We start from the raw sequence: 72089 nt of genomic DNA, 5'->3' as shown, positions 1-72089 counted from the left end.
TTAATATGGATTTGGGTAAGCATTTACTATGCAATTGTGGAAAAGCAGGTGGTGGGCAACTGAACAAAAATTATTTCAGCAGCTCCCTGTGGTGAAAAACCACATATCTTGCAAAAGCAATATTGTTAGCACCACACTATATTATTAAAGGTGGAGTGGGAACATTTTAACTGCTTTATCAAAGTAATTCTGACTAAGTTATCGTTCTTCTATACAATAGCCTTTGTTAATCCTCTTGCAATTAATCTTTCCTTTGAATATATGCTGCCAATTTTAACTTCTCAGCAGATATAATTATACCACTCCTGGAAAAGAAGGAGGCTTTTTAGATTTTTCGAATTAAAAACATGCATGGTATGAAAGTATGAAAAGTATGAAAGCGCAACCATATTTTAATACAAAAAATAATAAAACATATCTTTTCTATTATAGTATATAGTTGGTATAGGTCTAGAAATTTTAATTAAAAAACCAGCCTCCCAAAACTGGGTCAACGTATGCTCATGTAAGTATCTTAACTCTTATTTTATATAGAAAGGGGTATTCCCTTCTCTGAGTTAAAGAAGCACTTCCATCCTCTACCCACTCCACTGTGACACTAATTCTGGCCTTTTGAATGTCTGGGTAGAAAACAGCCGTAGCAATGGCAATTCTTTGGTGTTTCTTTAATGTTCTCCTGGGACAGAATCAACTGCCATCTTTTGTCATTCTTCCATTCAGAGAAAGGGGCATCTTTTCTTCTTTTATATAAGAGTACATGCTGTGTACTCTTATATAAAAGGAACCGCAGAATGGCTGTTGACTTATCCACAGATCATATAATCCATAATTTTGGTCCTCAACTCATACATAAAGTCAACTTATACATGAGTATGGACATGATTTCAAAGCAGAATATTTCACAATGGCAACATGTTACAATTATACATAAAGTTACAATGTTTTAGTGAGTTATCAAGTTTTAATAACAATTTTGAGCGAGAAATAAATTTAAATGAAGAACATCTCGTTAGGCCTTACATTGTGGGTATGCTATCTTGTTAATGACTGAGGCTAGGGACTGTTTGTGCACCGGAAGAGGCATCTATCAGTAATCTATGTCTCACCCTTTCGAATGGTAACCATGAATAATTGCACAGATTTAGCAATTTCAAATCAGATCCATCTTTTAAAACATCCTGTGCACTAGCCTTAACCCAGCAAAGAAAAAGAAAACCCCCATTCTCGGAAAACTACTACCACCTAGTTACCTCTTCTAGAAAGTAGAAATAGTTCTAAAGAAGCATTAAAACCAAAGCAGAAAGGAGATTGAAGAGTGTCAAGAAAAAAGAGGGGATTTTTAAGGAAGCCCAGGGAGGACACTTCCAGGAGGTGATCGTTCTTCTTAAAATGCCTTGGAAAAAGTGTGTTGCATGGTGCAGGCCCGGGAGAGAAAGCGCACATGCCTGCCTGCAGCACCTTTGCTCTAGAGTAGAGAACTTGCCTCCTTTAAATGCCTTGGAAAGAATGTGTGGCATGTAGGCCCAGGAGAGAAAGCGCACATGCCTGCCTGCAGTGCCTTTCCTCTAGAGTAGAGAAACAGCTTTAAGAACTTGCCTCCTTTAAATGCCTTGGAAAGAGTGTGTGGCATGTAGGCCCAGGAGAGAAAGCGCACACGCCTGCCTGCAGTGCCTTTCCTCTAGAGTAGAGAAACAGCTTTAAGAACTTGCCTCCTTTAAATGCCTTGGAAAGAGTGTGTGGCATGTAGGCCCAGGAGAGAAAGCGCACACGCCTGCCTGCAGTGCCTTTCCTCTAGAGTAGAGAAACAGCTTTAAGAACTTGCCTCCTTTAAATGCCTTGGAAAGAGTGTGTGGCATGTAGGCCCAGGAGAGAAAGCGCACACGCCTGCCTGCAGCACCTTTGCTCTAGAGTAGAGAAACACCTTTAAGAACTTGCCTCCTTTAAATGCCATGTAGGCCCAGGAGAGAATGTGTGCACACCTGCCTGCAGTGCCTTTCCTCTAGAGTAGAGAAACAGCTTTAAGAACTTGCCTCCTTTAAATGCCTTGGAAAGAGTGTGTGGCATGTCGGCCCAGGAGAGAAAGCGCACACGCCTGCCTGCAGCACCTTTGCTCTAGAGTAGAGAAACACCTTTAAGAACTTGCCTCCTTTAAATGCCTTGGAAAGAGTGTGCGGCGTGCAGGCATGGGAGAGAAAACACATGCACCTGCCTGCAGCACCTCTGATCTAGAGTGAAACATCTTAAATGCCTAAAATGACTGGAAGGGGAGCCTATCCTCCCTAATGGACTGGATAGAAAATGAATCTTTCGGTTCCCTGGAGCAAAAACAGATTTTTGCTTCCTGAATTCGGGAGGCTCTCAAAAAACGGGTTGGGGCCCCCACCAAAACCTGGGACACTGAAATGAATTGTAGTTTACCCAGATTGCTCGAACCTATTATATACAGCAATTTGAGTATGGTGAGTTTATTCTTTCTATCCCCCCCCCCACCATGTGCTTATGTCTTTCCTTTTTATGTTTAACATTACTACTATTCAGTTTTAGAATAATTGACTACCCTCAGCATCTGCTGTTGATTCACTTCACTCCTTTCTTTCCAAGTTCCTATTTGCAAGCAAGACAAGCAACAATGTTGTATTTCTTTCCTGATTTTCTGCAGTGGGTTATTTTTCTATTGTTATTTTATGAAACACCGTGTCAAGAAGACACAAAGCACCTACTTGAGAAAACACGTCACAATCATATGATTCATGTAATAGAACACACATCAGTCATCACATTATTGTAGGAAGCATAATAGAAGGAAGAAAGGCGCCCAGGGTAACTTGAAAAAATAATTGCTTTGTGCTTGGTCCAAGAGTGATAGTTAAACCTGTTGGTAGCTAGCAATTTACTGTTGAAGCTGAAAATATTCTGAATGGAGTCTTGCAATTAATGTTTAATGCTATTTGTTTTGTGTCATGTGAATGAGATGTTCATTTGTTTGTGCAAATACACACAGTGCGTCCCAGTGGTTTAATTATGTACCTGATCAATACTTTTCCTTTAAAAATTGCATGTAATCACTCTCTCTAGAAACAGACTCTCAATTCATTACATTAATTGTCAGCTAATATAGTATAAAATGCTGCTCATTTTGAAACAAAGTTCTGTTGAGGTTACAGAAGGAAATTGGAGCAGAAAAGCAGTGGTTTTTTGGTATAAAATGTAAGGTATATGAATGTTCATTCTTGATGGAAGATTCTGGCAGATATCAGCTTTGATGCACATATTGATTGTCTAACAGAATTGTATAACCTGTGGTGATAATGGTAATGGCAAAGGATCCTCCAGAGAATTTAAATCCATGCCAAGCTTACGCTGGCTAGGTAGAAATGAGAGAAGAGTAGTGTTTTGAAACCGGCTTCTCTGTTCCAGAATTGTTTTTCTTTGGTTTCAAATGGAAATTGTTGGATACAATTGTTGGATTGTTGTCTGTCATTCAGTACTGATGTTATAGATTTGTAATCTAGAGAAACAGATCAGTCATTGGTCTACATTCAATAAGACTACATAGATTACCTTAAGACCCAGCAACTGGCTCTTCTGATCATAATGCAAGGAGATTCATCCCCTTCCCACCAGCAGGTGATATGGAGGAAATCAAAATTGGTGGCACTGTTTCTTACCAGAGCTTTGCTTATTGGTGGAAAGGGTGTGAAAACATCCTCCTCCTTGCATCTTGATACTTACTTAGGTGATCCCTCGTAGGCCGAGGATGATGGTCCTCCAGTTATAGGGTCTTGGGGGTGTGTCTGCAGGTGACTGAAGAGACCTATTCTCGATCTGCATGTTCTCCCGCAATGAGGACATCGGTTTCCAGGTGGAAGGCGGTCTCGGTCAGGGTTGGCTTGATGCTCCTTCCTCTTGGCACATTTCTCCTTTAAGCCCTCCATTCGTGCGTCTTTGAACTCCGCAGCACTGCTGGTCACAGCTGACCTCCAATTAGAGCGTTCAAGGGCCAGGGCTTCCCAGTTCTCAGTGTCTATGCCACAGTTTTTAAGGTTGGCTTTAAGCCCATCTTTAAATCTCTTTTCCTGCTCACCAACATTACGTTTCCCGTTCTTGAGTTCGGAGTAGAGTAGCTGCTTTGGGAGACGGTGATCGGGCATTCGGACAACGTGGCCAGTCCAGCGGAGTTGATGGCGTAGGAGCATTGCTTCAATGCTGATGGTCTTTGCTTCTTCCAGCACGCTGACATTTGTCCGCCTGTCTTCCCAAGAGATTTGCAGGATTTTCCTGAGGCAACGCTGATGGAAACACTCCAGGAGTTTGGTGTGACGTCTGTAGACAGTCCACGTTTCACAGGCATAGAGCAGGGTTGGGAGGACAATGGCTTTATAAATAAGCACCTTGGTCTCTCTACGGATGTCCCGGTCATCAAACACTCTCTGCTTCATTCGGAAAAATGCTGCACTCTCGGAGCTCAGGCGGTGTTGTATTTCAGTGTCAATGTTGACTTTTGTGGAGAGGTGGCTGCCAAGGTAGCAGAAATGGTCAATGTTTTCTAATGTGACACCATTAAGCTGTATTCCTGGCATTGCAGAGGGATTAGCTGGTGCCTGTTGGAAGAGCACTTTGGTTTTCTCGATGTTCAATGAGAGGCCGAGCTTCTCGTATGCTTCTGCGAAGGTGTTTAGAGTGGCTTGTAGGTCTTCTTCTGAGTGTGCACAGACTACGTTGTCATCGGCATATTGGAGCTCTATAACAGATGTTATGGTGACCTTGGTTTTGGCTCGCAGTCTGCTGAGATTAAATAGCTTGCCATCTGTCCGATAGATGATTTCCACACCGGTGGGAAGCTTCCCATCAACAAGGTAAAGTATCATAGCGATGAAGATGGAAAATAAGGTGGGGGCAATAACACATCCCTGCTTGACACCTGGTTCCACCTTAAATGGGTCACTTTGGGAGCCGTTGCTGTCCAAGACTGTTGCCATCATGTCATCATGGAGGAGCCGCAGGATGTTCACAAATTTGTCAGGGCACCCGATTTTTTGGAGGATGGTCTAGAGAGCGCTGCGATTCACTGTGTCGAATGCCTTTGCAAGGTCAATGAATGCCATGTACAGAGGTTGGTTTTGTTCCCTGCATTTTTCTTGGAGCTGTCGAGCAGTGAAGATCATGTCCACTGTTCCTCTGGAGGGACGGAAGCCATTCTGGGATTCTGGGAGGGTGTCTTCTCAGACGGGAAGAAGGCGGTTTGCAGCACCTTGATAAGAAGATGAACAAAAATACTTCATTCAACCTAATTGCTGGCTGTGAAGACGGCCTGAGCAGGGAAGGACAGGGATTGATCCAGAAGACTTTACATAGTTATATGAATGTAATTAAATGGCCTTTGTAAGATAACAGTGCATCCTTTCACAAATTTCTTATTGTTCTGTTTTCATACCTAGAAAATAACTTTATTTTTGTACCCTGCTTCCATTTCCTCAAAGGGACTTGGGGCGGCTTACATGGGGCCAAGCCTGGATAATTACAATAAATAAAATACAGTGTAACAAAATTACAGACTCAAATATAAAATCAACACATTACCATAATAAAAATTTAAAAGGTGACCATAATAAAAACCTGATTTAGGCACCAAGATAAAAGTCATAAAAACAACTGGGCAAAGTGCACCAAGTGAGTTTTGTAAACACAGTGGATAGGTAATTGGCTAAAGTGCTACAATCAATGAGAGAGGAACTTGGGATGAGGATGGTTTTATCAAACTGATAAGGCACGTAATGTGCAACAAGTAAGAAAATGGTCGCCGGAACAGGGTCTATCATAGATGAGAAGTTCATTCTCTAAAAACCTGTTGGAAAAGCCAAATATTTAAGCTCTTCCTAAATGCTACCAGGGTGGGGCTTGCCTAATCTCCCTGGGGAGCGAGTTCCAGAGCCAGGGAGCCACCACGGAAAAAGCCCTCTCTCTCGTTCCCACCAACCACAGTTGTGACAGAGGTGGGAGCAAGAGGAGGGCCTCCCCCAATGAACGAAGAGATTGTGCAGGTTCATAGGAGGAAATGCGGTCATGAAGGTAGGCAGGGCCCGGACTGTTCAGGGCTTTGTAGGTGATCACCTGAACCTTGAATTCGGCCCAGAAAATAAACTGCAGCCAGTGGAGCTTCTTAAACAAGGGGGTTGACCACTCCCGGTAGTTTGCTCCGGTTAGTAGCCGGGCTGTCGAACGTTGGACTAGCTGGAGTTTCAGCCAAATAAAAAGGAAGGAAGGAAAGTGCTATGTGGAGCTACTGGAAAAGAGAGTTCAGTATTACTATTATAGTATTATAGACATATATGGGAAGCCAGCAATTGAGATATGAGAACAATTGCCTTTTCCCTCTCATAATAATAGGAAGTCATACTGAAAAGCTAGCACAGTGTATTGGTTTGAGTGTTGTACTAGGGGTCTAGGAAAGCAGAGTTTAAATCTCTACTCAGCCATGGAAACCCATTGGGTGACTGTGGGTACATCAAGCTCTCCCAACCTTCTCTGAACAAATTTTGGTGAGAAAACCCTAGGATTGTAATAATTCAGAGTCAACATTAAAAAGCCTATAGCAACATCAACTGTCTTTGGTACTGGAGGGAATATGTATTAATTGTGACTATTAGCCACAGATAGCACCATCTTTCATGAACAGCCGGGCTGTGGCGCAGCTGTTGAGCAGCTGCCTTAAATCACTCTGACCATGAGGTCATGAGTTCGAGGCCAGCCCGTGGCGGGGTGAGCACCCGTCAATTAAAAATAAAAAATAGCCCCTGCTCGTTGCTGACCTAGCAACCCGAAAGATAGTTGCATCTATCAAGTAGGAAATAAGGTACCACTAATAAAAAAAAGTGGGGAGGCAAGATTAACTAATTTACGACCTGGAATGAGGAAGTGCCGTCAGTGTGGATGATGAAGCAGCTGCTCCCCCCTGTGGCCAGAATCGAACATCCCCTCAGAAGAAAGTTAACTTGCCTCTGCGTGTGTGTCTCTCAGTCTCTGTTTGATGTGTTTATGGGCATTGAATGTTTGCCCTATGTGTGTTATAATGTGATCCGCCCTGAGTCCCCTTCGGGGTGAGAAGGGCGGAATATAAATACTGTAAATAAATAAATAAATAAATAAATATGTCTAATGAAGCTCATCAAGTTAGTAATCAAGTTGGCATTTTGTGACAAGGAATAGCATTAGACTTTTAAAAGATCCCTTATCTTTCAAATTGGAAGAAAAAAACTGTTTGAATTGCCAAAATTCAATAAACACAAATGGATGCATACATGAACATAAAATGTTATCGTACATTGATTTACAGTAAAATAATGGAAAGATAAATCCCTTAAGGTTACTTTGAAGTGGTTAAACTTACTTTTAATGTGATATATGCTGCCTTAATGTGAGCATTGCTCTGCTCCCATGTGGCTGCAACATAACTTCCACCCATTAACTCGCAATCCACTATCAAGTTTCATTGCCATTTGTAACACAGCCTTGCTCAAGTACCTTATAGATTGCCTTATCATTCTCTTGGTTAATCACAGGGACCTCAAATTGCCGAAGACATAATTATAAATGAATATCATAAAACAGAAAGTTAATGGTTAGAGCAAGTGTTTATGAGAATATTTTAATTGATAGACTATATGCAACTCACCAGGCAATGACTGGCTAGAATCCATGCACCAGTGTTCCTCTTCTTTTCTTGGTGGTTCTCCCATTTTTCAGTGTAAAAAAAAAGGATGAGTTTTATTTACAGTACATTCATGTGTGTCTGTGTACATATATAGGTCAGTGACCAGCAGTACCCATAATTCTACACTCTTAGTCTTACATGCACATACCATATTACACAGAGCGGTTAACTTTATACAGCATTCAGACTTCAATGTCTTAAAAAATATGACCTATATTGATGTTCAGTCTGCAACAGTTTGAAACTGAAATTGACAGATTCATTCATCTCTACTATAGGACACTCATGCATTAAAAAATGGCTGGCCTCACAAATAGTATCTTATGGCCTAGTGCCACCTTTCACATCCATACATTTATTCTGTTTATCTGATTAATTTACCACTTGCCTGTCTTTCTAAGATTTCTAAAAACTGCTGTGTGTTGCAGATAATGATGATAATGAATGAACATTTGATGATCAAATGTCTTCATTTCAAGGGAGATGGAATGGATGGGCAGGTAAGCAGTATGCACATGATTCAGTAGATGGTGAGACTGTAGTCCATCTACAATGCCAGTTCTCAACTTTTGGATTCCAAGATGTTTTGCAACTGCCTCTAGAATCTCATCCTGCTTGTAGCCCATAAAGGCTGAAGCTTCTAGATCAGTGGTTTTCAACCTGGGGTCCCCAGATGTTTTTGGCCTACAACTCCCAAAAATCCCAGCCAGTTTACCAGCTGTTAGGATTTCTGAGGGCCCTTCCACACAGCCCTAGATCCCAAAATATCAAGGGAGAAAATTCCACATTATCAGAGTATACCCAGTTCAAAGCAGATATTGTGGGATTTTCTGCCTTGATATTCTGGGATAAAGGGCTGTGTGGAAGTGCCCTTAGAGTTGAAGGCCAAAAATATCTGGGGACCCCAGGTTGGGAACCACTGTTCTAAATGATGAAGCCTAAAACATCTGCAGGATCAAAGGCCAAGAATCACTTTACTAGAGAACTTCTGAAAAGTTGGTTCCACAGTTGAGAACATTTGTAAATGCTGCAGCAAATTTTCCTGTAAAACAGTCAATTGTCAGTACATAATCAGAAGAATGAATTATATATTGTGATGAAGGAATAAATGAATGGATGCATCTTTACAGTGTTTATATTCTTTAGTGAATCTGTTTTTGCTGGTAAATTAAAACCAAGCAAAAAGTTGGCAGCCTTGTTTGAAAACCAGTAAAGGGTTGGGTGGAAAGTAATTGTTTGGATCTAGTACTCATTGAAGAATATTTTAATTATGGAAACATAATTTTCCAATCCTATTCTGTTTAGTTTTACTAATGAGTATGTGAGTAGCTCTTTGTGAATGTGTGTGCTTTCTCGACGTGACCTCTTCTGCTTCCCTCTTTCCCATTCCTAAATATATTCAAAAAGGAATGCTAAAATCACTACATAATGTGCTCATGTGGTGGAACCAATAAGTGATGCTGCTCAAGCATGCAGTAATGTTTATTATCTATACATGCAGTACCCTTGTCAAAATATGTGCTGACTAAGTAAAGTAAGAAAGATCTGCTTGGAACTGTACGTTTTGCATTTACATTGTGTGTGGGCAGGCATGCATATATGCACCTTATTTAAAGTCTATACAAAAAACCTTTCATCGGAAGCCTACCAAGCTGTTTGGCTGGCTAAGTAATTTCTGTTCCTTTATCGCACAGTGTGATGACATTTTGGAGCCCACTGGCACAGCGAAGCAACATTACTCTGCTGCCTTTTATAGCTTTGCAAAATGTCAACTGCACCACACCAGGAGGCTATTTATGAACAAAAATCAAGACATTAAAGTGACCTGAGTTCCAACAATCCTTTGAGAAAATGTTTTTATAATTTTAAATTTAAAGAAAGTGTACATGACAAGTACATAAATAAAGACAAGACTCTCAGGTAAGCTTTCAAGCAACTGGTGATCTGACACTCAATGCTTTTGGATAGGACAGAGTATTGAGCTATTTTGTCTATACTGATTTTTCCATGTTTTTTTAATTTTATTAAATTTAAATTTATTTACATTCAAAAGGAATCGGATACATATACACTGAAATCTAGTCTAGTTCAGAGCATTTTTGCTTGGACCAGCTACAGATTCTGCAGAGATGTTCGTACATTCCACACTTGAGCCATGGGAACAGCCATCCAAATGTTGTAACAACTGAAAGCAGTTCAGCAAATGGATTATATTATTAGCTCTCACTTTTCTTCATATCTGAGATTTATATTCTTGATTAACTTTTACAAGACATTGGATATTTCTTAGAGGAACTGAACAACAAAGATAGCTAAGGAAGCCATATTACATATGATAATTTGTATGGATTTTACTGAAGTCAGTGTCTGTAAGAATCTGTAGCAAATTCCATCTATTATCTTTATTGATTTGAAAATGAGCATGGATCCAAATGAGTCTAAAGACTCCAGAGAGTTTAAGTGTTTAGCAATTGTGCCCACTGAGCTAAAATGATAAATTTGCTCTGCTGGATGAATATGTTGTGCTAGAAGGTGCTTAAAAAGATGAAAATTATATCTGTGGCAGCTTTGTAAACAAACAAATTTGAGATGGGAGCATGGAGTCAGTTATTGATCTGTATTCCAACTTTAAATTGAAGAGCACAAATATGACAGAGAAATGAATTTGGTGCATTTCCTGGAAATCTTGATGACAACAACAAATAGGTAAAGGTCAGTACAATCAAGGAACTGTGGAGGCGTAGCAGGTACCTCTTGAATCAAATAAATGTATGCCGTTTGAATTAATCAGGTTTGTGCAGAAGGTCAAAAGGGTCACATGCAGGTGGAATAGCTTTAAGAGGGATTTGTTCATTGGGAAAAGACTGCATTTCAAAATGTTTCCAGAACTGTAAATATTCCAAGTGCTGGTGTTGCATAGCTGCACAAATCCAGATGATTATGTCTGGACTTTTAGTCATACTATGTGGTAGGGCTGTACGATTGATTTAAAAATGTTTCAAAAGTTATTACAAAATTAGGAGGTGCTGCCATTTCATTTCTAAAGCCTTTCTAAATAGTCATTAGTCAATTTTTTGTTACTATAATGAGAGTAATGACATTTCATTTCTTTTTCATTAATTTCACAAGTGGGGAAACTTCAGGGGCTCCTTTCTTCCTCATTTTTACAGCTATTGGGGTGAAACATGCTACAGTGGTAAGTGAACATATTTACCACTATTAGCCCATCAAGTTTCAGAATGTTTCACTTATTCACGGAGTTTTTGGAAATTTTCAAAGTTTTTATAAATAACATTTTTTTAAAAAAACTACATAAGCTATCTCCTTGAATTTTTTATACAATGACACAAGATAACGGGATCATTTCCCTGACTTTCAGAAATATGTATACATCTACCAATTTAATGATTTTTTAAAAAAAGTTTTGACAAAAATGATTTTTTAAAGCCACAATAGCTCTCATTGAGTGTGTCTCATATTAACCAACAGAACTTCTATTTAGGGATTTATTCCCAGCCCAACATAGAGATTTACTTACTAGAAGTATCAGTCAGTTCTCCTCTCTGCAGATCCAACAATTTATTGGAACTCTGGCTAGCTGCTGCTGTTCCGTCCCCCAGGACGATGGTTTGCCTTACTTATTGGTCGTTTGTTTGTTTTCCCTCCTTTGCATTTTGTTTCAGCCTTTGGCTGCAAAGCCCAGGAAAGGTGGCTTGAAGTCTGCAAGAGCTGGCTGCAGTTTTCTTTGCAATGATTGGTCAAAGAGTACAACATCTTAGGACCGCCCTTTTTACCAGGGTCTAGTCTCCATTTTAGAGTTTCATTCTGGCTATAGTCTTCCAACGTGCTGGAGCTGTGCAAGGCTAACTGGGACAAATCATCCTCAAAACCAGGCCAATCTAAGCCTATCCAAATTAGATAAGTATTGAATTATATTGATCTGGAATAAGAAATCTAGTTAGAGGAGCAGGGTTATTCTGTCGCTTCTAGAACTAATCTTTGCTGTAAAGATAGGGAAGGAAAGAGTTTCTCCTTCTAATATAGGCAGCGTGATTAGGGTATAGTGGTTTTATAATCACCTTTGCTTTCTGGAACCAGGGATAATTCTGTACCTAAAACCTATAGAAATTTGTTTCATTTTCTGCAACTTTAAGATCTGTGCCAGGTTTACAACCTTGTATGAATAAACATCCTTTTTTGAAGTTATCCAGACTCAGTCGTTCAATATCTATAGGACAGCTTATAGGGATTTGCAGTTCGCCCGGATAAAGGACAGCACGTTTCAGTTTTATAGTTTTTTATTGTCCGGCGGACGGCACAGTTTTGAGGACGATCAGCGGTTTTTCCGCTTCAGCTAGCTTGCACGGCCATAGAGACTTTGATTTTGTGGTCTGTTGCAGTGAAGCTTGCTGCCATTCCTTCAGCCTCTGCAGTATACTGCTCTTCAGCTGCGGCTGTTTCGGCAATTGCACGGCTGTGCAAAACCCAGCAGTAGGTCCTGGAGGTGGTGAGTCCAGAAGCACTCGGCCGGGACAGTCGCCTGGCGGTGGTGACCTGCCTCATCGTCCTGCGGTGGTGACCTGCCTCATCGCCTGGCGGTGGTGACCTGCCTCATCGTCCTGCGGTGGTGACCTGCCTCATCGTCCTGCGGTGGTGACCTGCCTCATCGTCCTGCGGTGGTGACCTGCTTCATCGTCCTGCGGTGGTGACCTGCCTCATCGTCCTGCGGTGGTGACCTGCCTCATCGCCTGGCGGTGGTGACCTGCCTCATCGTCCTGCGGTGGTGACCTGCCTCATCGTCCTGCGGTGGTGACCTGCCTCATCGTCCTGCGGTGGTGACCTGCTTCATCGTCCTGCGGTGGTGACCTGTTTCATCGACCTGCGGTGGTGACCTCCCTTCACAGCGGGGAGGAGGCGTCTTTTCTCTCCTCCTTTCCAAAGCCAGCCTCGGTGCTCCTTCGGCGGCAGGCCTCGAGCCGCAGAGCACGAGGTGCTTGAAAATTTGGCGAAGTCGCCATTTTGGCAGTTTACGTCACTCGGGCAAGGGAGGTATCAAGTGGCAAGTTGCTGTCAGTTGGCATTTTGCAGCTTGCCCACTAAAATCTGGCGCCAAAGGTCACAATCTTTGTAAAGTATAGTTACTTAGTGATATATATTGCTATGGTTAAGTGTTGTGCATTGTATTATATATTGCATTTGCTTTTATTGTAAATTTACTTGCTGGTATGTTGTATTGGCTTTTGTTGTAAATTTACTTGCTATTAAGAATACATAATGTCTATGCAATTTCAAGATGATACAGATGGTATACCTCCTTCTGAGGCTGAAAGTAGGAATGAAAGGCCCCAAAGGATAAAGCACCCTTCAGCCAAGATGCTAGCCCATCTAATAGATGAAAAGGAGCTCCTCCATGTGAGGTTAGGTTCGGCATGGGAGCGAATTGTAACATTAATGGACAGAATTGAGAGCTTGGGTATTACAAGGGTGCCATCCATATTACAGTCAGACCTTGAAGAGACCTTCGGTATTTGGAGGGGTTTGGTGTCTAAGATAGTCCAGGTCCTCGAGCGCATTAACGCCAAGGATTCAGAGTTAGAAATAGTGAGTGTTTTAGCTGACACTAATGAGAAAGAAAATAGGGTGAGGGCAATCCTAGCTTCCTTATGCAGCCATGAGACCAATCTTTTAAAATCACCTGCTGTGGCACTTAGTCTTAAGTCCAACCGCTCTAGCCAGGTATCTAAACTAAGGGAGTGTGCATCATCTAAACATAGCCACTCTAGCAAGTCTTCTGCTGCTGGGAGTGCCATCTCTTCCCTAGCTGCCTTGCACATTAAGGAGGCTGCACGTCTGGAGCTAAAGAGCAAGGTAGCGGGGGCAGAGGCTGATGCTAAGGCAGCTGATCTCACCCTTCCCTTTAAAGAAGAAGAGCAACGACTGCAAATAGAACAGGCCCGTAGACAAAGCGAACTGCAAATAGAACAGGCCCGTAGACAAAGCGAAATGCAAATAGAACAGGCCCGTAGACAAAGCGAAATGCAAATGGAACAGGCCCAAAGGCAAGGTGAAATAGAAATGCTTAGAATAAGGATGGATGCTACTGCCAAAAAGGTAAGGGCTGAGACTTTGGCCAAGGCCCTAATTGAGCCACTCACAGAAGAAAATGTAAGTCAGTTGCCGAAGCAGGACCCTTCTTCCAAGGTGCTTGTGCATCTTAATAGCTTAAACAGCCAGTTTTCGGATGAGGAACAGGAAGACTTCTCTCCTTACCCAGAGCAGGGCCCCAAAGTCACTTTTGAGTTTCCTGCAGAGCAGAGCGTCATAGCGGGGAGCTCACCCTTGCCCGAGCTACCTGTGCCTCCTGCTAAATCCCTAGGTCAGTCAATCAGGGCCTCAAGGCCAAGTGCTAGTTGGCCCTTACAGACAGCTGCACAGGGAGCCACCGATTCGTCAGTGGTCGATGTCATCCCTCCAAGAGGCCAAAGGTTGACGCAAGGTGCACGGTGGGAGTCCACTCCACAACAGCAAACTCCTCAATTGTTCCCTTCGACGCCAGAGTCCCAGCTTGTCTCCATCATCAGAAGCCCCAGAAGAGATCTTAAGGACAAGGGTGTCGAAAAGTTTTCGGACAAGCCTGAGGAATTTCTTCTCTGGAAGGCCACCTTCCAGAGAGCAATCAGAGACTTAAAGTTATTGCCTGAGGAAGAACTGACTCTTCTGGCTGCATGGTTGGGCCCAGCCTCATCCTCACAAGTTAAGAAGATCTACGCAGCCCACGTAGCCGATCCCGACAAAGCCCTGGAAAAGGCCTGGGCCAGGTTGCAGCAGAGGTATGGGGCCAGCACAGAGATTGAAGCATCTCTTATGGACAAGCTCCAAAGGTTCCCAGCTTTAAAACTCAAAGACTTCAAACTCTTGTGGGACCTTAGCGATCTCCTTACGGAATTAGAGTCGGCCAAGGAGAATCCAGAACTGCCCGGTTTGAAGTGCCTCGATCAGCACCTGTCCCAGAGGCAGATCTTGACCAAGCTGCCCTTCACTTTGCAAGAACGCTGGGGACAGGAGGTCTTCAACTACAAGGAGGCCCACTCCCAGGCATACCCTCCATTTTCTCATTTGGTCCAGTTCATCACCAGGGCAGCCAGAGAAAGGAATGATCCGCAGACGGGCCTCCCCACCTTATACCAAGGGACCCAGCCAGAGAAGGCACCTAAAGTGGAGAAAAAACCATCCAGAGAGGCCAAAAGACCGGTTAGTGTTAAGGCTGTTGAAACTCAGCACAGGGCCAACGAATCCAAGTCAGAGGTGAAGGAGGTGCTCTGCCCCATTCACCAAAAGCCTCACAGTTTGGCCAACTGCCGGGAATTTGGCAAGAAGCCTTATAAAGAAAGACAACAGATTGTACAGAAGCTGGGCATATGTTTTAGGTGCTGTGGAGCAACTCCTCACTTTGCATCCAACTGCAAAGAGGACGTCAAATGCGCAAGGTGTAACAGCCTTAAGCATTGCACCGCGATGCACAACTCTGACGCTGTCTCCCGCGCCAAAGGGGACACGTCTTCCAAAGAAGGGTCATCTACTGAAGCCACCAACATGCAGACCGCGTCACGGATGCAGGAGGATGCTCCATCGGTCGCCTGTACTGAACTATGCTCTGACGTGCACCAGTTCAGAGTCTGCCATCCCATCTGCCTAGCAGATGTATATCCAGCCAGAAGACCTTGGCTTAAAAAGAGACTTTACGTGGCTTTGGATTCACAAAGCGACGCCTCCCTGGCGACTCCAGAGTTTTTCCAACTGTTTGACATAAAAACCCAGACGGTCGACTACACCATGTCCACCTGTGTAGGGAAGAAGAAGTTGCAGGGTCGCATAGCATCCGGCTTTGTTGTCTCCTCTTGTGACCAGAAGAGACTGTTCGAGTTACCAGACCTCATTGAGTGTTCCTCTATTCCCCGGAACAAAAGGCAGATTGTCACCAGAGAAGTCGTGGAAGCCCATCCTCACTTGCGAAAGCTGAAGAACGCCTTACCTGCTTTCCGTCCAGATGTGGACATTGCCCTTCTGCTTGGTGCGGACTGTCCGAACTTGTTCTATGTGAACGACCAAGTTAAGGGACCTCCAGGGGCGCCCATTGCTCAGCTGCTACCACTAGGCTGGACAGTTACAGGCCCAGTGTGCATAAATAGGATGCACCCTCCATCGTCGGTGGGCACTCGTCAAGCGCACGTGCTTCAAGGCAGTCGCCCCACACTAATGCATAGCTGTTTGAGTCATATCTCGGTCTATTGTCAGGGGATAACACCAGAGTATTCTTCCATCTTTGAAGTCTCCGAAAGGGATGAAACTACAGCGCTTTCCAAAGATGAACAGAGGTTTTTAGAGATCATGAACTCTCAAGTTTCCCGGAGTCCAGAGGGAAATTGGATAGCCCCTCTGCCTTTTAAAGCAAAAAAACCCACTTTGCCAAACAACAGGCATGTGGCAGAAAATAGACTCTGGTCACTGAAGAAGAAGATGCAGAAAGACCCCAAGGTGTATGTGGCTAATAGAATCAGCAACATTCTATCCAGTTCTACGCCTAGCCAGTGGCACCACGTCGCCACCAGCAACAACCCAGCTGACATCGCTTCCAGAGGAGCTTCAACTCAACGAGTGTTAAGTTCAAGTTGGCTGACAGGCCCCAGATGCTTGACAGAAGTCAATTTTCCATCAGCCTTTTCTCCCACCGATAATACAGAATTGCCCGAGTCCGTTCCAGAGGTGAAAGTTTGCAAGATGACCACAGAAATCAAGATGGGCCAAAGATCTTGCCTGGAACCACACCGTTTTGAATGTTTTTCGGAGTGGCACAGTCTTCTTAGAGCAGTTGCTAGGCTTATACATCGTTTAGCTTGCAAAGATAGTGAGCCTTTACAGGTCCAGGATATGATAAAGGCTAAGAGCGTCATATTCAAGTCAGTACAGAGATCTGCTTTCAAGCAGGAAATAGCTAGGCTAGAGCAAGGGCTCAACATCCCTAATCAAAGTCTTCTAAATGAGTTAAACCCATTTCTAGACAAGGAGGGTATTTTGAGAGTTGGAGGAAGGTTAGCCAAAGCTAAACTCAAGGCGTGCATAAAAAACCCCATCATCATACCCCCTAATAGTCACACTGCATTGCTGCTCGTTCGGCATCACCATGAAAGGATCCATCATCAGGGTAGAACTCTAACTGAGGCAGCCCTTAGAAATGAAGGTCTGTGGGTAGTTAATGCCAAAAGGTTGGTCAACAGTTGTATTTTCAAATGTGTTAAATGCAGGCGCCTTAGGCGAAACTGTCAAAGTCAGTTGATGGCAGAACTACCTCAGGATAGGACTTTGACAGACCCACCCTTTTCCCATGTGGGAATCGATGTGTTTGGTCCTTGGGAGGTTGTCACTAGGAAAACCAGGGGTGGTGTTGTAAATAACAAGAGGTGGGCAGTTTTGTTTACTTGTTTAGTAATACGAGCTGTCCATATAGAAGTCATAGAAGGGATGGACACTTCATCATTTTTAAACGCATTAAAAAGGTTCATAGCCCTCAGAGGGCCAATTAAGTCAATTCGGTCGGACTGTGGCACCAATTTTGTAGGTGCGACCAAAGAACTCAATTGTGTGTCTAGGTTTGGGAGAGACCCAAAGGTTCAGAACTTTACGAATACTGAACAAATTATGTGGACTTTCAATGTTCCTCACGCCTCCCACATGGGTGGTGTTTGGGAGAGGATGATTGGTATTAGTCGCAAAATCCTTAATGCCATGCTTTTGAGTCATAGGTCATTGACGCATGATGTTTTGGTGACACTTATGGCGGAAGTTACCGCAATTATCAACAACCGGCCGCTGGTTCCCCTTACCAGTGACCCTGAGAACTTACAACCACTGACTCCTGCACTTATTTTGACACAAAAGGTGCCAGGATGGAAGGACATCATGTTGCCAGTTCCGGACGGAACTCACCGTGCCCTGTGGAAACAGGTGCAGTCCTTGGCCAACCACTTTTGGAAAAGGTGGAAAGCTGAGTACTTAAGCCAGCTTCAAGCTAGAAGAATCTGGCAAAGCCCACAGGACAACATTGAGGTTAACAACGTTGTGTTGTTAAAGGACAAAGACTTGCCCCGCCATGCATGGCCCATGGGCATTGTATTAAAGACCTTTCCTTGCCCGGATGGTAAGGTCAGGAAAGTTCAATTAAAGACTTGCAACAGAGACAAAGTGTCCATTTTGGACAGACCAATTAGTGACCTCGTGTTGCTTATTGGAGATGTTTAAAGTTCTAGTGTTTGTATTGTCATATGTGCAAAGGTGTTTGTATGTTTTTGAGTGGTAAATTCCCACATCCTGGGAATTTAAGCGGGGAGTGTTCCGTCCCCCAGGACGATGGTTTGCCTTACTTATTGGTCGTTTGTTTGTTTTCCCTCCTTTGCATTTTGTTTCAGCCTTTGGCTGCAAAGCCCAGGAAAGGTGGCTTGAAGTCTGCAAGAGCTGGCTGCAGTTTTCTTTGCAATGATTGGTCAAAGAGTACAACATCTTAGGACCGCCCTTTTTACCAGGGTCTAGTCTCCATTTTAGAGTTTCATTCTGGCTATAGTCTTCCAACGTGCTGGAGCTGTGCAAGGCTAACTGGGACAAATCATCCTCAAAACCAGGCCAATCTAAGCCTATCCAAATTAGATAAGTATTGAATTATATTGATCTGGAATAAGAAATCTAGTTAGAGGAGCAGGGTTATTCTGTCGCTTCTAGAACTAATCTTTGCTGTAAAGATAGGGAAGGAAAGAGTTTCTCCTTCTAATATAGGCAGCGTGATTAGGGTATAGTGGTTTTATAATCACCTTTGCTTTCTGGAACCAGGGATAATTCTGTACCTAAAACCTATAGAAATTTGTTTCATTTTCTGCAACTTTAAGATCTGTGCCAGGTTTACAACCTTGTATGAATAAACATCCTTTTTTGAAGTTATCCAGACTCAGTCGTTCAATATCTATAGGACAGCTTATAGGGATTTGCAGTTCGCCCGGATAAAGGACAGCACGTTTCAGTTTTATAGTTTTTTATTGTCCGGCGGACGGCACAGCTGCTACAGAGGCACAAATCTCTTTCCTATCCTGATTGGAGCTTTCTGATGCTGAGCAGAATTTTGGGAAATGTAGTTTAGAGCAGGGCCTTTTGAATTCTCTGGAATAGGGCTCCTCACCAAACTACATTTCCCAGAATTCTGTGCTTTCTCTGTGTCTTTCCCTGTGAATTCTGCTTTCTCCCTGCTGCTTTCCTCTCCTAATGGTGAGAGGCCATTAATTTAAAGAGGAAAGGCAGCCTTTTTGGCTTTGCTTTGATTCCTTGTACTGAAAATGAAAACTGACTTTGTGAGGCTCCTGGGATTTACAAAATTCAGTTTTTGAGTTTTTGGCATGGGCCATGCACTGTGCATCATTATTATGTCATAAGTATGAATTTAATGAATTTGATACGACTTTCGACAACTATTGCACACCCCTACTTTGTGGTATGGCAGAACATCAATTTGGGGTGTCAATCAACTTTTTTTCCCTCTGTCTTTATACAGGTTGAGTTATCCACATTGTCCTCCCATACTCCATAGAGCTCCCCAACTGCCACAAAGCAAAGCAATTGATATCAGGGAATCTTAAAATAAAATCAATTTAAAATCATCAATAATTACAAGAGTTTAAAAAGATGAAAATATATTCTATAACTTCTCAGAAACAGTCACTTTAAAACATACACATCCTGGATAAAATCAGTTTGGTCCAAAAGCTTTAATTTTAAAAAAATGTTTTCTCTTAGCACAGCAATTATTTTAATGCTCATGCCAATTAAGTCTCCAAGCAGACAGAATTCCACAATGGAAATACAATTGCATAAAAAGCTCACTCCAATGTCATTCCCCAATGCATTTCTCCTATTGATAAGGCACCGGTCCCTTTTGGTGTCATCCCTTCAATGACTATCAGTTTCTGGCCCTACATGAAAACAGGGTGAACCTTGTAAAACCACTCTTGTTTTGCCAGTGATGATTTTCAAGGCTTAGTCAATCCATTGTTACTGTTGGAGTTAACAAACTTTACAAGCCTATACTCACTAAATGCTAGTTTGTATACCTGATCATTTGTTTGACAAAAACTATTATCTTCCAGCAACAGTGTAACCTGCAGTCATTTGCTTTCTTCCCTCTCTTCTCTATTATATTTGATTCTAAACAAGTGTTAGTGAATAAAATGACTTTATGTATTTTCTCAAGAAGAGTAAACTTACTTTCTTTTCTCTGCTAGATCCTGCGAACTGCAGGTTGGCATGGGACTATTTATTGTTCAGCTTCTGACTTGCCAATTTGATCATTCTGAAGGAACCAGCACTGGCTCTCATATTTCCCAGTCATGTGCCCCTATGCTGACATCAAAACAGGGTGCTTGGGATTATTTATTGTTCAGCTTCTGTCTTGCCAATTTGATCACTCTAGCTAGGAAACATGATGATGATATGATAGAGTTAAAGTTCATGCCTTTCCAGAGAAGTGACTGTGCTCCCCAACCTTGTAAAGAACAGCCCTGAATTCCAGATCCAGGGCTGTTCTGGGGCACATTTATACTGGGCCAAACTGCCTAGTGTAGACGAATCCTTAATGTTCAAAGTCATTGATTGACATGCCTTCAAGAAACACATCAATTCCTGTTGTCATTGCTACAGTTTATGTCTTACCGCAGTGGTTCTCAACTTGTGGGTCCCCATGCGTTTTGGCCTACAAGTCCCAGAATCCCAGCCAGTTTACCAGTTGCTAGGATTTCTGGGAGTTGAAGGCCAAAACATCTGGTGACCCACAAGTTGAGAACCACTGACTTACAGCAACCTTAAGGTGAGTTTGTCTTCTACCTCTGTATTTCAAAGATATGTTAAGATTATCCAAAATGCTTCTGTGGATAATTGTTACTCTTACATTTTAATTGCTAGTCCCTGCTGTTTCCATCCTTGAGATTCTGCTGCTGTTTGTGACTCTATTTTCTTACTGCATTTTTAGAATGTTTCTTCCTTTAATGAAATATTTCAAAACAACTTGCATCAGATAGAAAGTAAGATACTATTAATCCTTTCACAAATGAAAATAAAGCCTCTGTGTGAGATAAAGAGGATATCGATTTCTTTCTTTATAACGGTCTATACTTCTTTTTGCTTTAGCTGTCATGATAATACTGTGAATGGGTATGAAGGAGAGAAGATTGGTTGTGAATAACATTTATAGAATAAAACATACTTTGAATAACATATATTTTTAAAGAAGTATCCAAAAACCTTCGGTTCCAAATATAGCAGTGTCCCTGGTGGATTAATTATCCTGATATTACTCATGTTGAATTCTGCACCATGGCTTTGGTGAGCAGAGCCAAACTGAGATGAAGGATTCCCAGGAGCTTCCTTTGCACTTTGTGAGAAATATTCCTGTGGCAAAAGCTGATTTATTTATAGCATCTCTAGTCCATCGTGGAGCGAGGGCAGAGCAGAGCAAACTCCTAAGGCATTAGCAGAGTGATAACATCTTCATTTCAATAACCATGGGAATACAAAAAAAGGAAGATACACTTCAGTGTCGATAGTGCATGGCTTTTCAGAGAAGATGTATCATTGAGATTGCCCCAGGATTCCTACAGAGAGAGCTTTCTTTGTTAAGAAAATTGGAGCATTCCAGAGTCAGAAGGAGAGGGGAGTTTAACATTATTAGAAAGGGCTGAATTTTTCCTTCAAAATGTAATGGTCAAATGTGATTCAGATTCACCTTTGTTTGTATCAGCTGAGGCCAGATGAAGCAAAATTGAAGTCATTCAAATTGGATCAATGGATAGGGGCACATCATAGGCAAAAAACTTTACATGATTCTGTGCCAAAGTCATGCTTCGACAAGAACGCCTCTCAGAAAGATGTGTGCTTTGCTAAAAAAAATGTTTGAAAAAAAGGGGAGGAGTACTGTACTTCTATAGATGGTATCCTTGAAGTGAATGGCTTGACCTTGAAGGAGTTGGGGGTGGCGACGGCTGACAGGAAGCTCTGGCATGGGCTGGTCCATGAGGTCACGAAGAGTTGGAAGCACTGAACAAATAAACAACAAATAGTTATGAAAGTCACAAAACAGTTTGAAAGAACATGGTATGAAATGTCATTGTTATAGGTGGTGGTATGAAAACAAAGAACTTCATGGCCAAGCAACATCAGAGTGTAGTCAAGATGACAAAAGCTGTTAAGGAGAAAGAACACACAAGTTTGGAGAGGCTGGAGAAGTTGGCTGTTGCCAGAGCCTATTGGGATTTCTCCTGTCTTTTCCTCTCCCTTTTGAATTAATTTTGCACTTTGAAATCAGTGTACAACATTTGAAAAAAGCCAAGGATGAAGGGGGAAGAGCAGGAGAAGGAGAGAGAAATTTAGGGCCCTTCCAGACAGGCTCTATATCTCAGGATTTGATCCCATGTTTTCTGTTTATCCCAGATTATCTGGCAGTGTGGACTCGTATAAACCAGTTTAAAGCAGAAAACCTGGGATCAGATCCTGGGATATAGGGACTGTCTAGAAGGGCCCTGAGATATATTAAAAGCAGATGAAAAGGTGGGACAACAGTGAATTATCTGGAGCTGCTAAAGCAGGGCAGTTGAATGATATGATATCTAAAAGGATCTTTAAACAAATGTAGAGTCAGCATGATGTGATATTAAAATAACATTCCAGAAGGACGAGTTTAAATCCCTATTTAGCCATGGAAATTCATTCGGCAACCTTGAGTAAGTCACACTTTTTCAGTCTTAGAGGAAAGCAAGTCTGAGCTGACTTGAAGACATACTTTACCTATTACAACAATCGCAATAACACTAATGGCAGCTTAATACTGGCCAATCATATTTCCAGAATGGTTAAAAAATAAAAATAAAAAGGCAAATACAGAAAAAAAACATAACAGGCTAATAACATACACACACAGACTCGTTCTGCACTGACATATACAATCCAGATTTTCTCCTTTGAACTGGGTTATATGGCAATGTAGCCTCATATAATCCAGTTCAAAGCAGATAATGTGGATTATTGGCTTTAATAATCTCATTTATATGACAGTGTAGAAGGGGCCATACAAACCCTTCATAGAACAGCAAGAAAGAAAGAGTATGTGAAAAAGCTGGAGAAATAAAAAAAATCAATGCTTGGAGATAAATCAAGGTGTGGTTTAGTGGTCTGAACATTGGATCAAGGCCTCTTCCACACTGCCCTATATCCCAGGATTTGATTCCAGGTTATCTGCATATCCCATATTATCTGTCAGCGGAGACTCATATAAAGGTAAAGGTCAAGGTTTCCCCTGACGTTAAGTCCAGCTGTGACCGACTCTGGGGGTTGGTGCTCATCTCCATTTCTAAGCCGAAGAGCCGGCGTTGTCCAAAGGCACCTCCAAGGTCATGTGGCCGGCATGGAGTGCTGTTACCTTCCCGCCAGAGCGGTACCTATTAATCTACAACTGCTAGGTTGGCAGGAGCTGGGGCTAACAGCGGGTGCTCATTCCGCTTATGGGATTTGAACCTGGGACCTTTTGGTCCACAAGTTCAGTAGCTCAGCATTTTAACACACTGTGCCACCAGGAGCCCCCAGAGACTCATATAATCCAGTTTAAAGCAGATAATCTGGAATAAGATCCTGGTATATAGGTCAGTGCAGAAGAGGCCTAAGATTTTGGCAGCCAGAGTTTGATTCCCTGCTCAGCCATTGGGGAACCTTGGACAAATCACAAACTCTCCATGATAGGGGCACCATCAATCAGAAGCTATTTGAAGACACACCTTAAATTTCAAACTAAAAGCCAGAGCCAGATCCACTCTCTCCACTCACCCAGCTGCTACTACATTATCTAGTATTTTTCTGTCTTTAACAAACCCCAACAACTATGAAAAATTAAGCTTTTTGTAAAACACTTGATTTACTTAAAGTAAAAAATTAAACTTTCAAGCACATAAGATTGGCTAGATTGTTTAAAGCAAAAAAAAAAAAATGTAATACTGTCACCAAGTGTCTGTTTTTTTCTTGCATGCTTAGCTAATATGTTTGCCTGCTCCATTCTATCCTCCTTTGGCATATAAATCCCAGTGTTATTGTCTTGTAATATATAATAGGAAGGGGAATATATGAAGTAGAGTTATACTGCCACCCAGAGCACTGATGTGCATAGGGGAAAAAGGAAATTCTGTAATATATACTTCCTCTTGCCTGTACTCTCCCATATTTAGGTCTAAACAAATTCTTACGTAAACAACACGATCCACATCTCTGCTAAACACATAATGATTGGGGATAGGATTACAGTGAAAAATTCAAAAAATTGTACTTTGTTGCTGTGTGCCTTCAAGTCATTTCTGATTTATGGCTACTCTAAAGTTAACTTGTCAGAATGGTTTCTGGGACTGAGAGTGTGTGTGATTCACCCAAGATCACCTAATACGTTTCCATGGCGGAGCAGTGAATTGAACTCTGGTCAATTGAATCATCATCCAGTGCTTAGACTACTACACCAGAGGCTCCCACTCTTTGGTTCTCCATATGTTTTGGACTTTAATTACAATAAATTCCAGACACCTTACTCACTATTAGGAATTGTGGGAGGTAAAGTCCAAAACACCATGAGGACCAAAGGTTGGGAACCACCCTGAAGAAGATAGAGATTTCCTAAAAAGTGTTTTCTCAGGTTATAATAACAGCATTTGTTTTAGAATTCATGGATTTTCCAATTGCACGAAGGCCCTGTGCCCCAAACCCCACAGAAGTGGCAGGCCTGCTGCGTAAAAGACCAAATTGTAGGAAATGTTATCAGATGGTTTAAGGGATCTGGACTGTTTTGAGTGAAATTTCAGCTGCGGCGTCATCATTTGTGTGCAGGGCTTAAATTGGGCAGCTCATTGGATGTGTGCCAAGCTTCAAGAGCTGGTGGCTTCTGTGGCCATATCTACACTGCCATGTCAAATCCAGATTATCTGCTTTGAATTGGATTTTATGGCAGTGTAGATCCAGCCAGTGTCAATAACACGATGAATTTCCCCAGGTTTTAGTCACTATGTAGTTCTTTTGTTCAGAAAGTAGCATTACTAAGCAGGAATTAATATTTATGCATTGTAAAAATATTTCCAAGGCAAGAAATGTAGTTTTCTGGGCAGCAAATGGCTTTCTATGCAAAACCACCACAGCTAAGTCCCAAATTGTGAAAACGGTGTGGTTTTTTGACTCTCAGGGCCCTTCCACACAGCCATATAATCCAGAATATAAAGGCAGAAAATCCCACAATATCTGCTTTGAACTGGGTTATCTCAGTCCACTCTGCCATATATTCCACTTCAAAGCAGAAAATGTGGGATTTTATTCAGCTATGTGGAAGGGGCCTCAGAGGAAAGAAAACTGCTGAAATTAACCATTGCTACCTTTAAGAAGGAATCTATTGAAGAATTACATCAAGGTTTTGAAAGCCATGTCATCCAGGCTTGATCACCTCCCCCCCCCCCCCCCCGGCCATCCTCTCAGGGCGCTTCCAGACAGCACTAAATCATGGGTTTTAAACAGGGGCAAAAAAATCCCAGGACTTTAGAAGAGGTCCACATACATACCTGTTAGTCCTGGGATTTCTGCCTCCGTTGTCCAGACTTGCTGCTTTGTTCCAAGATTTAGAGGTTCCCAAGATGGCCAATGTGGGCCTTCTGCCGGAAACCTCAGCAGCTTTTTAAAAAATGGATGTGTGGATATGTGGATCACTGCAAAAGTTCAGTTCTTTGGCCTGGCCAGAAAAACTGTGCCCTCCAAACATTTCATGAAGTATCTGCCACACAAACAAACCTAATGGGGTAGAACCACCTCTGCCTAAGTCAGCACTGCACAATGAAACAGGAACACACACTTTCAAGTCAGGAACAGAATTTTGTCGTCATTGACACTTTTTAGAGCCTGGCCGCCTGGCCATCTGTCCAGACAGATTTGTGTACTTGTGGCATCAAACAATAGGGTGCTGTTCCTAGGTTATACATGGCTGTTCCTATTAGCCTCCTGCATGACCTTGGCTGTCAGTATTTACACTCCTCTCCAGCACATCCATGCCCCAACAGCCATTTACTGAACTGTACCCATGTTGTCAGTATACACCCAATGAGAAAGTAACATGCATAACCCAGCAACAACATCCTGTTGTTCTTTGGCACAAGTACACCATGAAGCCTGTCTGCACAGATGGCCATACAACAAGGTCTGACTAATTATTGTTTCATTGTGTACTACTTAATATGAAAGTGCTTGTTGCACCCCAGGAACTTCATTTTTCAACCACAAACTTCATTAAACAGGTGAAGGACAAAGTTCCCCTTCCCATGACAAATTTTTTGCGTTCTACTCAAGTGTCATCTTCTTTTTAAGAACTGACCAATCAGGAACAATCTAAAACCCGGGAACAAACCCAGATAAAAAAATCCTGTGATTTCCAATTGCAGGGACATACAGACATGCGAAAATTCGGATATTCGGCTAAAACTCACAATATTCCTGCACCCGGAAATTTCGTGTTTTTTGCCTTTAGTAGCAATTGCTTCCGGGTTTACAGGGAATGGTGTCTGGCCATCTGCCTGATTGTTGTGGGAGCTCCTGGACGGGCCCTCAGTTTTTAAAAATACCTCATTATATTTTGTTCATAGTGAAGCAACCTCACCAACATAAACTCACAGCTGGAAACCTGCTATGGAATAATGGAACCATAAAAGTAGTCCTGAATACAGGATAGAAAAATATGTAGCATTATGGATAGACATTTGAGATATTTAGCCAGAGGTGGCACCTGACATTCCCAAGAACACTTCAAAATTCATCATATTGCTTCTAGAAAAATACAGGCTGTCCACCTGGTGAGAGTATTCTCTACAATTGTGGTTGATTTTCTAGGTGTTTTTTACTTTAATTTTCAGAAGCCCTAAACATTGCCAATCCTGGGGATTGTGGAGCTAATGTACAAAACATGTGGAGGACAAAAGATTGAAAACATCTGCTCTATAATCTATTGAGAAAGTTTGTGTAAACTTGGAATGGATTCTATTTGCTGAAAAGACTTCATACAGCTCCTGTACCAGAGATCAGAGATGTAAATAATACATGGCGCATCTAGACAATAGAATCAATGCTGTTTAACAGCTCTTTCACTGCCACAGCTCTACCTTATGAAATCATGGAAGTTGCATTATTGTTAGTCATAAATCTGTAGGAAAAGCTATCAAAATAGTGAAATGAAATATCGAGAAAAAGTAACGGTTGTACAAAAATCCTACTCATAAATCTAAAAATGTCTTGGTGAATAAGAAATAGCATCTTTTGTAATGGCAGTTTCTTAAATTGGTGCAGCAGCTTCCATTGTATCACCACTAGGTGGTGAAATTGGCTAAGGTTTCACAATTTTCACTTGCATTATCTCCTTTAACTTGGTTGTATGAGTTTACACTGCCATATAATCCAGTTCAAAGCAGATAATCTGGATTTTATTTGTCAGTGTAGAAGGGGACAAAGAGAAGGATTGCAGAGGGGGAAATGGTATTTGGCTAGCTGTATGTGGCTCACAGAGCAGTAGGTAAAGGTAAAGATAAAGGTTTCCCCTGACGTTAAGTCCAGTTGTGACCGACTCTGGGGGGTTGGTGCTCATCTCCATTTCTAAGCCAAAGAGCCGGCGTTGTCCATAGACATCTCCAAGGTCATGTGGCCGGCATGACTGCATGGAGCGCCGTTACCTTCCCGCCGGAGCGGTACCTATTAATCTACTCACATTTGCATGTTTTTGAACTGCTAGGTTGGCAGGAGCTGGGGCTAACAGCAAGTGCTCATTCCGCTCCCGGGATTTGAACCTGGGACCTTTTGGTGCGCAAGTTCAGCAACTCAGTGCTTTAACGCACTGTGTCACCAGGGGCCCCTCACAGAGCAGTACTGGGGAGAAATTTGGCTACTGATTGAATTATTTATATCCCACCAGTGATACAAGTAATTCAATCATCATCAAATAGGCAGAGGTTTTCTATTGTACATAAAACACAGAATAGTGAAGTAGGACATAAAAGATCACATTTCAAATCCCTTCTCCAAGATAATTAAGAGGTGTGTACTGGAGTGCTTTGAATAAAGTCCTTTTATTTTTAGATTCTTTTGCCTGAAGAAACAAGAAATGCACAGACATTCATATAATCTGTATATCTCATAGCAGTTAGGCATACTTGAACGCAATATCAGATTTGCCTCCCAGCTAGAATGATTTTAAATAACTTTTCTATAGCACAAAAGCCTATTGTTAGTCTTGACTATAGTAAATCCACTGAATTAATGAGATTTCTGTGAGTGTTAACATTCAGCAATTGGTTTAACAAGTCTCCTCAAGGATTGCTAGATTGAAAACTGAAGTAGGTTTCCCTTACCTTTAGTGCCTGTGTAGAGGAGTGCATTTCAGTAGATGTTGCTTGTTATTTGGTTGTGTCAAAAGCAACAGCTACTTAAATATCTCCTTCTACGCACACATTAAAGATATAGGGGTCCCAGATCCAGCATGGTGTAGAGTAGTGGTTCTCAACCTGTGGGTCTACGAGTGTTTTGGCCTAAAATTCCCAGAAACCCCAGCCAGTTTACCAGCTTGTTAGGATTTGTGGGAGTCGAAAGCCAAAACATCTGGGGGCCCACAGGTTGAAAACCACTGGTGTAGTGGTTTGAATGTTGGAATACAGCCCTGGAGACCAGGGTTTGAATCCCTGCTCAGTCATGAGAACCCGCTGAGTGATATTGGGTGACTTACACTCTCGCAGCCTCAGAGAGAGGTAAAAGCAAACTCCGGCCCCTTCTAAATTACTCTATATTCCAGATTATCTGATTTTCCCAGATTTTCTGGCAGTGTAGACCCATATAATCCAGTTCAAAACAGATAATCTGGGGTCAGATCCTGGGATAAAGGGTAGTGTAAAAGGGGCCTAACTCTGAACAATCGGTTTAGACTCAGTCGCACTGTCCAAACTGTCCCAAAGCAGCAGGAGACTCCAGCAAATTCTGGACTATTTTCCAACTTGGTTCAATTTAAAGCAAAAAATCCCAACAACCAGAATCCTTGATCATTGGCCAAGGCAACTGAGGCCCCTTCTGCACTGCCATATAAAATCCAGATTATCTGTTTTGAACTGAATTATATGGCAGTGCAGATTTAGATAATCCTGTTCAAAGCAGATAATGTGAATTATCTGCTTTGATGACCTGGATTATATGGCAGTGTAGAAGGGGTCATACTGTATTTTTTGTGTATCAGGAGCAACTTGAGAAACTGCAACTCACTTCTGGTGTGAGAGAATTGGCCGTTTGCAAGGATGTTGCCCAGGGGACACCCGGATGTTTTATCATCCTGTGGGAGGCTTCTCTCATGTCCCCACATGAGAAGCTGGAGCTGACAGATGGGAGTTCACCCCGCTTCCTGGATCCGAACCACCAACCTTTCAGTCAGCAGTCCTGCTGGCACAAGAGTTCAACTCATTGCGCTACCGGGGGCTCCTACTGTATTTTCAGTAGAGTCTGCAGAAAATGCTCCAACTATGCTCAGCAAAAGGGAAAATCAGACTGTTACTTATGCTGATTTTTTTAAATCATGAATGTTTGATTTTTATATCTATTTTATATATACCTATACACCTGGGATTATGTAAAAATTTCATGATCAGAAATGGAAAAAAGTGTTAGAAGCTCTGCTATAGAGGATCATTACTAGTGTGACATATTGGGCCGAGCTCTTCAAGACCAGAGCCAGGAATACCGTTTTACAGTAGAATCTTATCCATGCCCGATCAAAAGGAAATGACACGGACTCCAGTGGGACTTATTCCAAGGTGTAAAAAGGACAACAACCTCAGATTTATTTTTAAAAGCTGAAATACGTCTCAATTTACTTCTTCATTTAACTATTCTTGTTCTTTCATCATGTTTTTACTGTCTATATTTTTTTCTGTGTCAGGAGCAACTTGAGAAACTTCAAGTTGCTTCTGGTGTGAGAGAATCGGCAGTCTGCAATAACGTTGCCCAGGGGATGCCCGGATGTTTGATGTTTTACCATCTTGTGGGAGGCTTCTCTCATATCCCTGCATGGGGAGTTAGAGCTGACAGATGGGAGCTCATCCCTCTCCCCAAATTCAAACTGTCAACCTTTGGGTCAGGAGTCCTGCCACTGGCGGCATGATGTTAGAAGTGCTTTCATCTCACCTGGACTTAAGTATCCATCCACAATTATGTGTAAGAAAATACAGGGGAGTTTGTTGCCAATGACAAATGAATGCACTCTTTCATTGTTCATTTTCTGCTTCTCCTTAGACAAGTTTTTAATGACTGATGCTTTCTCTCCAAATGGAATGCAAATTGTGAATGTCTAGGTATTCTAGGCACATTGTCTCCACTGGGTGGAGAAGTTGCCTTACAAATTGTCAAAACAAAATAGGGGAAATGCCATCATATCTACAGGAGGAGTATACTGTTCAAATTCTCCTTGCCTGTGACTAACATAGCTTGATTTCTAGTTAGGGCAAAAATTGATTGATTGCCTAGCTTTAAAATTACAGTCACAATCATAGCATCACACACCTCAAATCAAACCGAGTTCCCTTTAAGTCCATTGGAATTCAAGTGTATTTGTTGTGTGTGCTATAATAAGAGTGAGTACATTTTCAGGCCTCACTTTTTAAAAAATGGAAATAAACAGTGTACCTATTTAAACTTTCTTGTTTTGAACCTTAGTTATATGTAGATTACTTTCTCAAAAGTACCTGTTCTTGATTTAATTGGTAGCCAAGTTACTGTATATACTCGAGTATAAGCCTAGTTTTTCAGCCCTTTTTTAGGGCTGAAAAAGCTCCCCTCGGCTTATACTCGAGTGAGGGTCCTGGCTGGCTTCTATTCAGGTTGGCTTTTACTTGAGTATATAGGTATTCAGAGTTGGACAGTCTTATCTTATTCAAGTCTTATTATTATCTTAAATTACAGTTTTATATAAATATTTAAAAACATTTAACCTGATGCCTCAGATAATGCAATTTTATTAATATCTATTTCATTTTTGAAATTGACCCATAGCTACTGCATTTCCCACCCTCGTCTTATACTCGAATCAATAAGTTTTCCCAGTTTTTGTGGTAAAATTAGTTGCCTCGGCTTATATTCGGGTCAGCTTATACTCGAGTATATACGGTAGTTGTCCCTACTTCAGTAGATAAACTGAATCACAGAAGATGGTTGCCTTTGAAATATGTGCTAACCTGTACTAATAGTAAAAGAAATATTTCTACGTGTTGTGTTCTGCTTTGAGGCCAACTCTAATTTAAATATAATAAACAATAGGAAAGGAGACTCTGATGTGCATCAACTTTTAGGCATTGGATACAGACTGACCAGTTCTATATAAATCATCTGGACCAGGGCTTTGAGGAGAGTTCATTAACCAATTTCTTCATTTGTTAGATGCCAAGTCACCCACCCATGACTGAACTCCATACATTTTCTCATTAATGCCAATTTCAATCCTATAGATAATGATTTTAAGGTCGTTAAAATTTGTTAAGGTGTGAGATAACAATTGCTCTGCCTGATTCAGTGTGTTAGGTGGGCCTGGTTGGCTTAGTTTTCTTACAAAGCAAGAAAATAATGGCACAAATGGAATAATAGAATGTATGTATGTAAGAGGTGATCTAGTTGTTCAAGAAGAAACCCACAGGGTGCACCAACAAAGTAGTTTTAATGCAGTTTGATACCACTTTAACTGCCATCACCCAATCCTATGGGATCAAGGGAATTGTAGTTTGTTGAGGTGCCAGCACTATTTGGCAGAGAATACCTAAGACCTTGTTTGGCCACGGAAATTAAAGTGGTGTCAAACTGCATTAATACTATGTTGTAGATGCACCCTCAAACTGTCACAGCCTTATCAGAATGGCAGGACCTTTAGGGCTAATTGCTTCCATTCCCCTCCCCCAATTTTATTAGACTATATGGACTAATAGTCATGTGACCGGCATGACTGCTCCATGCAGTCATGCCGGCCACATGACCTTGGAGGTGTCTACTGACAACGCTGGCTTGTCGGCTTAGAAATGGAGATGAGCACCAACCCCCAGAGTCGGTCACGACTGGACTTAACGTCAGGGGAAAACCTTTACCTTTACCTTATATGGAAATCTAATAAAATTGTTGGAGCCTGTCTGCATGCAGAGTGAGTATGTGGATGAATCTTTTCAATTCTTCATTCATTTTTACTGATTTTATTTTATGTTTATATATTCTTATTATTCCATATAACATTTGGTAAATGCTACATTCAGGATTTTATCACACAAGGCTGGTAAAACAATGTTACCATGGGATAATGGAGTCTTTATCTGTTACTCATTGCACAACGCCATGCCTGTCCTGTAGCCTACCCACCCATTCCTAGAGCACCCTTTCCAATCAGCTTTGCTTTTGCACAATAGACTTAGAAGCAGAATATTTCTCCCACTATAATTCCACTTCTCAGGCAGTCATATGATGGGAGTGGGTATAATTTTAGAGTACTACCACTCAGCCTTTCCCTTCTTTCCTTTTTTCCTACCTTCCTTCATCATTTGGCAAGGTACATCTAGAATCATAGAATAGTAGAGTTGGAAGAGACCTCATGGGCCATCCAGTCCAACCCCCTGCCAAGAAGCAGGAAATCGCATTCATAGCACCCCTGACAGATGGCCATCCAGCCTCTGTTTAAAAGCCTCCAAAGAAGGAGCCTCCACCACAGTCAGGGGAGAGAGTTCCACTGCCGAACAGCCCTCACAGTGAGGAAGTTCTTCCTGATGTTCAGGTGGAATCTCCTTTCCTGTAGTTTGAAGCCATTGTTCCGCGTCCTAGTCTGCAGGGCAGCAGAAAACAATCTTGCTCCCTCCTCCCTATGACTTCCCTTCACGTATTTGTACATGGCTATCATGTCTCCTCTCAGCCTTCTCTTCTGCAGGCTAAACATGCCCAGTTCTTTAAGCCGCTCCTCATAGGGCTTGTTCTCCAGACCCTTGATCATTTTAGTTGCCCCCCTCTGGACGCTTTCCAGCTTGTCAACATCTCCCTTCAATTGCGTTTGCTTAGCCAATTACAGAACCACCTAAACGTAGTTTTGTCTAGCCCACATTTTACTAGTTTGTTTGCCAGAAGGTCATGGGGGACTTTGTCGAAGGCCTTACTGAAATCCAGGTAGGCTACATCCACAGCGTCCCCTGTATCGACCCAACTCATAACTCTATCGAAAAAAGAGATCAGATTAGTCTGGCATGACTTGTTTTTGGTAAATCCGTGTTGGCTATTAGCAATGACTGCATTTGTTTCTAAGTGTTCGCAGACCACTTCCTTAATGATCTTTTCCAGAATCTTGCCTGGTATCGACGTGAGGCTGACCAGACAGTAATTGTTTGGGTCGTTCATTTTTCCCTTCTTGAAGATAGGGAACACATTCGCCCTCCTCCAATCTGCTGGGACTTGTTCTCCAAGAACTCTCAAATATGATTGCCAGTGGTTCTGAAATAACCTCAGCTAGTTCCTTCAATACTCTTGGATGTAGCTGATCTGACCCTGGGGACTTGAATTCGTTTAGAGTGGCCAGGTGTTCCTGGACAACTTGTTTCCCTATTTGGGGTTGGATTTCCCCCAATCCTTCGTCCTCACACTTCCCAAAGAAACTACAATAGTTCTCTCTTGCAGAGAGAGTTCATTTTATGAAGAAGGACCCCCTCCCCAATTGCTTCTTTGTTGGGATGCACTCGGCTCCCCTACTTTCCAGAAGCAATGTCAGTCCTTTCTCATGGGAAGAGTTCTGATGGCTAGGAAGGTTTTCCATTGCTTCTTTGGAACCCAATCCCCATCCTCTCCAAAGAATAAATGACTTTCCTTCTTCATGGAGAGAGTTCTCCTGATGAGGAAGGACCCCCATTGCATCTTTGGCAGGACACAGACTTGTTCCGCCCCCAAGAAGCAATGGGAGTCCTCCTTAGGAGGAGAGCTTAAGTCTACATTATCAGATGCAGGCATCTGCTGCAGTAGATTTAGGTCCACAGAAGCTTATGCTGCTATCTTCTTTCTCTCACTCAGATGTGCTCCAAGATGCCTTTGCAGGTCATTGTTAGGTAAGAGAAACAACTCCAAAATGACTGTTATCACATCCAGTTTATCCTGTCTCAGATGCCGTAATGCCCTATTGAAAGATCAAGGATTTTGGCTCTGTCCAGCGGAATACATTGACTATAGTCAACTTCACATTTTACAAAACTTATTAATTCTGCAGAGATTGCATGAAGACTGCTCTATCTGAAGCAAAAATCAGGGAAATGTGTCTGTTAACTGCATCTGTCAGGGACAATTTGACTCTTGTTAGTGAGCCTTTAAGAAAACAATACTTGGAAAGTCAATATCTCCTTCCTGTACTATTTGGCCTATGAACTTTGGAGTAGAAGGAAACAGAAGGATAAAGTCCAATGCATTTTGTTGCAACAACCTATTGAAGTGCTTCAATAAAGGAGCCATGACACAAATTTATGCCTCAATCAGGCATAAATAGTCAATGCTCAAAGAAATGTATTCTGTTCAAAATTAATGTTACATTTTATATTGGCTGGTACCCTAAAATTTTCACATATTCTGACAATACAAGTCATTTGAAAATAGTTTTGTTTTGTTTTTTCCGTGTCAGGAGCAACCGGAGTTGCTTCTGGAGTGAGAGAATTGGCCGTCTGCAAGGACGTTGCCCAGGGGACGCACAGATGTTTTGATGTTTTACCATCCTTGTGGGAGGCTTCTCTCATGTCCCCGCATGGAGCTGGAGCTGATAGAGGGAGCTCATCCGCGCTCTCCCCGGGTGGGATTCGAACCTGGCAGCCTTCAAGTCAGCAACCCAACCTTCAAGTCACGAGGCTTTTATTCCCTAGGCCACCAGAGGCTCCTTGCAAATACAGTAGAGTCTCACTTATCCAAGACTCACTTATCCAAGGTTCTGGATTATACAAGGCATTTTTGTAGTCAATGTTTTCAATATATGATATTTTGGTGCTAAATTCATAAATACAGTAATTACAACATAACATTACTGTGTATTGAAATACTTTTTCTGTCAAATTTGTTGTATAACATGATGTTTTGGTGCTTAATTTGTAAAATCATAATCCAATTTGATGTTTAATAGGCTTTTCCTTAATCCCTCCTTATTATCCAAGATATTCGCTTATCCAAGGTTCTGCTGGCCCATTTAGCTTGGATAAGTGAGACTCTACTGTATGGGAGTAATTTTTCTTAAAACTTCTAAATTGTTATAATATTAAGATAATAACAAGTGAGTTGGAGAACATGAGTGGAGAATTATTATCTTAGGGGAAAAAATAAAACATCCAACTTACTCTTGTAAAAAAATGATCTAGACTGCCTCAATGTATGCCCACAAATGCTTTTATTGTTGCTAAAAATGGCAAAACATTAATGAGGAGAAATAGACAACCTAGGAGAGGCTGAAGCAGTTTGCTTTTGCCTGAAACTACTTGGAAAAGCAAAACTCTGCCCTTTCCTCTAAGCAATACAGGGGAAGCAGTAAGACAGGTGGACACGAGGAAGGGACTCTGGCCTGCATTGATGGGATCTCCATGAGTAAGAGGCGAATTTCATACCTGGTCTTTCAGAAAAAGGAAGTCACAATCCCACGAAGTTTCCCATGTGCTGGTCTGAATGGGAATGAACAAAAGTTAAATAGGAACATGAGCAGGTTTGGTAGTTTTTTCTGGGGCCAGCATTATCTGAGAGGATATTCTGCTAACAGAAGAAAGCTATCTTGAAAACAGCTCATTTAGGACATCCATAGCTTGGAAATAGACTTTACTGTACTACGCTTCCCAGAATTGTCATGTTGACTGGGGTATTGCAAGAGTTCCAATCCAAACAGCAACTTTTCTCAGATTCTGATGGGGATATCTTTTTTAAAAACCACACCCAAAATGAATAAACTGTATCAGTTGTATTTGTGTGAGTTCGTTTGTGTTTGTCAACCTCTAGTGAACAACCAGAGGGCCATGTCTCAGGTAGTGGCAAAAAAAAAAAAATTAGAAAAAGAGCATGCTATCTCTGCTGAATGTAGGGGCCGGGCTGTGGTGCAGGCTGGTTAGCAGCCAGCTGCAATAAATCACTCTGACCAAGAGGTAATGAGTTCGAGGCCAGCCCATGTCGTGTTGGGGTGAGCACCCGACAATTAAAAATAAAATATAGCCCCTGCTAGTTGCTGACCTATGCAACCCAAAAGATAGTTGCATCTATCAAGTAGGAAATGTAGGTACCACTTATATGTGGGGAGGCTAATTTATGACACCATAAAAATCATCCAGCCACAGTTGGAATGAGGAAGTGCTGTCGCAGTGGATGATGAAGCAGCTGCTCCCCCTGTGGCCAGAATCAAGCGTACCCTCAGGATGCTGGAAGCTGGAGAAGGTTTAAATTGCCTCTGCGTCTGTCTCTGTCTCTGTTCTATGTTATATGGCATTGAATGTTTGCCTTATATGTGTACAATGTGATCCGCCCTGAGTCCCCTTCAGAGTGAGAAGGGCGGAATATAAATACTGTAAATAAATCCTGTTCAGAAGCAATGAACACAAACCCTTGAAAGCTACATGCCCATTGTTATCTCTTGCCTCCACCTGCTTCAAGATATTTATCCTTTAACATTGATTAGGTTTTTAAATACATCAAATGTCACTGTCCCTAAGGAATTCAAATTAATTACTATTACAATACAATGTACTCTTCTTTAATACCAGGTATACTCTCAATGTGCCTGTACACACATACACAACTACAGAGAACACATTGTCTATCATGCAATTCAATCCATCACTTTTATTGGCATAGATTCCATTGACTTTTCAAAAAACTCCAACTTTCTCATAATATTATTTCTGGTGCTGTGATTACTCATATTCATTCTCCAGGCATCATTCTGAAGTGCATATTCTTGGAAGGACTGATAAAAAATCCCCCCTGTTCTTTCTGAATTTTCAGAATGTAGGAAGAACAAAACTTTCGCCAGCTGACATTTTCCAGATGGTTTTCCAAGTGCTTTGAAAAAACACACACCAGAAACCCGCCTCAGCTTATGCTGGCTAGTAGGAGGAATGGGATGACCTGTGACATTATGTAATTTCTATATTTAACTTATGCTTCTGCAAAATGTATTTTAAGGATTGTATTGATAAAGAATTTGAATATCAGTTCAATCATTTTTCACATTCTAGTCTCATGGTACAGATTTGACAATAAGTTGGAGTAAACTGATACTGTTCCATAGAAATTCATGGAGCAATGGAACCTCTAATCCTATCTGAGGATCTAGTACAGAACAAATGCACCTTCTAAAAACACAACTTCATTAAATTTTATTAGGTTGGTTTCCAACACAAATGAAAATAAGGATTTTGGCTATAGAAATTAAGGCTTAATCAGTTGTTGTCTGTTCAGGGAAACAAGAAAGGATAGGTAAAGGTAAAGGTTTTCCCCTGATGTTAAGTCCAGTTGTGACCGACTCTGGGGTTTGGTGCTCATCTCCATTTCTAAGCCGAAGAGCCGGTGTTGTCCATAGACACCTCCAAGGTCGTGTGGCTGGCATGACTGCTTGGAGTGCCGTTACCTTCCCACCGGAGCGGTACCTATTGATCTACTCACATTTGCATGTTTTCGAACTGCTAGGTTGGCAGGAGCTGGGGCTAACAGCGGGCACTCATTCCGCTCCAGAGATTTGAACTTGGCACCTTTTGGTCCGCAAGTTCAGCAGCTCAGCGCTTTAACACACTGTGCCACCAGGAGATATGCATTACATATTTTCTGTGGCAAATGTAGTTGTGCTTTGTCAATACTTTTAACATCATCAATGGCATCTGAGTAACATTTTGGAAAGATACAGCTATATCACCAGAAAGCATATTTTCTCTTCTTTTTATCATACCTCTATCCTATATTTCTCAAGAAGGTGCATCTAATCGATGTCCTTGCCCTGTTCATTCACCCAGTAATCGGAGTTCTCTACAGAATATGCACATCAAAACTGATGTCACACCTAACATATCAGTCAATGCTGTCATAACCTCCCCATCCCATGAAAAGTAAAGGTTCCAAACCAATGGCACTCTCTTTTTCACAGGATGGCTCAGCAACCATTCTATGAAAACTTAATAATAATTTAATAATTATTATTTAATAATAATTAAAAAATCTGCCAAAACTAATATGAAATTGAGATGGGATTATATGAAATGAATGGTTTTATAAGGCACAAGGAAACAAAAATATATTTCCTTGGCAATAATAAAGCATAAAGATGGGTGTCAGCCAAGTCTTTCCAGGGAAAATATTCTACAGCTGGAGGGCACTCAACCTTGTGAGATAGGCCCCCTTCACACAGCTGAATAACATCCCACATTATCTGCTTTGAATTGGAATATATGGAAGTGTGGGCTCAAAAATCCCAGTTTAAAGCAGATATTGTGGGATTTTCTGCCTTGATATTCTGGGTTATATGGCTGTGTGGAAGGGCCCATAGTTTAGTTTGAGGCTGTGTCAGTATGGGGCTGCTTGTTTTGGGGAATTTTTTGTCCTGGATCCAGCTGAATCAGGGGTCAGTGTCCAGACAATTCAGCTAGTCCCCATGCTGGCCTGTTCTTGTGTCACTACCATTTCTCCTTGCTGGCCATGTCATTCCCTGCAAGCACTTGATGTTGCCTGTCATGCTTGCTGGTGGCTAAATGGGACGTGCAATCAATAAGGAAGAGGTAGAGCAACCCCCTTCTTCTTTCTCGTCCGTCATCCAAGTGCCCCATTCTAACATCAGTAAATATGATGCAATGGCCAGCATTTGCAGGAAGTTCCATAGGAAATGGAGAATGGTGACAGCAACATCCCTTCCCCTTCTCTGACAGTTCTGTATTGGTGCGATGGCTCAGCAAATGGGCATGGCCAGCCGGCCTGAGGGCAAAGCAGAATATCTGCAGGGAGCATCCTCAAGGGGTCATGGTGCCTTGGGTTTGGTAGCGCCAAGGGGTCCAGCCATGGCTAAGAGCTGCAGCAAAGGAGGCAGAGGCAGGGAGGACACTGAGAATGCATGGGCTCTGAACTACATACCTCATTGGCTGAGGGTGATGACAAGGAGTTCAGCTTTCTGGTGGCCGATAGTGGTGACAGAACTGGACAGGAGGTGCCGTGAGAAAATCACACTCTGGATATGGGCAGAAGCACTCTCACTTGGGCATCAGGTGCATCTGCAGACTCTCTTGTGAGTTCTTCATTTTAAATAGTGTATTGTCCTTTCATATATGTTTTGCAATAAAAGGTAAAGGTTTCCCCTGACATTAAGTCCAGTCATGTCTGACTCTGGGGGTTGGTGCTCATCTTCATTTCTAAGCCAAAGAGCTTAGACACCTCCAAGGTCATGTGGCCGGCATGACTGCATGGAGCACCATTACCTTCCCGCTGGAGCAGTACCTATTGATCTACTCACATTTGCATGTTTTCAAACAGCTAGGTTGGCAGAAGCTGGAGCTTAGCAGCGGGCGTTCACTCCGCTCCCGGGATTTGAACCTTTTGGTCTGCAAGTTCAGCAGCTCAGTGCAATACAAATAAGATATGTGCAGAGTGTATAGGAATTTGTTCAGTTTTTTTTTCAAACTATAGTCTGCCTCTCCTCAACAAAGGTTGCCAAGAAAACTCTGTGAAATGTCCAACATCGAATGTTCGATATTTCAGAGTTCAAATTATGCTCTTCAAGTTTCATCTTGAACAATGATATACAGGATGTTCTGCTCTAGTCACCACTGGGTGGCCCTGGACAAGTCACTATGTTTTTACTTTTAATGTTTTTCATCCAGTTTTTTCTTCGTTTCATATTTAAAATGCCAGAAATCCATCTTTTCTTAATTTTACCTTCTTTAATTGCATTCTGGGCCTGGGGTTTTTTCATCACCCTTACCTATTCCATGTCACTGTATGCCTCAATGCATTAGGTTTTGTCTTTTTTAATGAGACGATTTAAGGGACTGGGGAAAAATTCATACAGTCCACATTTTAATTAGAACTGACCTAATTCACACATCCCAAGTAAAATATGAACTGAAATGCAGTTCATGTATTGAAATGCTCAAAAATATACATATTGACAAAAATGGCATGAAAAAGGCACATTAGAGAAAATTGCTTGCCAAAAATGCATATATTACGGACAGTACAAAATGTATTTATATTTATTATATAAATATAGTAAATATAAAATATGGTATGTTTTTAACCAGTCTTAAATTGTGGATTGCCCTGACTTGTGTGGTGCCATGTGCTCCTTGTTGCAAGAACTCCACCGGCTGCCAAGCTGAGCACAATTCACTGTGCTAGTTATTAGAGATGTGCGCAAAATTTTTTCCTTCGTTTCCTTCGTGCTATTGTTTCGTTTTCACCATTCATATCCACAAAACGAATGATGACATTTTAGTAGGAAATGAGAGGCAACACGAATATGAAAGCCGTACTGTCATCGTGCTTGCTTTTGTTTTCCTTTTATTTCACCCCGTAACAATAAGCAGGTACTGACAGAGGGCTGCTTCCCCATTACAGCTATGTGTACCAAATGCAAGCCTTGCTTGGGGGCTGCACTGCCCCTGCCACTTGTCATCTTCCTCCTCTTCCTGGGTGGCCTGTCTTCCGAGGAGAAGGAGGATTGCCAGCAACAATGGCGAGGGCAGCATGAAAGCCTCGCTTGGGGGCTGCGCTGTCCCCCCCACTTGCCCTCTTCCTCCTCCTCTTCCTCTTCCTGGTTGGCCATTCATATTAATAATGATAATTACTCTGGGACCCTAAGCTGAGTCTGGGAGAGGAGTGCCTCACCTCCCCTTTACATCGCATGTGTACCAATGGATCTTAATAATAATATTCATATTCATATTAATAATGATAGTTATTCTGGGACCCTAAGTTGAGTCTGGGAGAGGAGTGCCTCACCTCCCCTTAACATCGCATTTGTACCAATGGATCTTAATAATAATATTCATATTCATATTAATAATGATAGTTACTCTGGGACCCTAAGTTTAGTTAGAGAGGAGTACTTCCCCATGATAGCTGATGTGGGCCAATGGGTGTTACTAATAATAATATTATTAATAACAATAGTATTCTGGGGAAGACCCAAACGTTTTAGAAGTTAGTGGTCTGGAAGGGATCAAAATGCACTCTGTGTGTGGTGATTTTCACCCCTCTAGCCCAAAAACTGAGTTGGGGGCGGGGGGAGATGAGCCTCAGAAGCCCCCTATTGCATTCAATGGTCTAAAAATTTTCAGTTTTTTTCATAAGCCAGACAAAAATTATTTTCGTATAGGTGCCCCATTTTCATTAGCAGGAACAAATATGAAAATGAGACAAAACAAATAGCAATTCCATACAAAAGCACAACACTACTAGCTATCACCTGTAGAAATCTATATGGCTCAGAAACCAGCTATTTGATAGACAGTATCTTCCCCTGCGAGTGTGTTCATGCTTTAAGAACTGTATTGGAGGCCCTTCTATTCCACTGCAGACATGGTTAATGGAAATACTGGTGAAAACTTTCCTTATGACTGCTTCCACACTTTGGAACACTCTTGCTTCTTTATTGTCCTTGTCAGAGTCACATTAATGTTTTCATAGGCTCTATTTAAATTCCCACCTCTCCGATGTACCACTAGGGACAGACTAACATCATTTCAAAATCTGTCCCATCAACCCGAAAACATGCATAGCTATTAAAAACCAGAAGCAAAAAACATATTTATTTTGAATTTATATTTTTCCCCAGTTCCTGTGTATTTTTGTTACTCCTGTTTTCATAGTTTTTTTTTTAAGTAGGCCCTAAGCACTATTCCTAAAATACCCTAATGGACAAGGTATCCTGGGTCCTTTCAATGTTAGTTTAAGATCTTAGGTTTCTAGCAAGCTTTAGGAGACTGATTTTTAACAAGAAAAGGTGCTGTACTATTTCAAATCTTTGTTTTCAATGAATATTGCAAATGGTTTTCAAACTGTTGTTGATTAATACTGCTTTGATCTCAATTTTGTGTTTTATTTGAATTTTCTGCCTTTCTGTAAATTTCCTTGAGTTCCAATATGGGAAACAGGTGGAATATAAATAAAGTTATGGATGGGCAGATGGCTATTGACTCCAGGACAAAGTGTGGGGCAGGGGCACAGAGTGTTACGAATGTAGGGCAAGGTTATGTAACATGATGTATTTTCTCCCAAAGTAACTAAAAGCAATTGTTTTACTCAGCCTTGGGAAATGCTGAGATATACTTTTAAAGTGGTAACATAAGGGGAACTGACTATCCTCTTTCACAAGGGAAACTAATTACAGTACTTTTAAAACACAACTTTATAGGCTCTGGCAAGAACTGATAATTATCCAAGTTCCCCTTGCTTCTTTTTCAACTTGCTTTAGACCCCAATTTATCCCTTGGTTAAATAAATCAGATCTGACTAAAAAGGTTTCAAGACAGCTGCTTGTGCAAAAGAAAAAAGAAAAAAAGAAAAGAAAAAGTCTTACTTCATTCCAGGTAAGGTTTGGTTTCCTGCAACTTTAAGTAGCTAATGAATGGTTTTCATATGGAGCCTGATTTTCCAATACATTCTGTCCGGAGTTCTGGCACATATGATATAGTGGAATGACATCATATCCATTAAATCTCTTTGCCTTTCTTTTAGAAACTTAAGGTTAAGAGCTCAGACACTGTTCCAAGGATCTGGTGCGAAGAGGACTATGGTGCTCTAATTCACAACGTCTTTAAAACAATGAAAGAATAACCAATAAGTAGGTCACTGAATTTGATACAAACCATCAGTGCTAACAATATCCTAATTTATATGTCACACACATATATATCTATAACTAGCTATATAGATATATCATTTCCAAGGAATCCAATCTGTGTTTTATTCTTTATAACATACTTTTGGTAGGGATTTTAATAAAGGCTGATTTGACAAGATATAAATTAAATTAATATTAAGTCATATCTGTTAACTAACTGACTGATGACAACTGCTGAGCTCTCGACCATTAATATTTCACCTCCAAGCAAGCCATAAAGTCGGTAGGTAGGAAATTAAAATAAAATCAGATACTAAAAAGAATAACAATGGAGAAAGAACGTTTAAGTTCAAGCCCTCAGAAAACCATTGCACATATAACTCATTATAATTCTGCGCATTCCCATCCAGGCACTATAAAGTAGTCATAGCCAAAACCTTGAAATTTAACAATGTCTTCTACTGGAATGTTTCCATCTAGCAGTAAAGTTACATTTAAAAAGGAGAACATTCTGAAACATGACATTGAATTATACAAGTCCAAAGGTGGAAAACGTTTTTTGTAACCTTTACATTCTTGAATTCTATTTAAATTAATATTATTTTATAATGTATTTTTTAAATGATTTTTATCTCATAATACAGACCTTTTACATAAGGACCAATCCAGGTGGTTGTATTGCCATGATCACTGATTGGTGGGATCTCCATATCCAGAACTTTGTTTCTTTTTGCACAATATAGGTATGTTATAGGCACCATATCAAGATGTATGGAGAATGAGTCATTATTCATACATGTCTCTCATGTCTCTATCCATTTCAGTCCCCTGTTCAGTCAAAATGTAAGTACAGACGAGACACAGCCTTCCAATGGATGTGCATGTCACTCAGGGTTGGATCTATGGGATGGAAAGAAGGCATTGCCCTCAAAAAAGATTTTCCCCTTTTAGAATTCCTTTCAGCCCTCGTGCCTAGTGTTTCATAGAGAGAGCCTGACTGGCAATTGTTCATACTGTGAATTCTTACATTTGCTGTATTACAATTCCCTTGGTCACTTTGCAAACTGGCCCATTTTCTTTGGCTGCCTTAACTATATTTCCAAATATCCAATTGCCATTTGAAGTTTGGGAAGGGTGAGAAAATTTCATTTGGAGAGAGCTGAATTTTTATGTCTTAGATCAATGCGCTCACTCAGCTCCAACCCATAGCTACAGGTGCTTCTCCTCTTAGCTGTTTGTCAATGGGTGTAAAATCACGGGATGTTCCAGCTGGTTTTTAATGAATGTATTTTTATTCAACAGGTTTTCTTGCTGTTTTAAATGTTTTATGCTCAGTTATATCTTATGTTTTATTTTGAGTGTTGAAAGGTTTGTCTTTTGGACTGCAAGTCAGACAACTCTCACTGAGAGCTTTGGGAAGTTGCAGTCCAAATGAGTAATGTTTTCAAACTCAGGTTTGAACCACTCTTTCAGATAATTATAATATATATTTTACTGTTTTAAGTGGGATGAGCATCTGTACCCAGGGATGGGGACAATGTTTGCTTTGTATCAATCCCAAGGGCACCATAATAGTGAACCTCACAAGCAGAATAATTAATATTCACAAGCAGAAAGTGAACAACTACTATACTAGCAACCTACTGAGTTTTAGGACCTCATCACATGGGCCTTTTTGCCCGTCCTAGGACACTGGCGAGATGCAGCCAGGCTGGAGTCTGCTAGAGCCCATCACATGATGCAGGGCTTCTTCTGGCGAAGCTCCATCCCAGCTCCTTGGACACTGCATCTTGGCAGCATGCTAAGAGGCAGCTCTGAGAACATGGGCAACTAACTGTGTTCTCATAGACGAGTTATGCCGTCACACCCAGGCACCTTTTAAAGCTTTAGGATGTGCTTCTTCCTTTGCCCAGGTGAACTGCAGGGGCCTTACTTAGAAGCTCTGGAAATCCCAGTAACCAAAGGCACTTCAAGTAGAACAATCAAACAAAATTTTATTTTCACAAAGTCCTTGGCAGACTTGGCACACGTAGTTAAGGTTGCAAATACAAACAATCAACTTATAAAACCTTGCAGATGTTCCTTTCTTGCTTTTCCCCTTTAGTTGCTGGGTTAACTTCCACCAAAGGTGAAGAGATCGTGAGATCCTCTTTACCCTAGCCCTGAGCTGCTATCAAAAAGGTCTATAACTATCTAAGCTCAAAGCTAGTTTTTGAGGCGAAGTTGGTAGGGCTTGTTCCAGTGGCAAAGAAATCCGGAGATGTTCTTTGCCCCAGTGTTAAGCTATTAGAAAGAACAGGTCTTTCCCCTATCTATGCTCGGCACTGGTTTTAAAGGCAGGTCAGTACTTACGATGGCCTTGTCTGAGCTGGCCTGGCTTGGCCACTCAAGCACATCTAAGTTGTTTCTTTTTTCTTCTGTCTAAAAGGCAAGAGGCTTCTCAAAATGGAGCCTTCTTTCCCCAGGAAAAGGGGCGGTCTCCAGAACAAACTGATACATTTGCAGGCTGCAAGCAGCAAAGACTTTGCTGAGCTGGCTACAAACTCTGCTAATAGCCTAACTATCAGACTGCTGCAGAATCTGCAGCAATCCTGGAGCAAATGCAAACAGGTGCTATTTTCTACATCTATGGAAAAATGCAAACCAAACCTCTGGGAGACGGAACACCAGTGGTTCTCAACCTGTGAGTCCCCAGATGTTTTGGCCTTCAACTCCCAGAAATCCTAAAATCTGGTAAACTGGCTTGGATTTCTGGGAGTTGTAGACCAAAACACCTGGGGACTCACTGGTTGAGAACCACTGTCATAGACTTAGCTGGGGACAGCATGGGACCAAGTCGGAGGCAGACAGGAAATGGTGTTTCATGATAAGTGGGCAATGCAGAGTGCTGCCCGATGGCTTCCCCCATGGCCCCACAAATTTGCCCCACTGCCTGATGGATTCCCCCACTTTCCCATGGCTTAAGGACCTCCATGTAATGAGGTCCTTAGTCTTCTTTGTTAAAAAAAGTGAAGTATGCTCCAACCCCTGTACCTACAGAACCAGTACCAATAGTTTCACTCATGTACATTTGACACAATATATCATCTCTAGGAACTTTCTAGGTCCTTGGATTTGTTCCATAGTAATAAGCAACTATATGCTACGATCACTACCCGTAGCACTAAAACACTTTTAGATTTTGATGCAAAAGCTAATACTATAACCTAGCAAATAAATGATTGATAATGATAGTATGCACATGGCATCCATCTGAGATAATGAACTGATGTGCCGACTTCTCCATGCATGCAGTTCTTTCTCAGAGAAATCAGGAATTGGCCACAAGCAATCCTAGAGAATGTTCATTTTGTTTCCGAATAATTAATCCCATTCTTCAAAATACGTTAACATTGGAACCCAGTACAAAAGCGAGCAAATATTTTAAATGTTTAGGGTATTTATTTTTGCATCTTATAAAGTGCCTAAATGTATCCACACTTACAATTTTTTAAAGTAAAATTTGCAAGTACCATGATTACATCATTAAAAATAGCTGCATTTGGCAAGTTTTGCAAATGGATCAATCAAAGTACAGTTTCCAAATACAGAGTCCTTTGTTCAGTGACTGACTGGGTAGTTATTCAGAAACATAATAGTGTGATTTTATGTTAGCAAGTACTAATGCATGGTATTTTACAGTTCCCATGTTGAGCTGTTGTCTAAAGGCCTTTATGTGTACATTCTAGTCTATTTATATACCAAAATGCACTCCATTTTAAACCTTTACTGTCTAAGAAATAATAGGCATACAGAGAGCTTGTCTTAAACTGCACTGCATGGGCTCTGTTCACCTTTTTCCTCTTTTGCTTCTGCCATTTGTAAGACCTGGTATTTGCAGCCGCCTAGCAGTGTGTTCAAGTGCATGCTATTCACACACTTTGAAAGTATGCTTTGACATCACTTTAACTGTCATGGCTCAGTGCTATGGGATCATGGGAGTTGTAATTTTATAAGGCATTTAACCTTCTCTGCTAAAGAGGGTTGGTTCCTTACCAAACTACAAGTCCTATTATTCCATTGCATGTAGCCATGACAGGTAAAGTTGTGTCATACTGCATTAGTTGTATAGTGTGGCTGCACCCTGAGTGTACATTTCATCTGCACACATTTTTAGCTAGTCATAATTCTTTTTAAATATATGCACATTGAGTATTATATGCTGTATATACTAGAGTACAAGTCTAGAAATTGTAGCAATTAAAATGAACCCCAAATTCCAAGGTTAAGTTACCCTCAGGTCAATGTAACTATTGTACCTTAACCATTATTAAAAAATGAAGCATTTTCTGGATAAAGTGGTGAAAAGTGAGAGCTATATCTGGGAAGAAGCTGAAAAAAATAATCAACCCACTCTACTCTTTTTACCATGGCACCATTCATAATCTTTTCAAATGCCTAGGTAGAAAACTGGCAGAATGACCCTCAATTTATCCATGAGTCATATCAAAATCCATAGTTTTGGCCCTCAACGTATACATGAGATCAACATATACAAATATTAATGTTGTCTCTGAAATGGACCTCAGGTCTCAGAAATGCTTGGATTTCCAAGGATTATGTTTTTTGATTTACAAGAAGCCACTGGAGATATAAAACATTTAATGAAAATTCCAATATTATATTCCACCTTAGTCTCAAGTTCTTTTTCCTGTCTCAGATATAAAGACATTTAGACATATAAAGAAATTTGGATTTAAAAATGGAGTGAAATCCTTGTTCTTGTAAACTAGCCAAATTAAAATGTAGAGGTAATTCAGGCTGATAGGAATGTGATGCATCTATTTGCCACACAACGGTTAAAGATGGAGTCCACCATACTTTATCACTAAAGGCGCATTTGCACTCTGGGTCTAGATGGATAGATGTGTCACCCCTAATTTCTGTATATTTGAGGCTGTATAAAGTAGCAATGGGTTCAGTTTGTGTGACTGTAGGGGGGGAAAGTAGCATTTCTGTTGCCCCAGCCATTTGTCATCAATTACTGTGTTACTTCAACTTCCTAAATCTTTGGGGACTTCTCAAGTCAAGTACTTGCAGCTTTGACGCTGAGTTTTTAAAAATCTGATTATTCACAGCTTGCTAATTCGTAATTGGACTTTTGCAACTTGAAAACCTCCAGTTTTCAGGGAAAACTAATTTATTTTTTTTCCTTGGGTTAATTGTGGTATTCACACTCAAAACAGTAGAGTGAGATGACTTCTACTGGGCTGCGTGCAGTGTGCTGGAACTAATAAAATATATTATTGATTGCCTAATGAAAAGCACCATGTTCTCACAAATTTACTGTGACTGGGCATAGATACAACAGCTCCTTCTGATTTTGTCAGGGCGATCACCTACCATTTTGCTTCTATTACTGCAGAGCAAGGGTGCTTTTAAATTAAATTCAGGTTACCTACAGGGCACTACATTGGGTGGCTCAATTATGGTGCCCTTATACCTTTTCACCAAAGCAGGGCTACCCACTGGTTTTAATTTAGCTTAAGATTCTCAAAATTAATTATGATTGGAGTGTATTCAAAGTTGGAGCAGAAGGCCTCAGAAGTGAAATGTATTTTAACTGTTTTATGTTGCTGATGTGGATGCTTTGCATCTTGCCCTTTCTCTGCTTTCTTTACCCACCTATAAATGTATCCCACCATTTAAACCAGATGTGGGAAGTGGGAAGTGTCCATATGTTGTTGGATTACAAATCCCAGTATTATTCAGGATCTCCTAACCTGGCTAGGATTGCTGGGATTAGAATTCCCATGGGCTACATCAGTGGTTCTCAACCTGTGGGTCCCCAGATGTTTTGGCCTTCAACTCCCAGAAATCCTAACAGCTGGTAAATTGGATGGGGTTTCTGGGAGTTGTAGACCAAAACACCTGGGGACCCACAGGTTGAGAATCACTGGGCTACATGATTCCTATTCCAGATTCAGATCTCTTGGAATGCCAAAAACCAAAACTGTCCTGAAGATCTGCCCTAATAGTAAGTAGAGTGAGTTGGCCATCTTAAGCAGTGGAGCCTGGCACTCACATAAAGGCAAATAAACCTTAATCTTTGAAAGCCTGTCTGAAAAAAAAGGTTTTATCCTGCCACTGTAAGGACAGCAGGGAGGAGGCCATTCTAGTTTCCCTGGGCAAGGAGTTCCAGAATCAAGGGGCAGCCACCGAGAAGGAAGACCCACTCTCTCGTTCCCATCAACCGAGCTTGAGATGGAGGTGGGACTGAGAGAAGGGCGTCTCCTGAAGATCTCAGGGCCCAGGCAGTTTCATACAAGCGGATGCAGTCAGCCAAATAGCCTGGACCTGAACCATCTAGGGCTTTAAAGGTCATAACCAGCACTTTCAATTGTGCTCAGAAACAGACTGGCAGCCAGTAGAGCTGCTGCAACAGGGGGGGGGGGGGGTTGTCCGCTCTGTAGTCAGCCCCAGTTAGCAACCTGGCTGCAGCTCTTTGGACCAGCTGAAGTTTCTGAGCACTCTTCAGAGGCAGCCCCACATAGACCCTGTTACAGTAATCCAAATGGGATGTAACTAAGGCATGTACTACTGTGGCCAGATCTGGCTTCTAAAGGAATGGGACAGTTGGTACACAAGTTTTAATTCTGCAAAGGTCCTCCTGGTCATTGCTGACACTTGGGCTTCAAGGTTCAGTGCGGAGTCCAAGAGGACCCCCAAATTGTGGACCTGTGACTCCAAGGGGAACGTAACCCCATCCAGCATAGGCTGAATCCCCATATACGATTCGTACTTCTGCCTTGTCTGGAATAAGTTTTTAAAATTATTTTTTGAATGAAGCAAAGTTTGTGTACATTGTACCATCAGAAAACAAAGGTTTCACTATTTCAACCATCCATGCGCACAATTTTGGATGTCAGTATATTTCGGATTTTGGAATGTTAGATGAGGACCACTCAACCCTTATTTAATTGGAAATTGAGATGGAGAGGCGTACTGTGTGAGATTTTGTGCCCTTTAGTCCAAGTGTTAAAGGAGGAATCTAGGGTACTGAGTCCTGCCCTTTAAATAGATGGGTAGCACCTTTAAAATTAGACTAAAATCAAATTTACATCTCATTGAACAGGGAACCCTCCACCTCTAATGTTTTTCATCTAAGTAAAATTAATGAAGCCAGAATGTTAGCATATGTCAAACTTGAACTGGGAGAGCAGATCCAAATCTATTTCAATAATGCTGGAGTCATCAGTTTCCACCGGGTGAGAGTCCAGTGGGTCTTTTTGTATTCATGCGTGACAGCTCTTGGAGCAATGCAGAGCAAGGGTTGATGTCTTGAAGAAAGAAGCAGTGGAGATAGGATGAGAGACCATTTTAAATTACAGGAATCCCATACCAAATGTTTCCAAATTTCAGACCTTCAAATGTTCAAGCTAATTATTTGGAAATTTTGCATTTCAGTAAATTCTTCTAGAATAATCCAATTGATTTTAAGTGTGTTGTATAAATATTTTGGGGAATAAAGAAATGTTGTTTAACTCCCACTTTAGAGATGATGAAATACATATGATTCAAATATCCTAGTTTCACAGTGGCAGTCCCAGCTAATCTGCTGCTATGCCACTTTCTCAGCTACATTTACAATGTTCCACTTTTAGTCTTTCCCTACTATTTTCTTCAGTGTGAACTGAGCTCAGAGTTCAAAAGTAGTTACCACTCAATTAACCCAGCTGCAGGGAAAGAAGAGGAGGGGATGGAATTTTGTCTTCCCAATAGGCTGAGATAATAGCAAACTACAGCAACCTCTCTTAGCTTTGGAACAGATCTCATGCTGTGTGACTCCAAACTGCTTCTTGAGAAAAGTACTGATCTTGTAAAAGGCAGGGAAAGGCAAACGACTCTGATGTTATTCAACCACACATGCCTCAATTTTCATTTGTGAAATGTTGAAGGATGTCGAAATGAGGCATGGATATCATGTTTCAAAATGGAGTGAGTCTCAAACTTCCATGATATCCTTACTATCCAGGCATGCTTAAGGACTTTCCTTCAACTAGTTGTCAAACTGAAATAGAATCTCTTCCAAAGCAATAACAAAAGTTTTCCAAATTGTGTGTATTGGCTGCAGTATTTAAGTGTGTTGCGCAAACATAACAATAAATGACAAAAATCTCAGAAATGTATGTTATGTTATAATTAATATATATATTTTAAAATATATACGAGGGCTATCCACAAAGTTAATGTTTTGGAATTAAAAATTAACAATGTATAGGAATAAATATTTATTATATACATTTGAAAGCCACACTGCAATAGTACTTTTAAATATAGTCCCCATTCAAAATTAGGCACGTTTCATAACTATTAGTGATTTTTGAAAGTTATTACCCTCAGCGCTTTCCCGCCGCCGCCCTGAAGAGTGTGGAACCCACGCTATTGCAATGCGGAAGCTCAGCCAGCTAAAGAATGAATGCAAAAAGAAGGGAGGAGCAAGCCAGAGAAGAAACGGCCAGGATCGGCCAAGGCTTCTTGGCAGCTTCTCCTCCAGAGGCAATGCTGATCTCCTCCAGACTGCTTGGTCGATCCTGGCCGCTTCTTCTCTGGCTCGCTCCTCCCTTCTTTTTGCATTCATTCTTTAGCTGGCTGAGCTTCCGCATTGCAATAGCGTGGGTTCCACACTCTTCAGGGCGGCGGCGGGAAAGCGCTGAGGGTAATAACTTTCAAAAATCACTAATAGTTATGAAACGTGCCTAATTTTGAATGGGGACTATATTTAAAAGTACTATTGCAGTGTGGCTTTCAAATGTATATAATAAATATTTATTCCTATACGTTGTTAATTTTTAATTCCAAAACGTCATTAACTTTGTGGATAGCCCTCGTACATTAAAGGTTTTCATGATATATGTTGTGTCTCCATACATTTCATTATTACAATTTAAGTATTTGTTCATATCTCTTATAAAGGGTTGGTTTAACCTTTGCCTTGCTTGTAAAAATGAACTACTGTGTTGCAAAATTATACATGTCTTATCAATATGAAATATTTGAAAAGCTCTGCACTATCACATTGGCAGCAACTCCGTTTTTCACCCATAGTTTGTGTGGAGAGAAGTGTGGAGATTGAGGTGAGGCCAGAACATATTGTTATGCACACCCAATAGTTTCAATGCAAACCCTGGCAAAAGTACTTTTAGAGAGAGGTTTCAATCGTCGGCACTCATGCTGATGGATGGTTTGGAGAGTTGTAGTACAAAAAAGTCATTTCCCTAAGGTCACAGGTGATCCAAAGGAGGTAGTCTTCCAGCCCTGACCATGCCGTGATATGATGATGATGATGATGATGATGATGAGGAGGAGGAGGAGGAATTTTCTTCACTGCTCACAAGATTTGGAAATATCAAGGGTTTCATCTCAAGGTACAACAGGATTGCTGAAGGGATTTCTCTACTAGAGCTTCATTGCAGAGTTGTGAAGTATGTGTTTTTCAGCAGAGGTTCTGCTGTGTGTCTCACTACATAAGTGAATAACTGAAGCAGGACTTTCTCAGTACATTCATTCATTCATTCATCGATGATCACCCATGTCCAAGTAGAACGGCCTTCCAAGTGTAGGGGGTCTTGGCAGTGGGTCCATAGATGACTGTGGAGACCAATTCTTGACCCGTATGTCTTCCACAGTGAGGACATCGGTTTCCAGTGGAAGGCGGTTCCGGTCAGGGTTGACTTTATGAGCCTTCATCTTGATGCTTTCTCCCTTTCTCCCTCCATTCGTACCTTTTTGAATTCCACAGCACTGTTGGTCAGAGCTGACCTCCAGTTAGAGCATTCAAGGGCCATGGCTTTCCAGTCCTCAGTGTCTATGCCACACTTTTTATGGTTGGCAAAGTGTGTTAAAGCACTGAGCTGCTGAACTGGCAGACCGAAAGGTCCCAGGTTCAAATCCCGGGAGCGGAGTGAGCGGCCGCTGTTGCTCCAGCATCTGCCAACCTAGCAGTTCAAAAACATGCCAATGTGAGTAGATCAATAGGTACTGCTCCGGCGGGAAGGTAACAGCACTCCATGCAGTCATGCCGGCCACATGACATTGGAGGTGTCTACGGACAACGCCGGCTCTTTGGCTTAGAAATGGAGATGAGCACCAACCCCCAGAGTCAGACATGACTGGACTTAATGTCAGGGGAAACCTTTACCTTTATCTTTAAGCCCATCTTTAAATCTCTTTTCCTATCCACCAACCTTCAATTTCCCATTCTTCAATTGAGAGTAGAGTAACTGCTTTGGTTGATGGTAATCGGGCATTCGGACAATGTGGCCAGACCAGCAGAGTTGATGGCGGATGATCATCATTTCAATCCTAGTGGTCTTTGCTTCTTCCAGCTTGCTGACATTTGTCCACCTGTCTTCCCAAGAGATTTGCAAGATATCTCAATGGCTTCACCTCAATTGTGGAACTCTTCCCTATGAATGTTGGGAGCCTCTAAACTTATTGAGCAGGCAGGACTACTTTATGTCATGTAGTCCATGGTCCTTAAAACCAGTTTAGGCTTTTGAGGGGTTTGTTTTGAATGTGTGCATGTTTTAAAACTGTTTTAAAAGTTCTAATCTGTTTTTAATAAACATTTTATTTCTTTTGTTCAAGCATTTCACAAACCTTGATAGTCTGAGACACAATAAAACAATTCTCAATTTGTTTCCCTCTTTCTGTTTCTCCCCCTCCTCTGAATGATCTTGTCACTGTTCATTGAATTCAAAACTTTGAATTCGGTGATGTTATTTCTTGGAATTCTTTATATTAAATACATATAAGCAAGATTTATAGCATATTATGTACATAAGACTTGGGGGAAAAGTACAGCTATTATATGGAACCTGGATCCCAGATGAATAGTATACAATTGAAGTTGATTCAATAAAATGTAATAATATCATTGAAAACAGGTGTTTGCAAAAGATATCTAACATTTCAGTGTCTATCTTTCTTGGTGAGTATATTTTATATATAAATGAAATAAAATCAGCCTTGTTTGCTACACCTGAAATCTTTAGAAGCCTTGGGATATTTGAGAAACTATGAACCACTGATTCAGTGCAACTCAGGAGGCTAAATTAATCAGGGATTATTATTCCACTAAAACATGCAACTTTATCACACAGTTTATGATTAGAAAAATCCAGAATAAATTTCTTACCAATGAAATAGTCACCTTCTTTTTCTAACACCAGTACTATCTTGTTTTTGAAAATGTGTTTTTATTGATTGGGACTGAGGTATCCAGATACTGTTGTTTTTTCTCTTGGCTACTAGGGGGAGCTAAGCACTTTGGAGAGAAATGATCAATTTAATTTATTAACACAGCCAATAAAAAGTGTTAATAAATTGGGCTGAGTACTAAATGTAGTTCCAAGCTACAATAAAATGGATGTATTTATATATTATTTACAACCATTAGCTCAAAAATGTGTGTGCTAAATACTCTAAGACTCCACTAATGTACTTCCATGCAGCAAAGGTATAGGAGGCATAAAATGAAGGAAAAAACTGGAATATATCACTTACCTATTAAAATAGATCATAGATGCACACATTTTAAATTACTTAAGGCTGACAAAACATACGGTTTTCTGAGGAAAATTAACTGAATATTGTTGTAATATGGATATAATTATCAATGCTTAAGGAAGGCACAGGGGAATAGGTACTAAAGGCAACATTACTAATGTCATTTACACAAAATTATATTTCCTCATGGCAACATAAGCTTATGTATATACACTTACAGTCAGTCCTCCATATAACCTGGGGTTAAGGATGCAAGATCCCTGCAAAACTGGAAAAAAGTATGAATAATAAAAAACACTAATTTTTGCTTGACAAATCACCTCTCTAAAAATCTTTGGGTTCTCCAGTCTGCTTCTGTAATCAACATCTACTGGAAATTGACCAGAGAGTTGTACTGTGAACCTAGATATTCCTAAAGAGACCATATTAATAAAAAATGTAAGTAGTCAGTAATGCAAAATCAAACCCATAAATATGGAAGCCAACTGTATTCATAGGTAACTGGCCCTGTCAAGTAGCGGTAAGACTTTCCTATTGCTAAAGTAGAGGACAGCATGATGGATAAATGCAGGGTTTTATATGGTGCAACAGCCTTGATTAAAGCATTGGCAACAGCAGCAGCTTGCTATGAGACACATAAGTGAAGCTTATTCTGTAATGACTGGGTTGAGGATTGCATCCAAGAACATCCAACTTCTGTAATCACATCAAGTCAACTTTGGCTTAAGGTAAACCTATCTTTGAGAGCCCTCCGGGTCATTCTGTCATCAACTGTGCTGCTCTTGCTTTGCAGACTCAGGGACATGCCTTCCTTGATTGAATCCATCCATCTGGAACATGGCTTTTTCCCCCCTACTGTCTTATGCTTCACCAAGTGTTATCGTCTTTTGCAGTCATGTCTTCTCATGGATTGTCCAAGGCAGGCTGGATCTACACTGCCAAATAATGTAGTTTAAACCTCGTGATATGTTTATTACACTGACAACATCATGCAATTCAAACTGCATTATTTGGCAGTGTAGATCCATTCCAAGGTACAACAGTCTCAGTTTAGCCATTCTGGCTTCTAGAGAGTATTCAGGTTTGATTTGCTCTTCTCCAGCACCATATTTCAAATGAGCTGATGTTCTTCTCATTGGCTTTTTATCCAGAGATCTCTCTGAAAAGGTAGGCAAGGCTCCCTTGGAAACTGACTCAGGGCCATAGCCAGAAAAAAAAATTCCAGGGGAGCGCATTAAAACCTTTTTTTAGAGAATCAGGAAGAATAGTTCCATACCACAAAATAATTTAGAAATCAGGCTCCATTGATCAACTTCAGTGAATACTCAAGACAGATAAACTTCAGTGGACATTCATGGGGATTTGGTTAACCATTTAAAGTTAATGAGTAAGCCAGGTTTTTTAAAAACATGAAAAATTTCAAGGGGCGGTTGAACCCCTAACCACACACACACACACACACACACGGCTACACTCCTGAACTGATTGGATGAGATTTGGTTGTGCTCAGTGTTATTGCCACATTAAGAATGAACAATAATGTAGTGTGATCGGGGCTCACAGAACTGAAGTGTCAGAATATTTTGAGCATCCGGAGCAATGATGCCATCTGCCGCTGACTTCCTGTGACCTCAGGATGGAGATTTTCCTAGCAACAATACAGTAGATTGTTGTGAGTAATCCCATTCTTAATGCAAACTATTTTGGAACAACTTGATGTTCTGTGAGTGAACATCTGTGTCTGCATACATTTGCTCATAGATGTTTCAGATTTTGGTCTCTTCGTGAGGTTGTAACTAGAGGATGGGTGAGGAAAGTAAACCCAACCCACAGGTGGTATCTGAATCCTGGTTTTACAATGACCTTGAATAAGTTGACCCAGGTTTTTGGAGGTTTTTTATTTGATCAAAATTTCAAGAATTATGTAGTATAATTGCCAGTCAATTTCTGCACATAGAATGGAGCAGCTGCTCCAGGTTGTTTTTGTTCCAGGTGGCAAAATGTTTTGGACCAGCCCTGTAATACAGCTGTTATCTTTTAAAAAAAACTTTCTCAGGGTAAGCTTGACATCTCCCTCTCTGTTTCTCAAGGAGTACACTGAAATCAAGATTATAGCTATGTAATTTCAAGTGTCAGGAATAAAATAAGGACAGGTAAACATTGCAAAGTGATACATATGCTGTTTTTCAACCAGCTCTTCCCGTAACAGAGAAGTGAAAGGGAGAATGCACGCCCCACCATCCTTGGCTTCAGTTGTCTGTAAATATGGCTTTTAGAACTCAGAAGAGGGAATCACACAGAACTTTCTTCTTCTCCCTTTTAAATAGCACCATGGAAGCTTTTTTCTTGCATTAATATTTATATATTTATAACATAAATAAAATAGTGGCATGGCCTAGGAAAATAACTATAAATAAAACAGTGGCACAGAAGGAAAGTGCCCGGCGTGATCACTTTTAATACTAGTTCTTTAATTAACACAAAAGCCTGCATGGTGCTAATAGTACTGTGAATATAAGAGGAACAAATATGTGACACCCTTACAACCACAGTTTGCTGAGATCCAGCAAATGAATTTGACAATTGCACTAGTGTTAGAGTCTTTCTCTTCCCTTTTAGGAGAACGGGAGGGCTGAGCTGTTTTTTCTTTCCAGAAAGAATATCCACATTGCCACCAAAGTTTTAAAAAGTTTTTTTCCTCTCTGACTACTACTCTTTCAGGGGCCTTTTCACACTATACAGTTAAAGAGCTATGATTCCGCTTTAACTGCCAGAGCAGCATCCTGCTTCAGATTTGTAGTCTGAAGAGGCACTAAAGCTCTCCAGCTAAGACTTTTAAACACTTTTATTTTTAAAAAATCATAAATCCCAGGATTTGATAGACCAGAACTGTGTATATTAAAGTGGGATCATAGCTGCATAGCAACCAGGCAGTATGGCCATTTTCAAAATCTGGGACTGCCAAGTTGAAAAAAAAGCTCTCTGTGACTACCTTCATAATTTAAAAGGAACTTGACAGTAAGAGAAGTTAGCAATGGACAGGCCCCAAAATGAAAGGCCCTGATCTAATGGGGTTTTGGGCTTGTGGGGACTCAGCCACGGGTAGTACCAGGACTACTTGGAACAACCTGGGAATGAGTCCCCCATTTCCCATCTCAATTCTTCAGGCTTCTAAAAGCCCAGAGGGGTGGGATTGCTCCCCCCAAACCCCCCAAAAACCCATAAAAGAAAAAACTTACCAGACCCCCATTAAGGTGGGGCAGGAGTGGGAGAGCAATTCCCCCCCCCCCTTTCCTGGTATGTCATTTCTATGTGCCAGAAGGAATTCGGCAGTACCTTACTGGCAGCCCAGTAAGTTATTTCTTCTTTTAAGGGCTTTTTAGGGGGGAGGATTGGGTGTCCCCATGCCATCCTGGTAGTTAGCGGCATGGCATGGGGCCACCCCACTGGGAATGCCCAGTTTTTTGGGTGGTGGCATGGGGACTTGAACCCACACCAAAGTGGATTTCTTAAACCCACTTCGGCATGGGTTTAAGCCCTGTCTGGAAGCACCCTTAAGAAGCTTGATCTCCTTTTCAAAAAGAAGATGAACATCTACCTGTTGGGGAATCTTTAGCTGGAGTTTTCACTGAACAGGGAATTGAACTCAATAGCCCATGAGACTCCTTTCATTTTTATGATTCTGGGATTGGCCATAAGAATCAAGCACTTTTGTCTCCAAGGTGGCTGGTCCTACCATTAAACTGAACATGATTGTCTGCTCAGGCAACAAAATTGGAATATAATTATAAAGGAGATACCTTTTTGTATTAAATTAAATATATAAAATAATTTAGTGTAGTTTTATTTTTACTGCCTGGGACGAGAAAAGGAGCTTTTGGGATTGACTGTCTCCTATGCCACGGAAAATCGGCTGTTCTTCCCAGAACATGGGAAGTTAGTTTATAAAAAGGTACTCCATACCCATTGGTTGTCGCAGTGCTGAAGAAGTACCCTGTCTTTGCTTTCATTGTTATTTGGGACATGAATTTGTTACAATACATGTTGCACTGTTCATTACTTTTTTATTACTTTGTATTGCTTTTTTGAGATGAAAACGTTACGATTGGGGAAAAAATGGCATAAAACATAAAAAATTCTGTCCCTTCTGAAAATACTATTTTAAAAGTAACTTTTCAAAAGTAATTCTAATATTGTTATAATACCAGTAAAGTAACTGGCATCATTACATTATTTCAAAATATAACTTCATTCCACCCTCATTGTCTCCAAAAGTAAATACAATAGAATCTCGCTTATCCAACCTTCGCTTATCCAATGTTCTGTATTACCCAATGCAGTCTGCTTTTTTGTAGTCAGTGTTTTTGTAGTCAATGTTTTCATTACATTGTGATGTTTTCTTGCTAAATTCGTAAATACAGTAATTACTACAGAACATTACCGTGTATTGAACTGCATTTTCTGTTGATTTGTTGTAAAACATGGTGTTTTGGTGCTTAATTTGTAAAATCATAACGTAATTTGACATTTAATAGGCTTTTCCTTAATCCCTCCTTATTATCCAACATTTTCGCTTATCCAACATTCTGTCGGCCCATTTATGTTGGATAAGTGAGATTCTACTGTAGTTACAAAAAGCTGTAATTTAAATCCATTACTTTCAAGCTCTCATCTTTGCATTTTTACTATTTGTTCTAACAGCCTAATTTAGCACTACCCTCTTTTGTTTCTCTATCTAAGCAACCATAAGCTAGAGTCTTCTGTAAATCACCAAGTGTGCATCTACGCTGCATAGTTCTTTCAGTTTGACACCACCTTAATTGCCATGACCCAATGATATGGAATCATTGGAATTGTAGTTTCATACAATCTTTAACCTTCTCTGCCAAAAAGAGTTAGTGCCTCACCAAATTATGAATCCCAGGGTTGAACCATGGCAGCTAATGCGGAGTCAAACTGAATTAACCCTAGAATGTAAAGCCACCCCAAGAGATCTATCAGAAAATCCCTATTTAATTTTTGTCCACTCTAGTCTTAGAACACCTTGGCCAATCACGAGCCAATCCTGTAGACGATTGACCAATCATAATCCTTATTATAAAGTGACTCTGTATACCCAATCCTTAATTCTGAGCAAGCAAAAAAGTGCTTGATCGATTTCCTTAATGCATTGTAATTGTGATAACTATAAATTAAAGAGTGGGTGACAACATTTGGGTTAAGGGATTTATAATCAATGCTTTTACAATTTAGTGCCATAATTTCATTTTTATGAAAAATGAAGTCCAAGGACATTAGTCTTCTAGCAAAGTATATCATACATTTTGTAGGCCAGCATAGTTACAGAATATAGGTCCCTTTTATTCTACACAGTTGCAGCACCATTGCCCCATTTTTATTGCCATGTCAATATCGTATAGAATCTTGGGATTTGTAGTTCTGTTAGACCCTCATGGTTTTGAGTGAGATTTGAAATACTGCTTCTTAAACTGCAAATCTCATTATTTTATAGGATTTTGCCAGGTCAATTAAAGTGGAATCATAGTGCAATAATTGTGTAGTATAAAATTGCTGACACTTCCCAAAGAGAAGAATAGTCAGAGATCTTTTGTCATGGTCCCCTCCACATCACCTATGCCGTCACATCCAGGCACCTTTTTAACACTTTAGGATGTGCTTCTTCCTTTGCCCAGATGAACTGCGGGGGCCTTACTTAGAAGCTCTGGAAATCCCAGTAACCAAAGGCACTTCAAGTAGAACAATCCAACAAAATTTTATTTTCACAAAGTCCTTGGCAGACTTGGCACTTGTAATTAAAGTTGCAAATAAAAACAGTCCACTTATAAAACCTTGCAGATGATCCTTGCTTGCTTTCCCCCTTTAGGTTGCTGGGCTAACTTCCACCAAAGGCAAAGAGGTCCAGAGATCCTCTTTACCCTAACTCTGAGCTGCTTTCAAAAGATCTATAACTATCTAAGCTCAAAGCTAGTTTTTGAGGTGAAGTTGGTAGAGCTTCCTCCAGTGGCAAAGAAATCCGAAGATGTTCTCTGCCCCAGTGCCAAAGCTATTAGAAAGAACAGGTCTTTCCCCTATCTATGCTTGGCACTGGTTTTAAAGGCAGGTCATTTGTTTGTACTTACGATGGCCTTTTCAGAGTTGGCCTGGCTTGGCCACACAAGCACATCTATGATGTTTCTCCTTCAGTCTAGAAGACAGAATAGGCTTCTCAAAATGGAGCCTTCTATCCCCAGGAAAAGGGGCGGTCTCCAGAACAAAATGATACATTTGCAGGCTGCAAGCAGCAAAGACTTGCAAAAAGACTAAAGTATCAGACTGCTGCAGAATCTGCAGCAAACCTGGAGCAAATGCAAACAGATGCTATTCCTACAACTATAAAAAATGCAAACCAAACCTCTGGAGGACGGAACATCACCTAGCATGTGCCACTAAGGGGACCATCACACACTGCCCAATAGCAGGGCTGATGTTGGTGGAATCACTAGTATTCTCATTGCTATCAGTAATTTGTGAGTTTTTTCTCGTTCTCCATGATAGCCTGTTAACATGAATGACAATTCTGATATTATTTTTGCAATAATTCATGTAGAGATTGTTATCTTATTTCACTAAAGAAGAAGAAGAACAAACTGTCATGTTAGTGGAAATATGAGGCATATTCAGAATGTTTATCTTGAAGTCAGCATGTCTTCAGCCAACAATCCAACTTCAGTACTTTTCAGTATGTTGCAGACAGAAAAACCTTCTATTTGAGCATTACAAGCATTATTTTCTTTTTTCGCTTCACTCTGTTCCCAAGTTGAACATTATTTTTGATCTGACAAGAGATGACAGGTATCCACTTACAAGTCAATTGAATCACAAAATAGTGTACTTTAGAGCCATAATGATTCAAAACAATGGTCAACTTTCACCATAATTTAGTATACAGGTATACCACTATCCTTTCTGCCTTTTGGAGTTAACATGTCCTTTTACGTCCCTTGAAGGACACAGTGATGTAATTTGAGAAATCAGCATTTTTCCTGGGGGGAAAAATAGGTTTCCATGGGTGAGGAGAAACTCCCTTTATACTTTAAAATCTTAATAGAAGCCTGGGTACCACCAGCTTGAAATAGGCTTTGTAATTATACCTGAATTCCAATTATCACCTACCAATTATTTTAATAAATATTGCTAATATTGTCTTTCAAAGACATAGCCATGTTAGTCTGGTTCAGTATGTAAAGGGGTCTTGCAGCACCTTTGAGACTGAGAGAGAGAAGTGTGCAATTTGGCAAAAACCCGTGCTGTTTTCAGTGTCCAGTTTTCGGCTCCCCCCCCCCCCAATTCCATTTTTAGTAAACTTCTCAAATTCAGAAGGGGTTTCTGTTTTCAGGGGGCCCTGGTGGCACAGTGTGTTAAAGCGCTGAGCTGCTGAACTTGCGGACCAAAAGGTCCCAGGTTCAAATCCCGGGGGCGGAATGAGCACCCGCTGTTAGCCCCAGCTCCTGCCAACCTAGCAGTTCGAAAACATGCAAATGTGAGTAGATCAATAGGTACCACTCTGGTGGGAAGGTAACATGCCGGCCACATGACTTTGGAGGTGTCTATGGACAACGCCGGCTCTTCGGCTTAGAAATGGAGATGAGCACCAACCCCCAGAGTCGGTCACGACTTAACGTCAGGGGAAACCTTTACCTTTACCTTCTGTTTTCATGCTTGAAAGATTTGGTCCATTGGCATCAATGGGTAAGTTCAAGAGGCATATTTCTCTGTCATTTATAGGCCTATCATCATGGGACTCTCCCCATTTATAGGTCACCTCTTCTACAGCAAGCCTGCCAAGTTTCAGAACATTTCACTAATCCACTGGTTTTTTTTAAAAAAAATTGAAAGTTTTTACCATAACATTTTAAAAACCCACAAGGGGGGCAGGTCTGGGAACTGAAGTCTCAAGCTCATGCCATAAGAAGCGAGGAGAATGGATGGACACAGTCAACCAGGCTTCTGATTAGCTGAGAAAGAAAGTGAGAAACACACACAGAGAAAACCTCAACTCCCATCATGCTCCGGGAGGAAGCACAGGCTCCTTCAATGCGTGCGCCACACAGAGTGCTGCTGGGAAAGCAAGTTCCCATTTGCTTCAAGTGTCCATGGGGGGAGGGGGGAAGGGGGATTTAGGAAAGGATGGAGGAGTCAGCTGGAGAAGAAACAAAGGAGGAGCCACAGTTTTCCTGATTACCGAGGCTGCCCTGTCCACCAAATGCGCTTGAGCAGATTCATAGAAAGAGATATGGTCCTTCAGATAACCTGGAGTAGAGCCATATAGGATTTTGTAGGTCAAAACCATCATTTTGAATTGTGCCTGGAAATGTGTTGGCAGCCAATGGAGCTGTTGCAACAGAGATGTGTTTCTGCTCCCTGTAGCCAGTCCCAGTTAGCAGCCTGGCCGCTTTGAACCAACTTCTGAGCACTTTTCAAAGGCAATCCCACATAGAGTACATTACAGAAGTTCAACCGGAATGTAACCAAGGCATGTACCACCACTGCTGAAACTTGAGCTTCCAGGTTCAGAGTTTAATTCAAGAATATTCCCAAACTGTGAACCTGAGTTTTTAAGGGGAGTGCAACCCCATCAAACACAAGCTGACTCCCAATTCCCTAATCTGACTTATGACTGACCAGGATCAACTGTGTCTTGTCAGTATTAAGCTTCAATTTGTTTGCCCTCATCCAATCCATTCCAGCTGCCAGACACTGATTTAGCACAAGAACTGCTTCCATAGAATTAAGTGGAAAGAAGTAATAGAGTTGGATATCATCTGCGTATATTCTTTCTTATGTGGCAAGATGTACATTTCATTCAAGGTCACTGAAGTGGAGTGGTGCATGTGATGACCTTGCAGTTGTGGATTCAGCTATGACATTCTGTAATCCACTTGTGTACTCAACCATTCATCTATTTATGTATTAAATTTTGCATTTTGTCACATGTTCATACAATGTTGCCACTCAACTCAGGAGATGCTGAGAGGAGGTGACCAGCTTTGCAGAAAGTTGTATTTCTTCTTGGCTCTTCTTATGATTGGTTGACAAGGAAAAAACCCAGAATGCAGCTGCCATTGTCAATCACCTCAGCCCCTCGCCTCCTCCCACTCCAGACAATTACAGAGTATGTTACATTGAAAAAACACAGTTGAAATTCTCTGAAACAACAAATCTTTGCTAATATCTCTGAAACATTTCTGTTTTGATTCTTAATGCTTCTGGGGGGGGGGGGGGTCCCATCCAATTAGTAATTTGGAGCTTTATATTAAGAAATCATACAAATCTCTGAATTATGAAACAGAGCTCCAAAGCTCTCCACAGCCCTAGCAACTAACACTTCTTTCCTCTTCTGAATGACCTCCATTGCAATAGGCACAAGCAAGTTTTTTATTTTTATTTTTTTGCAATCCCCCCTTTTACCAGAAATCGCTCATGTGAAGTGTTAGTCATTTGCTTCCTAAACATCAGGGAATGGACCGCTGCTGATCACTGTAAGTGTGCGATAAGGTGAGAATTGAGAGACTTTCACAGTCCTTATGCATCTCCTAAACTAGGGGCTACATAAGGATTGTGAATTTCAGAACACCCCAATTCCAAATTAGGCATTCATAACTCCCCAATAGGTTTCCTGTCTATATTCTTAATATCCTGATCAGGTAAAGAAATCATGTTACTCACCCTAACTCTGCTAAATCTGTGCACCTCAGAAGGTACAAATGAATAGTTTTTCATGGACTCTGTCTCCTTAACATGAACTTCAGCTCCACTAAGTCAAAGTAAATGTCATAAAATATTCTGTTCTGCAGCAGCCATTGGCAAATAACTGGCATCTGTTTTTTGTTGTCTTGCTGCAGTTGTGCTTTTGAAAACAGAAGCTTCCATTTTCTCAATTATTTCCTTGTTGATTCAGGTCCTGTGGGGAATCAAAGAAGTTCTTAAATGGAGAAAAAAAATCTAAATGCTGTTGTTGGGGAGACTATTCTAGTTATTTGTTTATATCCAACTTTTGTATTACAATAAATAGTCAAGTGGTTTATTTAAGGTACTATAATACAAGAATATAACAAGACAAAATAAAAACATAAAAATGTATCAAAAATGAGGGACAACAAACATTGTTTAATTTTATTGTTATTGTTTATTTTTATTGTTATTATTTACAGTGTATTTATGCTTTCAGAGCTAATTCCTAAAAGGCAGCTTAACACCACACCAATTAAAACAGCAACAGTTGAACCATTAAGATGCAGAATTATTTAAAATTCTTCACTGATTAAAGGCTGTTGTTAGTTTTAAAAAGCTTTAACCATCCATTAAGGGATTTCTAGGTGCGAAGATCACTGCAGATGCAGACTGCAGCCAGGAAATCAGAAGATGTCTACTTCTCGGGAGGAGAGCAATGGCCAACCTTGACAAAATAGTGAAAAGCAGAGACATTGCACTGTCAACGAAGGCCCACATAGTTGAAGCAATGGCATTCCCCAGAGTAACCTGTGGTTGCAATAGCTGGACCATAAGGAAGGCTGAGCGAAGAAAGATAGATGCTTTTGAACTTTGGTGCTGGAGGAAAATCCTGAGAGTGCCTTGAACCACAAGAAGATCCAACCAGTCCATCCTCCAGGAAATAATGCCCAGCTGCTCACTGGAGGGAAGGATATTAGAGGCAAAGCTAAGTATTTTGGCCACATCATGAGGAGACAGGAAAGCTTGGAAAAGATCATGATGCTGGAGAAAATGGAAGGAAAAAGGAAGAGAGGCCGACCAAGGGCGAGATGGATGGATGGTATCCTTGAAGTGACTGGCTTGACCTTGAAGGAACTGGGGGCGGCAACGGCCGACAGGGAGCTCTGGCGTAGACTGGTCCACGAGGTCATGAAGAGTCAGAAAGAACTACGTGAATGATGAAGAAGGGATAAAATAAAGAGACCTTATGATTTTCTACAAGAAGTTCAGACTCGCCCATTATCTAGGCAACATAGCTGTGGATATAGTCTCCTTCACAGTATCGTTGAAGTGACTGGCTTGGCCTTGAAGGAGCTGGGGGTGGCGAAGGCAGACAGGGAGCTCTGGGGTGGGCTGATTCATGAGGTTACAAAGAGTCCAAAGCAACTGAACAAATAAACAACAAATATTCTCCTTTCCAGGTAAACATAGGGTTAATGATGTGTTGCATTTATTGGTATCAGCATCACAAAGGAGCAATAGAGACCATGGAAAGACATTTGCCCAGTGTTTGTGAGGACCAATTTGTGGGAAGTATGAAAGCTTCAGATACTTTCAGGTAAAAGGCACACAGAGGCCCCTTCGACACAGATGTATAAAATCCACACTGAACAGTATTATATGGCAGTGTGGAATCAGATAACCAGTTCAAAGCAGATATTGTGAATTATCTGCCTTGACATTCTGGAGACCCTTCCAGACATGTCCTATATCCCAGGATCTGATCCCAGGTTTTCTGTTTGCACTGCTTGATAATGTGGGATATACAGAAAACCTGGGATCAGATTCTGGGATATAGGACTTGTCTGGAATGGCCCTGGGTTATATGACTGTGTGGAAAGGCTCAGAACAGAGGAAAAGGGAGGCAAAATGACTGAGGCTGCATTTATACCTAGAATTAATACAGTTTGATACCACTTTAACGGCTCAATGCTGGATTCATGGATGTTGTAGTTTTACAAGATCGTTAGACTTCTCTGCCAAAGAGTGCTGGTGCCTCACCAAACTACATATCCCAGTATTCCATGGCATTGAGCCATAGTAGTTAAAGTGATGCCAAACTACACTATTTCTACAATGCAGATGCACCCTTACAGATAATTTAACTGATTTTCTCTTAGTTACAGAAACAAGAGGGAACAGTACTAAATTAATTGCAAGAGCAAATGATGAAAATGCAGAAATGAATTCATTATTTTTGTGGCCAAGCAGATGTGCAAAAATTCTGCAAATGGTTGCACGTCCTCTTGTCCTACTGCTAACACAACTACTTTCTATACAGTGTAACACAATACAACTATGCTGCTAGGATTTTTAAATTATTTTTGTTCATTTTAAATAGCCCTTTAATTGACACAGGGAAGACCTTAAATCTCTAAGATAAAATTCAAAGATAGAGCATAATGTAATTCCAGAGAATGTGCCCTTCCTTTGCCCCCAGCATACATAAAGTGAAATCCCATTAGTTAAATCAAGGTTGTAAGGGCCAAAATTCCAGCTTCCTAAGATAGAGCAACTATATTCATTTTCAGCATGTGTTCTTTCCAACCAAAATTTTAAGATCACAGTCTTTGCCTTGTAGATTGCCCACTTGCTAAACTAAACCAATTGGTTCTTCAAAATGATTGTAGTTTAGGGCAAATCTGTCTTAGGGTATTCTTGGCAAGATTTAGGACTTTATCAGATGGGCAGGGGTAAAGCGAGGGACGGCAGGGGAAAGCGTGGAACAGCGGAGGGAACCGTCAGACTCTGTTCCCGCCCATTGGGGTCCGTGTTCTTTTTCCCCATGTCATTTCCCTGTCTGTCCCCGCTTCTTCCTTGCCCCCTCTTCCCTTCTTCAATGAGGAGTCAGGTAAACACCCAACTCCTCTGTGATCTGTTTCTCTTTGATGCTGCCACAACAGAGCCCCAAGGAGTCCTGCTAGAAGTAGCCCTGCATCATGTGGTGGGCTCTGTAGGGCTCAATTGTGGCAACAGAGAGAAGCAGGGAAAAGACACTCCTCTCTCTGCATCTGAAAAGATCATGAGGAGCTTTTCTGTTGCCTTCCGCTTAGGCTAAGGCCCCATTTACACTGTATCCAGTTTCTGAATGTACATTATCTGCTTTAAACTGGATTATATGGCAGTGTAGACTCATATAATCCAGATTAAAAAGCATAATCTGCATTCAAAACTGGTTTATATGGTCAGTGTAGATGGGGCTTTAGAGAGAGTGATTTGTCCAAGGTGACCTAGTAAGTTTCCATATCTCAGCAAGGAACTTGGTCTTCCACAGCACTAGCCCAATACATAAAACCAAGCAACTCCCAGAAGCCCTAGCCAACTTGTTCAATGGTCAGGAATTCTGAGAGTTGGAGGCCCAAACAGCTGGAGGGCCTCAGTTTGAGGAATCCTGCATAAAACACTTCACTGTATTTGCTCTTGTTACTGCTTCCAAAACTGAGCTTCAGAGTTGGCTTTGTGATTGACAGTTTCTCAGCAATCCATGAAAGTTTCATTGAAAGTAAAGATTTATTTTTTTTTGATTGAGCAGTCAGTTTTGGCCAGCTCACCACATTTGCTGAATGCTGAGTCTGCATGTCCAGAACCTCATTTTGCATTCTAAGTTGAAGAGTGTGTGGGAGAAAGTTCTGTTCAAATTTTCATATAACTAAACACAGATACATTCAAATTATGAAATCAGAATAATGATGCAGTAAAACTCCCAGAAATCCCAGCCAGTTTACCAGCTGTTAGGATTTCTGGAAATTGAAGACCAAAACATCTGGGGACTCACAGGTTGAGGACCACTTTCTTAGAAGATCCCAATTCATTACAATGTTTGATAACATCAATCAATTCAACTGGTCTGATGGGAGAAGTAGGTAGTGTTCCAGGTAGAAGATCCTCACAGACCACATCTACATTGCCATATAATCCAGTTTGAAACTTCATTGAACTACATTATATGAGTCTACACTGCCCATATGACAATGTAGATGAGGCCATAGTTAACCTCCCAAAACAACAGCAACAGCGAAAGACTAAACTTTCCATCTTTTAAGTTGGAGGCGTGGACAAAGAGTACATTGGAATTTACTTGGTGATTGGCAGAATAGTTTAATAATAGCTATAAACTATTGTGTTTACTAGTGTTCATGTAATAGGGCATTGATTTGTGTTCTGGTGTACATACCTTCCAACTATACCAATTTGATAGGGGCAGTCCTGATCAATCCTCTATGGGTTCACCTTTTCCAGCTGCTTTTAAAATTCCTGGTTTCTCTCATCTCCTTCTACTTTCCCTATTGTCCTTCACTTTTTACTTGGGTTGCCACAAAAAAATTCCCAAATGAAAAAATAATTCATTTTTTATTTGGAAGAGGAATTGGTGGACTTCTATCATCTAAACTATTATCTGATATGTACCCTCCATGAAAACTAGGACGTGCCTGGCCACATATCTTAGTTTTCATGAAGGGTACATGGAACTAAAAACACATTTCTGACCTGATGTACACTCCAAAATGTCCAGTTTGGTAATTTTAAATCTGTGTGCCATCTCTTTTTCCAAGATACTGTTTTGCACTAGGTTCCAACTAGGACGTCCAACTATTAGGGAAATACACAGTTGCTTATGTGAAGCTGTAGCCCATATTTGTTGCTCTTATATTTATTATGTGCTTTCAAATTGTTTCCATGTTGTGATCATAAAGCAGACTTAGCATGTGGATTCTTTGGCAAGATATATATTCAGAAGCAGTCTGCCATTGGTTTCCTCTAAGGTTGAAAGACTGTGGCTTGTCCAAGGTCAGATAAGAGGTTTCTATGGCTGACTTTTCTATGTTTTGGACTTTTGCCTTTCAGAATGCAACTTTCAAACTATGCCATCCTGGCTCTGAAGCTGTACCTTTTCTCTTTGTTGGCATTTTTGCAATTCATTGAGACTTTTGCAATTCATTGAGACATCAGTGCTTGGAAAGTTTTTTTCAAGAAGCAATTTGTTTTATTTTTCACTGTTAATAATGCATGTTGTAATGCTGCAGACCCATCTAAATCTAGTTATAATGGCTTTCTTTTCATTCAACTTTGGCCCGGCTCGACCTCAAACTTTCTAAAACTAATATTGAAACACTTTTTGAAACCAGCCATCTTCTAGTATGTGTAGTTTTCCCCCCTGCTGCATTTTATTACACATTAAATGAAAGCTCAATTAATTAGGATTTATGTTTGTTTGTGAAACAAAAAGGCCAATCTTCTCTCTTTGACACAGATTTAAAATATATCAGAATCTCTTTCTTATACTGAAAATCAGGAAAAAATTGCTTTTATGGCTGACTTCAAGAATTCTTTTGGCTGAGCATGAGGCCATTAATAGTCATTAGCACACTTTCAACTGTATTGCTAGAGCAGTAATAAAATCAACACCTCCTCATTTTTTGTGTGTTGAATCCCCGCCAAAGTGCATTTGGTCTTGTCACTACATAGCAAGGCATGTGCTACTTAAGGTATCAAAAGAAACACTGAATAAAAACATAATTCTGTATTATGCTGAATGAGATATGTGGCAATTTGATAAGAAACCACTTAAGAATAATTCAAATTGGTAAAGCATTGTAACACGACAGAATTCAGAAGGAAAGACAGATGTTAGCCTTTTGAAAAGAAAGCTCCACTTTTCTGTTTTTGAAATATTCTGCTATATTTTTGAGAGAATGATAAATCATACAGAGGAAAAGGAAGATACTTAGTGGAACTGGATGGGATCCCACTTTTCTCTTTCTTCTTCTGCACTTTTTGAACTGTTGAATGGTACTAGATGTGAAACATGAGCATGGAAAGAGGGGGCAGGAGGTGTGGTTAGTTTAGCTTTGGCTATATTGTTTCATTACTTCATTCTTTTAGTTCTGTCTCAGTTCCATCTTCCATCGTCCTCCTACCTTTGTGTCCATGTTTCACATCCAGTATCATGCCATATTGCAGAACTCAATGTTCACTAAACCAATCATTTTTTTAAAAAAAAAATCCTATACATAGGATTTTTAAAAATCCTTTAACTAGATGAAATGCTTTAACAGTAAAGTAGCCCCATGTATTATGCATGGCATCTGTTCTTGGTACTTTTTTGTGTAATGCAGTTTTAATATATAACCTGGAATCCTATTATTTTCCCCTGAAATGAGCAATGTCTTGGGCTTCCAGCAAAAGCATACCATAGAATCGCTCTGGAGGACCCAGCAATGCCTAAAGAAATGTTCTTTCTAGGCCTCCAGCACAACACTATGGGCATCTTCCATTGGAAGTTGACCATGTAATTGCCCTGGAAGATTAGAGGGCTGAAGGACTAGAACAAACACATGTTGAGGCATCGCTAGGTCTTCCAGAACAATTCTATGGTATTTAAAAGTCTTTGTATATACGAGGGTTATTCAGAAAGTAGATTGCGTTTTGGAATTAAAAATGAAGTATAGGAGAAAACATTTACCATATGCAAATACCATTTCTCAACATAGTCGCCATTCAAATCTAAGCACTTATCATAGCGATGAATGAGCTTGGCAACTCCTTCCCCACAAAACTCTGTCGCTTGCGTCCTCAACCAACCGGTCACCCCTTCCCACAGCTGCGATCCAGGACGAGCGTGGAGGAAAGTTGAGCGCTGCGATTTTGCTGTTTCATGGGGATGCACGGCCCCACACGGTGGGTCTCACACGTGAAGTTCTGGAGTCTTCTTCCTCCGCCGTGCAAAATCCCCGTGCTCAACTTTCCCCCACACTCGTCCTGGATCGCAGCTGCGGGAAGGGGTGACCAGTTGGTTGAGGACGCAAGCAGCAGAGTTTTGTGGGGAAGGAGTTGCCAAGCTCATTCATCACTATGGTAAGTGCCTAGATTTGAATGGCGACTACGAGAGATGTGGTATTTGGGTGTGGCTTTCAACTGCATATGGTAAATGTTTTCTCCTATACTTTGTTCATTTTTAATTCCAAAACATTATCTACTTTCTGGATAATCCTCGTAAATAAACTGCATTTGATGAGCTCATGTAATAAGTAATAAGTGTAATATAAAGTAGTAAAATGCTAACATTCCTCCATCAATAGCTCAAGCTTTATACACACATCATCATCATCATCAACAACTTGCCTCTACATGGAAATAGCAATAATGCCACTGAACACAGCACTGAAAAGTCATGGGAGGGACTGCCTTAATGGTGTTGAAAGCACTGGAATGTCAGAGTTTTCAAACCAGCTTTGATTTGAAAAATACTGTAATATTGAGGGGCGGGGGTTAATAGGCCATGTAGCTGAATTAATGTAAAGAATTGGAAATGTGGACCACACCCTAACAGTGAGGTGAGTTCAGAAGGTGAAAATGTCTAGCCAGTTATGATGATCTTACCATGATGTGTTTGGCATTAATGGAGTCACTGCAGTGCTATTGTAGAGCAGGAGATGTGGTGCCAAACAGACTGTTTCCCATCACTGTTGACAAGTCCCTTGTCTACCAAAAATCCCTGTAGGTAAAGAGAGGAAATGATTCTTGCCCTATAAATAAATTGTAGCTCATCTTTAGCATGTCAGACCTATCGCAAATCCAGGGGTGTGTATATAAGTCATTTACCAAGCCAACCAACAGTATCTAAATGTGACCCAAGCAGCCCTTGCTGCCTGTTAATTTAATTGAAGCTACACAAACATGTTTAAGAGTTACTGACCTTTGCTCTCTCTGACTCTTTGATTATGATCCCACATTGTTGTAGCTCTTATCAAGTGTTTGTGCCTTTGCAAACTTTGATTGCTTGATTTCTTCCCCTCTCCCTGCACCTATTTCCCTCTGTATCTCCATTTATTATGTGACATAGCTTCTTCTGAAGTCCCTGACATTTCAAGTGAGGGTCACTGTATTTATGCAGTGCCAGTATCTTGAGAATATATTCATATGTGTTGAGTATGCTCTTCACCATTGTTCTGCAAATTAGGTGACATGAAACCAAATAGCGATAATGTGTTGTTATGATTAAGGTTAATAAGCTACTGATTATCTCCACAGAATACAATTGCAGACACATTATTTAAATGGATTTTGCTCTGTTGAACTAAATGATAAAGAAGCTGTACTTATCTGAGT

The 72089-nt window shown here is 40.9% G+C and overlaps 1 long non-coding RNA gene across 1 annotated transcript; it reads right to left on the bottom strand.

Annotated features, from left to right (window-relative positions):
* Positions 1-35156: 35156 nt before the first annotated feature.
* Positions 35157-60416, bottom strand: LOC134292467 (uncharacterized). The gene is made up of 4 exons (XR_009999713.1): positions 60350-60416; positions 54428-54477; positions 52886-53045; positions 35157-35517 (listed from the first exon to the last, which is right to left on the bottom strand). It is a non-coding gene; the product is annotated as an uncharacterized LOC134292467 (long non-coding RNA).
* Positions 60417-72089: the final 11673 nt, after the last annotated feature.

This window comes from Anolis carolinensis, chromosome 6 (genome assembly GCF_035594765.1).
Source record: "Anolis carolinensis isolate JA03-04 chromosome 6, rAnoCar3.1.pri, whole genome shotgun sequence".
Lineage (NCBI taxonomy): Eukaryota > Metazoa > Chordata > Lepidosauria > Squamata > Dactyloidae > Anolis > Anolis carolinensis.
The sequence above is the reverse complement of the archived record's forward strand: the minus strand, read 5'-3'. Positions and strand labels throughout refer to the sequence as shown.